This window comes from Chlorocebus sabaeus, chromosome 17 (assembly GCF_047675955.1).
Source record: "Chlorocebus sabaeus isolate Y175 chromosome 17, mChlSab1.0.hap1, whole genome shotgun sequence".
NCBI lineage: Eukaryota > Metazoa > Chordata > Mammalia > Primates > Cercopithecidae > Chlorocebus > Chlorocebus sabaeus.
Genome location: NC_132920.1, coordinates 62,309,455 through 62,381,543, shown reverse-complemented (window position 1 = coordinate 62,381,543; position 72,089 = coordinate 62,309,455). Strand labels below are relative to the sequence as shown.

The 72,089-nt window shown below is 34.6% G+C and overlaps 1 pseudogene; it reads right to left on the bottom strand.

Annotated features, from left to right (window-relative positions):
• Positions 1 to 36,711: 36,711 nt before the first annotated feature.
• On the bottom strand, positions 36,712 to 51,510 carry LOC140708912 (small ribosomal subunit protein eS17 pseudogene; annotated as a pseudogene).
• Between the last annotated feature and the right edge of the window lie 20,579 nt (positions 51,511 to 72,089).

Genomic DNA, 72,089 nt, shown 5'->3' with positions numbered 1-72,089 from the left:
TCAATCACTGGAAGAAAGAGTATCAATGATTGAAGATCAAATGAATGAAATGAAGTGAGAAGAGAAGTCTAGAGAAAAAGAAGGAAAAAGAAATGAACAAAACCTCCAAGAAATAAGGGATTATGTGAAAAGACCAAATCTACGTCTGATGGGTGTGCCTGAAAGTGAGGGGGAAAATGGAACCAAGTTGGAAAACACTCCACAGGATATCATCCAGGAGAACTTCCCCAACCTAGTAAGGCAGGCCAACATTCAAATTCAGGAAATACAAAGGATGCCACAAAGATACTCCTCAAGAAGAGCAACTCCAAGACACATAATTGTCAGATTCACCAAAGTTGAAATGAAGAAAAAAATGTTAAGGCAGCCAGAGAGAAAGCTCGGGTTACCCACAAAGGGAAGCCCATCAGACTAACAGCAGATCTCTCAGCAGAAACTCTCCAAGCCAGAAGAGAGTGGGGGCCAATATTCAACATTCTTAAAGAAAAGAATTTTCAACCCACAAGTGCATATCCAGTCAAACTAAGTTTCATCAGTGAAGTAGAAATAAAATCCTTTACAGACAAGCAAATGCTTAGAGATTTTGTCACCACCAGGCCTGCCCTACAAGAGATCCTGAAGGAAGCACTAAACATGGAAAGGAACAACCGGTACCAGTCACTGCAAAAACATGCGTAAATGTAAAGTCCATCAATGCTAGGAAGAAACTGCATCAACTAACGAGCAAAATAACCAGCTAATATCACAATGACAGGATCAAGTTCACACATAACGATATTAACCTTAAATATAAATGGACTAAATGGTCCAATTAAAAGACACAGACTGGCAAATTGGATAAAGAGTCAAGACCTATCAGTTTGCTGTGTTCAGGAGACCCATCTCACATGCAGAGACACACATAGGCTCAAAATAAAGGAATGGAGGAAGATCTACCAAGAAAATGGAGGAAAAAAAAGCAGGGGTTGCAATCCTAGTCTCTGATAAAACAGACTTTAAACCATCAAAGATCAAAAGAGACAAAGAAGGCCATTACATAGTGCTAAAGGGATCAATTCAACAGGAAGAGCTAACTATCTTAAATATATACATGCCCAATACAGGAGCACCCAGATTCATAAAGCAAATCCTTAGAGACTTACAAAGAGACTTAGACTGCCATACAATAATAATGGGAGACTTCAACACCCCACTGTCAACATTAGACAGATCAACGAGACAGAAAGTAAAGAAGAATATCCAGGAATTGAACTCAATTCTCCACCAAGTGGACCTAATAGACATCTACAGAACTCTCCACCCCAAATCAAAAGAATATACATTCTTCTCAGCATCACATCGCACTTATTCGAAAATTGACCACATAGTTGGAAGTAAAGCACTCCTCAGCAAATGTAAAAGAACAGAAATTATAACAAACTATCTCTCAGACCACAGTGCAGTTACACTAGAACTCAGGACTAAGAAAATCAATCAAAACTGCTCAACTACATGGAAACTGAACAACCTGCTCCTGAGTGACTACTGAGAACATAACGAAATGAAGGCAGAAATAAAGATGTTCTTTGAAACCAATGAGAACACAGACACAACATACCAGAATCTCTGGGACACATTTAAAGGAGTGGGTAGAGGGAAATTTATAGCACTAAATGCCCACAAGAAAAAGCTGGAAAGATCAAAAATTGACACCCTAACATCACAATTAAAAGAACTAGAGAAGCAAGAGCAAACACATTCAAAAGCTAGCAGAAGGCAAGAAATAACTAAGATCAGAGCAAAACTAAAGGAGACAGAGACACAAAAAACCCTCCAAAAAATCAATGAATCCAGGAGCTGGTTTTTTGAAAGATCAACAAAATTGATAGACCACTAGCAAGACTAATAAAGAAGAAAAGAGAGAAGAATCAAATAGATGCAATAAAAAATGATGAAGGGGATATCACCACCGACCCCACAGAAATACAAACTACCATCAAAGAATACTATAAACGCCTCTACGCAAATAACCTAGAAAACCTAGAAGAAATGGATAATTTCCTGGACACTTACACTCTCCCAAGACTAAACCAGGAAGAAGTTGAATCCCTGAATAGACCAATAGCAGGCTCCGAAATTGAGGCAATAATTAATAGTCTACCAACCAAAAAAAGTCCAGAACCAGACGGATTCACAGCCAAATTCTACCAGAGGTACAAGGAGGAGCTGGTATCATTCCTTCTGAAACTATTTCTATCAATTGAAAAAGAGAGAATCCTCCCTAACTCATTTTATGAGGCCAACATCATCCCAATACCAAAGCCTGGCAGAGACACACACACAAAAAAGAGAATTTTAGACCAATATCCCTGATGAACATTGATGCAAAAATCCTCAATAAAATACTGGCAAACCAAATCCAGCAGCACATCAAAAAGCTGATCCACCACGATCAAGTGGGTTTCTTCCCTGGGATGCAAGGCTGGTTCAACATACGCAAATCAATAAATGTAATCCAGCATATAAAGAGAACCAAAGACAAAAACCACATGATTATCTCAGTAGATGCAGAAAAGGCCTTTGACAAAATTCAACAGCCCTTCATGCTAAAAACTCTCAATAAATTCGGTATTGATGGAACGTATCTCAAAATAATAAGAGCTATTTATGACAAACCCACAGCCAATAGCATACTGAATGGGCAAAAACTGGAAGCATTCCCTTTGAAAACTGGCACAAGACAGGTATGCCCTCTCTCACCACTCCTATTCAACATAGTGTTGGAAGTTCAGGCTAGGGCAATCAGGCAAGAGAAAGAAATCAAGGATATTCAGTTAGGAAAAGAAGAAGTCAAATTGTCCCTCTTTGCAGATGACACGATTGTATATTTAGAAAACCCCATTGTCTCAGCCCAAAATCTCCTTAAGCTGATAAGCAACTTCAGCAAAGTCTCAGGATACAAAATCAATGTGCAAAAATCACAAGCATTCTTATACACCAGTAACAGACAAACAGAGAGCCAAATCATGAATGAACTTCCATTCACAATTGCTTCAAAGAGAATAAAATACCTAGGAATCCAACTTACAAGGGATGTAAAGGACCTCTTCAAGGAGAACTACAAACCACTGCTCAGTGAAATAAAAGAGGACACAAACAAATGGAAAAACATACCATGCTCATGGATAGGAAGAATCAATATCGTGAAAATGGCCATACTTCCCAAGGTAATCTATAGATTCAATGCCATCCCCATTAAGCTACCAATGACTTTCTTCACAGAATTGGAAAAAACTGCTTTAAAGTTCATATGGAATCAAAAAAGACCCCACATTGCCAGGACAATCCTAAGTCAAAAGAACAAAGCTGGAGACATCACACTACCTGACTTCAAACTGTACTACAAGGCTACAGTAACCAAAACAGCATGCTATTGGTACCAAAACAGAGATATAGACCAATGGAGCAGAACACAGTCCTCAGAAATAATACCACACATCTACAGCCATCTGATCTTTGACAAACCTGACAAAAACAAGAAATAGGGAAAGGATTCCCTATTTAAATAATAGTGCTGGGAAATTGGCTAGCCATAAGTAGAAAGCTGAAACGGGATCCTTTTCTTACTCCTTATACGAAAATTAATTCAAGATGGATTAGAGACTTAAATGTTAGACCTAAAACCATAAAATCCCTAAAAGAAAACCTAGGTAATACCATTCAGGACATAGGCATGGGCAAGGTCTTCATGTCTAAAACACCAAAAACAATGGCAACAAAAGCCACAATTGACAAAGGGGATCTAATTAAACTACAGAGCTTCTGCACAGCAAAAGAAACTACCATCAGAGTGAACAGGCAACCTACAGAATGGGAGGAAATTTTTGCAATCTACTCATCTGACAAAGAGTTAATATCCAGAACCTACAAATAACTCAAAACAAATTTACAAGAAAAAAAACAAACAACACCATCAAAAAGTGGCAAAGGATATGAATAGACATTTCTCAAAAGAAGACATTCATACAGCCAACAGACATATGAAAAAATGCTCATCATCACTGGCCATCAGAGAAATGCAAATCAAAACCACAATGAGATACCATCTCACACCAGTTACAATGGCAGTCATTAAAAAGTCAGGAAACAATAGGTGCTGGAGAGGATGTGGAGAAATAGGAACACTTTTACACTGTTGGTGGAATTGTAAACTAGTTCAACCATTGTGGAAAACAGTATGGCGATTCTTCAAGGATCTAGAACTAGAAATACCATATGACCCAGCCATCCCATTACTGGGTATATACACAAAGAATTATAAATCATGTTGCTATAAAGACACATGCACACGTATGTTTATTGAGGCACTATTCACAATAGCAAAGACTTGGAATCAACCCAAATATCCATCAGTGACAGACTGGATTAAGAAAATGTGGCACATATGCACCATGGAATACTCTGCAGCCATAAAAAAGGATGAGTTCGTGTCTTTTGTAGGGACACGGATGCAGCTGGAAACCATCATTCTCAGCAAACTATCGCAAGAACAGAAAACCAAACACTGCATGTTCTCACTCACGGGGGGAATTGAGCAATGAGATCACTTGGGCTCTGGAAGGGGAACATCACACACCGGGGCCTATTATGAGGAGGGGGGAGAGGAAAGGGATGGCATTGGGAACTATACCTGAGGTAAATCATGAGTTGATGGGTGCTGACGAGTTGATGGGTGCAGCACACTAACATGGCACAAGTATACATATGTAACAAACCTGCACGTTGTGCACATGTACCCTAGAACTAAAGTATAATTAAAAAAAAAAGAAAGAAAGAAAGTTCATTCTTAAACATTAAAATAAACAGGTGAGCAAAAGCCTACAGGTGACTGTAAACAAAATGAAAGTGGAGTTTTCTGTTATCAGAAATGTTAGATTTTGGTGAGAAAATATTGAATGAAATAAACATACTCTTATTCATTACAATTCACAATGGTTATAATAGTTTGTGTATGTATTTGCACCAAATAACATGAAACCTTTAAAGACTAAATGATCTCAATAGATGATATCAAGGTTAATTGGTATGTTCAGAAATATAAAAACAAAGGAAACTTATAAATGCTTTTATGAAATGAGTATAATAGTTGATAACACAATTTTTTAAATATTGGAAACCAATTATTATTGTATTTATTACATTATATACGTTTTTCTTTTAATAGCATTTTCAATATACTGGTAATGGTAACTGAAATTTTGTGTTGAAAAGGATTGTGAAGGTGCATCTGAACAGAGTGAATGCCTTTATTACATAATATTCTCTATCATGAGGAAAGACATAAAGAATCATTGATCAGATAATTATAATTCCTTACTTAAGAAAAAATAATTCTATGGAAGTATAGGAAATTTGAATTTTATTTTACACTTACATATGTGCATATGTACATATAAATCTATACACAAAAATACATATATACATATATGTATGTGTATACACAAACATATACACATATATACAGGGGTGTGTGTGTGTGTGGGTGTGTAGAAAGAGAGAAACAAATTTTACTGAACTCTAGTTCTGAATTAGGAAGTTATATGAATCAGCAAGCTATATGAAGCATATGTAACAAAACTACCACTTTGGTATTCAACCTGGATTTATATCCAGACTCATACAAGGATGAGCTCCTGTCCTCACAAAGATAACAATCTCAACTCGCACTTTCTTACATTTACATTTTTCTGTATTTGAAAAGAATTACATTCCACTTTCACAGAGAAAAGGAAAGATATTTGCAATTTAAACAACTTCAGGAAAACATGTTTGTTATGGATTACACATAGAAAGAAATATAGTGTAGGTCAAACTGTTCAATAAATAAAAGTGACTGTTCAATAACTAAAAGTACAAATATACATACATAATTTGTCATTGAGTGTTACTGAATTCCTAGAAGATTTTTATAATGCATTTTAGCTGATGCATAGAATAGCTGTTAAAATTTTAATCTTGGCATGGAACTATCCCTCAATGTGTACAAATGCCTTTAGTAAGATTGAATAAATTGGGTATAGTAATAATATAATTTTTCCAGATATTTGAAAGTCGCACATCACATACATTGCCTGTGGAGTAACATTTTCCATTGCAATTTTCAAGCCTTTTAATATACATAGGATTTTATCCGGCACTTAATTTCATTATTTTAAAATTTCTATTCAATCCTACAATATGACCTCGATCAGTATGTATGCTGTTACAACGACCAAAGCATAAAGAAGTGATTTGGAAAAGGTATCTCTATTGTTGCTTGAAATTTAAAATAAAAATGATTGTGAAAAAGTATGTATAGAATCAACAGAGAAACACTGAATCTGACAAAGTTGTCCTTTCAATAACAGGAACTCATATTCCTTTTGTATTTTATTATAGGTCATTAAAAATATGTATACTTAGTCCTGAAAAATAAGCCATGTGGACACCTGGTATTATTTTCCCCCTCTTTCTATGACTACATATGACATTTATTCAAAATTGTTTTAATGTGACCATTCCTCACTCTATTCAATTCATTGGACCTAGATTCCTTGGTTTATCTTTCCCTATACAACTATCGTTTAATCTTCTCTTATTGCTATCCAATTGACAACCAGAATCTTACCTTCCATGTTGGGTTTTTTTCTGTATGGTTAAGTGATTTAATAGGCCATGCTGAACTGCTTCTCCTTCATTATGTTTTCATTACAGAAACATTTCCTGATTGTCAATTTTACTAAGGAATGTGGGAAAGGCATTAAAAAGACAAAACAGCCCTACGGTGACGAGAATTATATATCAGTGAAACGCTAGAGACCAATTAAAAGGCAACAAGTCGGTACGCCTGTGATTATGTGGTATAATCAATATGCATGAGTACCAGGAGAGTAAAATATTAGGGAAAATAAGTCTGGAATGTAATTAGGTCTAATTACATTCCCTGATAATAAGCCTGATTGTCCAGTGGTAATTTTACATTTATGATTTGAGGAAATAAGGATATAGTTTACCCATTATTCATTCCATGCTGTAAGGAAATCCCTGCAAAGGATTATTTTATGTGATGAAGAGTGTTCTCAGTATTAGTTCTCTCCCTGTGGCTAGGAATTGACAGAATTTTGACTTCTGAGTAAATGTCTTGTATGCCCATGTTATACATTCTTTTAAAAAGGTTAAAATAGAGATCATGTAAACAGGAGATCATTCTGGGCATTGTAGATGAAAAAACATAGCCTATTTATATCCTGCTACTTTAACTTTGAACTAGAACAACACAGATTAAAATATATTTTTCTTATTAAATACAGATGGTGAGAGAGGAACAAAAACTTATCATTTAGGGAAAGTATAGTAACAATTTAAAAATCATCATTACCTTTAGTACCTTTTCATTTTTATCAAATACATCATATATTTAAGATACAATAAAGAACAAAAGAACTTCAGGTAAAAGTGAAGTTTCTAGCCTTGCCATTTTCTTCAAAAACAATAGTCTATATGAATCTGACATTCCAGACTGGGCCAATATAAATATGTAGTGACATTCTACGCATGAAAACATCCACAAATCACAAGTTTATATTACATGTATTATATGCGCACAAACTTGCTTGATTAACGAGAAAGCATATTTAGGATTTTTTCCTTTATATTTTTCCAAACATTTCTAAAAAAAAAGTACATAATTTTATAATTTTATTAACAATGTCTGAGAGACTGCCTTTGTTCATTCATATTGAATTTAAGTATATTTTAAGATTTTGTTTAAGTGAATAATACTTCATTGTTATTTTATTTTGCATTGTTTAATAATAATAAGAGTCACCATTCTTTCAAGTTCTTTTTCCATTTATATTTTGTTTTATTTTGCTGTTTTGTACATTGAGTTGTTAATCCTTACCTTATTGGTGTATGTGTTTTTGTATATCAATAAATTTAGCTAGTTAGTTTTCACATTTTTCTCAGGTTCTCATTTGCCTTTGATTTTTGGTAATTATTTTATTTAGGACCTTTTAATTTTAAACTATCAAATTTGAAAGATAGTAACTCTTTTTTAGAAATACCTTGCTTTCCCTTAAGTATTATAAACATGTTCTCTGCTAATGTACTTTGTATTATGTTACCACAAAAATAACAAAAGTGTATTTCACAAACAAATAAATGTTTACATTTACACTTTAAGTGTTAAAAATAGCTACAAAATTCTAGGCTTGTTGGTATACTAAAGCTTCAGAAGGCCAGACCAAATTTACATAAATGACAGAAATCTATTGCCAATTACTGATTTGTATGAATTAGAGAACAAGCCAGCAAAGATGATTGAAAATGAAGACTATATCATAAAGTGTACTGTGTTCATTTATCTTGACAAACATAGTTTGGTAACAATTTTTTGACAATGCTTCAGGTAGACCAGTAAATTTCTTTTAACACATTTTGTGAAAATAGGTTAGTGTGAATGATAATTAGGTCTCAGTCCAGTTCTCAGCTAATGATCTGCTGCTGAGAAATGGAGGAAGACTGCTAGATGTGCAACGAGAATTATGAAGTTTGCAGGCTGTGGAAATGATACTTAACAGGTTTCACTTAATGGGAGAACTATTTTGTCTTTTTTGGAGTAGGATGCAATTTCATGACTCTAATTTTAAAAGCCTGTGGTGAAATGAGTGTCACCGTAACTGAATGTTAAATATTAATGAATGAAAAACACTTAGTTGCAATAACGAAATATATCTATGACTGCAGAGAAAAAGTAACTCAGTGTACAAAATATTTGTATTCACAAGGGCTATTTTATAATATTTTATGTTCAATACCTATTTTTAGTTTTCCTATGAAGGAAAATTTTGTCTTTTTGCTTCCATCTATCTGATATAGACATTCTTGCATAAGCTTTGATATGCTAAGAGGAGTTCATAAAATTAAAAAAAAAAACAACCTAATTTTGATTCGTGTTAGACTTTCAGGAAAAGCATTTTACAAGGTGCCCCATGATAAGCATTACTACATGATTAAACACATGATTTTGAAAAAAGATAGTTCATTCATAAACAGCGTTTGATGTAGACAAAATTAGGATGGAAACTATCAACAGATTAATGATACATTGTACCAGCAAATCATGTGTTTGGCGAGTTGTGGATTTCATTTTTCTTCGGCCTCTCATTACACACATACATAAAATATGTCAGTTTATTTCCTAATGGAAAACACGGGTTAACTAGGAATAAAATTTTTTTTCAAATTTCCTTTCCTTCTTTTTAAAATACATATATTCTGGGTCTCTTCTTTTTGAGTCAGTGGTACATGGGGTCTTCTATTAAACTTTCCTCTTTCTTTTTCTGTCTCCTCTCCTCTCATTGTCTCTCCTCTCTTTTTTCTTTCTTTACAATGTTATGATTTTCTCCACTATTCTATTTCATTTTTTTTGAAAAAATAAAAAAACACAGAATGCTTGTTTATAGTCCATTTTTATGCTGCCGATAAAGACATAGCCAAGACATTTTATAAAGCAAAAGAGGTTTAACTGACTCACAGTTCCACGTAGTTGGGAGGCCTCACAATCATGGTGGAAGGCAAAAGCCACATCTTACATGGCAGCAGACAAGAGAGAATGAAGGCCAAGTAAAAGGGATTTCCCCTTATAAAATCATCAGATCTCAAGAGACTTATCACTACAATGAGAACAGTAAGGGGGAAACCACCTCCATGATTCAATTATTTCCCACCACATCCCTCCCACAACACGTGGGAATTATCAGAGCTATATTTCAAGATGAGATTGGGGTAGGGACACAGCCAAACCATATCAGTGTGAAACGTAGCAGGATTCAAAAATTTGAAGATGTATGCATCAAAGACAGATTAATTAAATACATTATTTCTGCCCATAATTCGCAAGTGTTTGCTGCCCAGGGGAACAACCTTACATTTAGGTTTGTAAGGACAATACTAATTTGTTCATGTTTTCCAAATGTAACTATAATAGGACTTCCTTTGATTCTCAAAAGTGTTGCAGTAGGAGGATAAATGGTATGTCCACCCTGGATATAGAAAATATTGTGGTCATGGTCTTGCTTTAACAGATATAATTACAACTAGCGCTTTTACTTCTCATCTTTCCATCACTTCCACCTCAATAAATTTTATCCACAACTTAGTTCAAATAAGAGAATTCAGAGAGATCCAAATTTCACCAATAGATGGAAAATTCCCAATTCATTAAGAATTAATTCAAGACTTTGTCTTTAAAACAATCCTTGAATATAAAAATATTTTGTCATGTGAAATAATGAAATTTAGTCAGGTTTAATTCAGAAAAAGATCAATAAATGAAAAAATTTAAAAAGTTTATTCCACTATTCAAGTTTTAGAAGTTGTTTTCTAATTTTCTTTAATATATTCATTGCCTGTGGAATCATAAAATTTTTTTGTGTGTTAAGTTTTGTTTTGATTTATTTTATTAATTTGAAGGAAAATAGATGGCAGAAAACCAGAAGGGGTGATTGAACCCATTTTCAGTAGTTTTGTTGTCTAATAAATAAATACAAAAAGTGAACAAATAATTACAAGGTTTTTAAAAAAGATTTTATCTTCTATTCTAAACAAATATCAATTCATTTTATTTGACCAATATTAGATATTTGATTTGAAAAAATATTTTCAACGTAATTATGATTAGTTATGCAGAGAGCCACTTCAAATGTGTATGTATACCTCAAAGAATTTACAATGAATAGGACACAAATTGATATTATGTAGTACCAACGGAGTAAGGCTCATTTTCAAAAGTATGTCTGCTTGCTAATTATCCACAAACATTGAAGACGAAGTTTACCTCATTGCTGTGGAATTAATCATACTGCTCCTTATTGTATGTGAAATGTTATTTCCACACACCTTTCTATTGTACCCAAAATGGAGTATAATTCACCTTCTCCATAGAAATAACATTATATTCACCATAGTATTTTGATTTCCTGAATTTATGCTTCATTACTTTTTATTTGTCTGATTTCATTGGATACATATAGTCATCTATAATTTTCAAAGTGAGATGCATAAGCACAATAAAATCTAATATGGGTTTCTTATTTTTAGAGAGGCAAGACATATATCAATCACTAGCCCAAAAGTATTGTAATGTTAAAAGAAATACATCCAGATCACTATCAACTTATACAATTGATTAGAGAGGAAAAACATAAAAGCTTTACTTGCTTTTATGTTGCAGGAAGCAAAAATGGAGTTATAGAAACAAATATATTTTCTCAGACCGAGGAGGCATTCATATTCTAGAAAAAAACGCCTAAGAAAGAACGAATATGAGAAGGATAGCTGCCGACCCCAAATTTATTCATACATCAAACATGACATATAAACGTGTCTTCTATTTTTTTATTGGGAACATTCAAAGGGAAAAATAGTTTCACTATATCTGTTACGATCCTCTAACATTATGCACATTTTATAACATTAATGTAATTATGTCCATAATTTTATATAAAAATGAGATATTATATTTCTTAACTTCATTAAATAAAACATTTTTATCAGATACATTATACATATTGAGAGTAAGTATTTTTTCCTTTAATTAATTAATTCATTCAAACCAGCTACCACACAAGCGCAATTAGGTTCTGGTGAGAACTGATAAGTGAGTTACGGTTACTGTCCTCCAGCAACTCAAAATTTGTTCATTGCTTAACAAACTATTTGTCACTCTAAGTCTTTCAGTTTGAAAGTAAAATCGAATTATACTTATTTCAAAGATATTATTAGGAAAATCAGCTTCAAAACTTAGTGAAGTTATTTAATTTTAGAAACAGTAAGTATCATTTAAAATATAGATGACCTTCACTTTGCACGATTCAATATATGTGTTTCAGTTAACACCATTTAGTTAAATAACACCAGTTCCCCAGTAATACAATTGAAATTTCAGTTACTACTATATGTTACCTGTGAGTAATTACATAAAGTATGAACTTTCCTTCTGACTCTTTGTTATACAAACCATTATATTAAAAAAAAATGCATTATAATCAGTGACCAATCACATACGGTCATGTGCTGCATGCCGTTTTGGTCAAAGAAGGTAACATATGCAACAATGGTCTCATAAGATTATAATAGAGCTGAAAAATTTTCATCGCTTGGTGACATGGTAGCCCTTACAATGCCATAGTGCAATGCATTACTCACATGTTTGTGGTGATGCTGATGTAAACAAACCTACCGTGTTGCTAGGCGTATAAAAGTACAGCACATACAATTAGATACAGTACACAATACATTATAATAAATGACTGTTAGTGGCTTATGCATTTACTACACAATATTTTTATCATCATTTTATTTTGTGTACTCCTTCACTTAAAAAAAAAAAAATGTTAACTGTAAATTAGCAGCCTCTGGCAGGTCCTTCAGAAGGTATTCCAGAAGAAGACACTGTTGTCATGGGAGATAACTCTGCATGTGTTATTGCCTTTGAAAACCTTCCAGTGAGACAAGATGTCAAGTTGAATGACAGTGATATTGATGCTCCTGACCCTGTGCAGGCCTCGGTTAATGTGTGAGTTTCTGTCTTAGGTTTTAACAAAAATATTTAATTTTTTTTTTCAAATTTTAAAACAGAAAAAAGCTTATAGAGTAAGGATATAAAGAGAATATTTTTGTACAGCTGCACAATATGTTTGTGTTGTAAGCTGTGTTATAGCAAAAGAGTCAAAAAGTTGAAAAAATTAAGGTTCATAAACAAAAAATGTTACAGTAAGCTAAGGTTAACTTATTAGTAAAAAAATGAATGGTTTTTTTCATTCAGTGTAGCCTAAGAGTATAGTGTTTATAAAGTCTACAGTAGTATATAGTAATGTCCTAGGACTTTGCATCCACTCAGCACTCACGCACCAACTCACCGAGAGCAGCTTCCAGTCCTCCAAGCTCCATTCACAGTAAGCTCTCTATACAGATATACCATATACCAATTTTAAGTCTTTTATACAGTATTTTTACTGTACCTTTTTATGTTTAAATGTCTAGATGCATAAATACTTAGCATTGTGTTACAACTGCCTACAGTATTCAGTACAGTAACATGCTGTACAGGCTTCTAGCCTAGGAGCAATAGACTATAGCATATAGCCAGATGTGTGACAGCCTATACCATCTAAGTGTTTGTAAGTATCCTCTATGATGATTGTACAAAAACAAAATCACCTAATGACACATTTATCAGGAAGCATCCCCATCATTAAGTGATAGATGGTTATTATTTCCTTCAAAAACTTTTGGTGATATACTGTAAATCTGTTATTCAGCTCACACACAGGCAGCAAAGTATATAGTTGTGTTTCTTTATCTCTCAGATGTAGAAAGAGACTAAGCAAAATAATTTAACTTTCAAGTACTACTACCATTGGAAAATGTTCCAGGTCACCTTGGTTCTCTTTGTAGCGTGAATGAAAATGTGAACATTTAATTTTTACACCAAATGCAACTTCATCAATCCAATCAATGGGTCCGGAATTTATTTCAACTTTGCCCATTACTACAAATTGACTTTTGGAAAGGCTATTAATGCTATGATGGAAGATCATGCAGTTTTTTTTTTTTTTTTTTTTGGCTGAATTTTGGAGAAAATATGACATAAAGCATAAAGCAATGGAAAACATTCAAGTATTGGCAGAAGGTAATTAGCAGGAAGATGCATGCAGTATGGCCTAATTTTACTGTACCATGCAAATAACTTTAAAGGATATGAGTCATGTAAATGGAGTTATAGCAGAAGCAGCTGTCAGAATGTTAACACTGCAGCTATTTGAGGGAGACTAGATAGACATCCAGAAGAATTTAGTGAAGGCCAACTTGTCAACGTAAGTGAGGAAAAATATGATTGTGATGAAAAAGATCAAGATGTCCCATGATTGACATAGGCACTTCTGGAGGTTTCTCAAAGGTATTTCATGACATTGAAGAAACAAAGGATAAAGTACTGGAAGTGGATCCAGATTAGAAAAGAGTATGATAATTCACAAAGTATAGAACGGATGCTCATTCCATATTGTAAATTATGCAACAAGAAGGAGCTAAAGACACTGTGTGTGCAAACTACTATTGACATTTATTTTTATAAGACATAAAACACTTTAAATGTTCTCATTATTTTAAATTATGGCATAAATATTACAAATTCACCATTTTTCATTTGTTTTATTTTCTTTTCATTTATAATTGGCATATTTTAATATTTTGACAAAAATGTTAAAGGTAATGGAATAATCATAAATTTCTCATTGGCTATTAAGATCACTTTTAAGATCATTCAGTTTACACAGTCATTTTTATTATGATACAATACTGTGCAAAAAGAGGACTTCCTAGATTTACACTGCTTGAAAGAAAAAAAAATAGTTATGAATCAATGAAACATTTTCATTTATATTTTCCCTTAAAAATCCTTTTTCCTTTCATTATTTTTTCAAGATTCACTTTTCTACAGAGAATAGGCTATACATACAATGCTAGTCACATAAAAATATGCATTTTTAAAACATTCTAACCAATGAAAAACTACAGTTTTTGAGAAACTAAAAGCCAGTGACCTGCCATGTTATCTGAGATCCCAGAAAAATAAGAGTAATGAGCATATATTAACAGCTATCTTTCTAATATTTTATTACAGAGACATCTGGCAGAAGGTTTTCACATGTTAGAAAGGTAAGTCACATCAAATAATATGGAAACCTGGACTAAATACAATGAAAATGGGCCAAAAATAAAGGTATCTATGAATACAATTTTTGTTTAAAATATTTAGCATATATTTTATGGAAGTTAACATGCACATAAAGATGTCTTTTATTTTTTAGATGTACAATTTCATTAAATTTGTTTATGCACTGAATTTACACACCTCAATTTATTTTGTGTCTTTATGTGTGTATGTATGTGTATGTATCCATATGTGAAAATTATACTACACTCCTTCATCCAAACTATAAACATTTCATTTCTAAGCTTCTCAGACCAAGTATATCTAGGTTTGACCATGATTACACTTTATTCCTAGAATTGCACAACTGAAAGATGGAAATGGAAATGAATTTGAGGAAGAATATTTGATAATCATAAGGGTGATATAATTTTCTAAACAATGCAAATTCCATTGCTCCCATTTCTTGTAATTACAGGTATCACATAAATATTTAGGCATTTTTGACATTATTCCAACATTTAAACATTTCTTAGACCATTACAGCAGCTATACGTAAAAGAAAGTATAGCTCTGAGGTAAGAAAACTGCTTTCAGTAAAGGTTCATCATAGCTAAAGAATAATTAAGCTTGTGGAAATGTTCATTCATGTATTCATTACATTAGGTGCCTAATAATCTGTGCCCTCAATTATTATTTTCCATATTGTTTTTCACACAATTTTTCCATTTATTCCTCTTGACTTTTTTGCATTCCATCCTATTTTTTTTCTTTTTTCCTTTGTCTTTGTCTTCCTTTCACTCTTTCAATTTCTCTTTGATTCCACTTGTGAGTGTATTATTAGAGTAAAGTAAACATTTTAGGTGCCTTGAATATGCAAGTTTGGATTGTGTTCAGTAAATAGTATAAATTCTAAAAAGTAATACAGAGATACTGAAGAGGCAGTAATTTTACAGCGGTTTGTAGCTTCTAATATGATAATCATCTCACACACACACAGTATCCCCTCTTATCCACAGAGAATACATTCCAAGACCCCCAGTTCATGCCTTAAACCGCAGATAGTACCAAACCCAATATACACTTTGTTTTTTCCTATATGTACATACCTATGATAATGTTTAGTTTATAAATTAGGCACAGTAAGAGATGAGCAATAATGACTAATAATAAAGTAGAGCAATTATAACAACAAACTGTAATAAAAGTTATGTAAAAGTGGTCTCTCACAAAAACACCTTATTGTACTGCATTGTATGCATTATTAAACCTCATGTGACTGCAGGTGACTGAAACCATGTGAAGTAAAACCAAAGATGAGGGATCACTATTGTAATACAAAATGTTCATATAAGTGAGCTACTCAGAGAAGAAATCCAAAGTGATGAGAAGTCAGTACAACAAAAGAGCATTTATTTTAGAAATGGTAATAGGCTTGTATCTTCCTCCCCTTTTTGTTCTTACTTTTTTTTTTTTTTTTTGAGATGGAGTCTTGCTCTGTAGCCCAGGCTGGAGTGCAGTGGCGCTATCTTGGCTCACTGCAAGCTCCACCTCCCAGATTCATGCCATTCTGCCTCAGCCTCCCAAGTAGTTGGGACTACAGGTGCCTGCCACCAAACCCAGCTAATTTTTTGTGTTTTTAGTAGAGACCAGGTTTCACCATGTTAGTCAGGATAGTCTTGATCTCCTGACCTCGTGATCTGCCGGCCTCGGCCTCCCAAAGTGCTGGGATTACATGTTCTCACTTTTGATCCCTTTGGTCTTCCTCTTCCCATATGCACACAAATATGTTATAAGCATTTGATCACATTGTTTTCTGATTGTTGGTTCTCAAAATTGTTTACAGGATCTAGAATCCTAGGGGGTCAAAGGTTAAATTCTATAATGGCTTTGGCACTTAAAAGTTGGGCCTCCTAGGCTAAGTGTGGTTGTTGTGGGAAGTCAGGGACCCCGAACAGAGGGACCGACTGAAGCCGTGGCAGAAGAATATAAATTGTGAAGATTTCATGGACATTTATCTCTTCCTCAATCAATACACTTGTGATTTCCTATGCCTGCCTTTACTTTAATCTCTTAATCCTGTCATCTTTATAAACTGAGGATGAATGTTGCCTCAGGACCCTGTGATGATTGCGTTAACTGCACAAATTGTAGAGCATGTGTATTTGAACAATATGAAATCTGGGCACCTTAAGAACAGGATAACAGCGATTTTCAGGGAACCAGAGAGATAACTTCAAAGTCTGACTGTTTGTGGGTTGGGCAGAACAGAGCCATATTTCTCTTATTATCGAAAACTGGTAAGATAAATATCCCTAAATTCTTTCCCCAGTAAGGAATATTAATAAATAACAGCCCTGGGAAAAGAAAGCATTCCCAGGGTGGCACCTCTAAAATGGCCACCCTGGGAGTATCTGACTTTATGCAAATGTAAATAGGGATGAAACATGCCCTAGTCTCCTGCAGTGCCCCCAGGCTTGCTAGGATTAGGAAATTCCAGCCTGGCAAATTCTAGTCAGACTGGTTCTCTACTCTTGAACCTTGTTTATCAATGACAATGCATGCACAGCTGGACATGGAAGTCCATTAGTGATTCTAGTTTCACCCTGACCTTGTGATCTCACCCTTATCTCCTACCTTGAGATCTTCTGTCGCCCTTGAAGCATGTGATCTCTGTGACCCACACCCTATTCGTACACTCCTCCCTTTTGAAAATTGCTAATAAAAACTTGCTGGTTTTAAGGCTCAGGGTCATCATGGAAACTGCCAATATGTGATGCCTCCCCCGGACACCCAGTTTTACAATTTCTCTCTTTTGTACTCTTTCCCTTTATTTCTCAGACCAGCCGATGCTTAAGGAAATAGAAAAGGATCCACATTGAATATCAGGTTTGGGGTTTCTCCTGATATATGGTGGCACATACCTGTAATCTCAGAACTTTGGGAGGCCAGGGCAGGTGGATCGCTTGAGGTCAAGAGTTTGAGACCAGCCTGGCCAACATGGTGAAGCCCCGTCTCTACTAAAAATACAAAAATTAGCTGGATATGGTGGTGCATGCGTGTAGTCCCTGGTACTCAGGAGGCTGAGGCAGGAGAATTACCTGGACCCTGGAGGCAGATGTTGCAGTGAGCTGAGATGGTGCCACTTCACTCCAGCCTGGGTGACAGAGCAAGAGTCCGTCTAAAAAAAAAGAAAGAAAAAAGGTTGAACCTCCTAAAGCCTGGTATTGAAAAAGGGAACATGGCTTTTAGTGCTCATGGAGGCTTGTTAATTAATTTATTATTCTGTCAAGTGCTTACACCCATGTTTAGCTATAGAGCTCTGTGTAGACATTTTCAGAATATGAAGTTTTGTCTGACATATTTATATGTTTCAGTTTAATTTTTACACAAATGCTCTAATCCCTTGGAGTTAAAAAAAAGAGTCACAAAATTCAGGTTAACTAAAAAAAATATATTTTCTTTGACTGAGAAACACCTAAAAATAGAAAAAAAGGGTTGAATGGCCATTACAGGCTGCATTCAAGATGTATTTCCCAGTTACTGGGAAAACAAAAAGAAACATATGCAGCCAAGTTACACCGGAGACTCATTGCAAAGAAATGCCACAGCTGACAGACATGCCAGTGAGTAGGCTGTTACCAAAGGAAGGGCTGGACCTGATATTTAAATGCAAGTTGACAGAGATCTTCAGGAATGCCTAACTGATCATGATCAAGTGGAATCCTGACTTTAATTATGAGGGAGGAAAAAACAATAGTGTGTTTAAACTATCTGAATATAATTCTAATGAGTGAAGCATAGAAAATACAATCATTAAATATAATTTCATCAGCCTTTACTACATACAGACAGGTTAAACATCTCAGTGACAATTCTGAGTACTGTATAATGAAATACATAAGGAATACGTGTGTTTCCCCCAGAGAAATTATAATGTGGAACGCTTTTGTTGCCTATTTAGATCTGCTTATGGTTCCATTACACAGGTGGTAATTTTGTGGTATTTAGCACTCAATGCTAGACACAGAAATCCCAAAAGAGTGAAGTTTAGATAGAATGGGTTTACATTCATTCATTCAAAAAATAGACATTGAGTTCTTACTATGTTATACATAATTTTCTTGAATTCATTGAAGTAGCAAAAAAGCAATGTACCATCCATCCTACTCAGAGAGAAAGAGGATATGAAAAGAAAGGAAGCAGTATCAGACTTTTGATTAGCCTCTTAGATATCTGCATTTTAACCATGCCAGATTCACGCAGGCTTTGTAGCATCACCTACTAGGACAAGAGAGTCATAATATCTGAGCCTGGAAACAGTGTACCAGGTAAATAACACTCTTAACCTCTACCTGTCGCCTGGATGCTTCCTGTTGGCTTTTAGACATACTCAAATCTTTACCATTGAAAACAAATACACCTTGTTACAGTCACTTTTTCCCTCATTCTCCTCCAGCTACTTCGCTAGCTTTCTATTCTCCTTAGCTCAAATTGTAGGAAGTTTTCTAAAGTGCTGTCTCCATGTTTTTCAACGCACTCTCATTATGATATTATCTATATACTGGTAAGAATGTATAAGTCTGGTTACTACAATAGAGATCCAAAATTAAGAAAGGTTTAAACAAATGTGAATTATATTTTGCTTATAAAAATTGAAACTGGTGGGTGGGCGCGGTGGCCCAGGCCTGTAATCCCAGCACTTTGGGAGGCCAAGGCAAGCAGATCACCTGAGGTTGGGAGTTGGAGACAAGCCTGACCAACATGGAGAAACCCTGTCTCTACTAAAAAATAAAAATAAAATAAAAAAAATTAACTGGGCTTGGTGGTGGGCACCTGTAATCCCAGCTACTCCAGAGGCTGAGGCAGGAGAATCGCTTGAACCCTGCAGGCAGAGATTGCAGTGAGCAGAGGTTGCACCATTGCACTCCAGCCTGGGCAACAAGAGCGAAACTCCATCTCAAAAAAAAAAAAAGAAGAAAGAAACTGATGTGACAATATCCTTCTGATAAAATTTCAAAACCCATGTTTATTCTATCTTATTCTGATATTTGTAAAGTTTTGCCTTTATCTGAATGGTCAAAGGTAGCATACAATTATGTTCACATCCCAGTCACTAGGCAAGGGAAAAGGAAAAAGCAAAAGCATTATCAGTAAGTTCTGTTACGTTATCTGTAAATTAACAATATAATCACATGCAGTTACAGTGATGGTTGGGAAATGTTTGCTTAATTTTGTAGGTGCACAGAGAAAAGTAGGAAGTTTTATTATTCTACTAGAGAAAATAGCATGTGGAAGACATGTAGCAGAATCTGTCAAATACTCCAGTTTTATATTTCCATCATTCCTACAAAATAAATCTTACTGGGGTATGTGATTATGTCCATAAATCCAAATCAAATGGGTAGTTTCTTCATCCTCCCCTTGTAGAATCTCTCAACAAAAATTGGCAGTTTATTTCCTTCTTAAAATATTTTTAGTTCAACTTCTATGAGCTAAGTCTCCATATTTCCTCTGATTTATCTGTCATATACTTTGCGGATTCATTTTCTTCTGTCTATGAAGCGTTCGAGTTCGTTATGATAATGCTAGACCATTTTTTTTTTAATCACTATATTCTACCTTCATAAAATCTCACTTATATCTCTGGTTTCAAACAAAACTTGTAATCAAATGTCTTATACATTTCTCCTCTTTACTCCACTGATTTATGCCACCAAAACCTAGGCATCTTCCAGTGCTCTTCATCCCCGTTAATGGCAACAATATGCTCCCAGGTTGAATAATTTCAGTGCGTAACATAGTTTCTAGTTCACAGTAGGCACTTAACACATATTTTTAAAATAATAAATAAATTATTTAATGGATTAATTAAATGATGACTAATCTATCAAGGAGACTTCTTCCTTTAATACTAAGCTAGCTACATTTCGTACTTATTAAAGTGATAAAACTATAGCTGGAGAGATGAAATTATTTCACAGGATTATATAGCTGAGAGAAGTGAAAAGACTCAAAACAAAACTGGTCTGCAAACCTGTGGTCTTTCCACAATATTGTGTTGTCTATTCCTGGATGTAATCTGAAAGAAGACAGTGGCAGGAGGATGAGAGAGGTGGAGAAGAGTGTAGAAATTCATTTTGTAATGTAAATCTAAAAGAAAAAAAACATAGAATTTTGAATTCGAGTCATTGGGAGAAGATTGGTTCAGTAAAATAAAAGGGGAGATAATTTAGGTTTTGACAGAATGAGTTTAAGACGCTGAAAATCTATAGGTTGCTGCAAAAGGTATTGTGGTTTTTGCCATTAATGGCAAAACTTTTGCACCAACCTAAACAGATGAGGATTTCAAAAGGTTATTTGGAATAATGATTGTAGAGATACATTTTAGAAGTGACAGTTGGAACCACAATATATGGTAAAAATGCCAAGAAAGGAAATATTGAGAGAGAAAAAGAGAACCTTTCTGAGATTTCTTTCTGACACTTCTAGTCTCTTTGCACAGGCTCAGTAAAAGTCACATTGCCCAGTTTTTCCTAAAGTGTACTACTGGTCATTTTATGAAAACCTTCTTTTATCACTTCTGACCTCAAAGGCCCTGCGAAGAGGAAATCTTCTCTGTGCTGTCACACTATTCTCCCTTATATGGTCAACTAAGATTGTTATTATAGATATATTAATTTCATATAATTTTTCTGACTTTTTGAAATGAAAGTTTAGTCTAACAAAGCTGGATTATTGAAATGCATGTTGTCCTTCCTTTAATATGTACACTGGTCATTCTCACACTTTTTTCTACTTTGATCCATATTCAGATGCAGAAATCATTCTCTGGTGTCATAAGATTTTAACATTCCCTCTGCTGTAGATATAAGTGATTGTATAAATAGAGGGTAGAACAAATGATGAAGTCGGCATTCATTCATGAGCATTGCCATTGAAAGATTAAGAGGACAGTGTGATCATGCTGCGTTCATAACAAGATTCTCTAAAATTGATTTTTTAAAAATTGAGACAGTGTCTTGCTCTGTCACTCAGGCTGCGCTGCAGTGGTGCAATCATAGCTAGCTGCAGCCTTGAACTCCTGGGCTTAAGGGATTCTCCCACTTCAGCTTACGGAGTAGCTGGGACTATAGATTCACACCACCTTGACTGGATGATTTTTTAAATTCACTTTCATTTTTTGTAGAGCTAGGGATCTCACTTTGTTGCCCAGGCTGGTCTCAAACTCCTAATCTCAAGTAATCTTCCTGCCTTCAACTCCCAAAGTGCTGGGACTATAGGCATGAGCCACTGTGCTTGGCCTAAAATTGAAAATTTTTGATGGTTGGGATATTCATTTTAGTTTCTTCTACACTTAGTCCATTATCTGGCACATTGAGGGGACTCAACATTTTTGGTTTTCTGAAATGAACATTTAGTCAAACACTTTGTATCTCACTAAGAAATATATATAATTCGAAGTCCAATTTCTAATAAAATATGAAAATACATTATCTTTTGCCTTAACTGAACCATGATTTGGAATGCAAAAGGTTTTCACAAAAACTTTAAAGGTCATGGAACAGAATGTTTATGTTATTGGTATTTACAGTGAAATCCTGGTACCAGTATTTTCTTTGGAAAGCATAATTGAATAACCAAAAAAAAAAAAACCAAACACAGTCAAACTGCCTCAAACTATTGCAAAACTGGGAGGGAGTCTCTTGCTGTTCAGCAAAGTGCCACACAATTTATCACGATTATTGTAGTGATTGTGTCTGCCTTTAGGGAAAATCCAAAGCAGGACTGGGTATTATACTACCTCAGTGTGATCTCTGCAGGCAAATATATCACCACGTGGCAGAGTGCCATGCCGAAACAAACTGCCCTGCACAAGTCTGAAAAATGATAACTTTTAATCCCTGTAAGATGTATGGCAGTATAACACTTTAACTGTTTTCCATTCTCTGGTTTTTAAAGCAATTATACTGTAGGCTGCAGGGCACATTGCTAGTTGCATTTTTCTGTCCTCAAAACTTTTCTTTCCCTGTTAAGTATTTTTCCAACATAAACATTTCCTAAATTGCTATGGAAACTTAGTATTAAGTACAGAAGTTGTAAAAGGAAGTAGAATTTTCAGGTTTTTAAACAAAGAAAGAAATAATCTGGGATTCATTTGTAATGAAAGAACCCTCTCATATGTGCTTATAATCTCTCCTAATGAGACTTACTTGAATGTAACTTCAGTGAATCTTGATTAACTTGAACTGTGAAATTGTTCAGTAGATCACCGACATTATGAAGGATATGTATTAATTGCTTTGTAATTCTCAAATTCCTTAATAACATTATAGTAAATACTTCTTTTTCCCACAAGGTAAATCATACTTGAAAGGTATTTGTGGGTTCCCATTAAATCTTTAATGATTCTAAGCAGAGAGTCACTTAAAAGCATATTTAAATACACTCTACTTGAGTTCTGTTTTTATAGAGTTCTCCTTCTTTGTGTTTATTTTCATAAAATTAGCAAAAAATTATGAATTTCTAGAGTTTTTGTACCAATGAGTACAGAAAAGCAAACCTTCATTGCAGGGTAGAAAGTACAAGTTGCCACTGCCTAGTCTAATTCATGAAAGATTAAAAAAATTACTGCTCCTTCTCTCCAGCCCCTCTCCATGCCTCAAATTTGTGACTCAGCAGAAGTGAAAGTTAATTACATGCCATGAAACGTCAAGTCTATTGTAATAAGTTGACATGAAAAAATTCCCACTCCAGAGGAAAGTTTGAATTAAATAAGGTCATCAGTTTGAAACTGGGAAAGTAGGTAAATATATTAACCTTTGATCTCTATTGGTAGGTCCATTTGACTACCTATTTATTTCCCTTCAATGTCCTTCACAATTTATACAGATTTATAGCTCTTCATAGGAACTCTTGTTATTATTCATTCATTTACTCATTAACTCAACAAATTATTGAGCACCCCCAAATGTTGGATACTGGGTGAACAAAAGAGTGAGGTAATAAGGTATTAAATTCAGGAATTTTTTGAAAATGAATAGGAAAAATTGTGATGTGTTCTTTGAGTGAAAACCTGTAGTAATAGGAGACAAAATAATAATAGAGTGATGCTATAGATTGTATGATTTTGACAAGCTTCTATCTGATGTAAGCCTAAAAATGTCCCTGTTAATAGCTTAGAAACAGTTATTTTCATTGAATACAATCATGTTTTCTCTAGGTGCTGAATGAAGACATTGCACTTTCAAAGATTGTGCAACTTGTTACTATATTGCTATGCCAGCTGTTGCCCTTTTTAGAGGAAAGAGTATCCACATCAGGGCAAAAGAGGGATTCCTGAAGGAAAAAAGTATATAGACTACCATCAGAGTGAACTTTATTATCTCACAGAATAATGCATTTTTTCCCAATCTTGAGTTTGCAGAATCATTGCCTCTGTACTCAGATAGAATGACCTTTGCCCCAACCCGGACAAATTTTTTTTTAATACTTCTAAAAACCAGAGTAAAGACTATTTTTCCAAATGAATACTCCTTAAATTTTTGGTATTTCCCATAATGTCAATTGCTACTCTGCTCAACAAAATAAAACATTAACTATATTGTGTATACTCAAACCATATATTTCACCTCTTCCCAGCCACCCTCAACACCTGCCTAAAATCCAAGATTACCATTGTTAGTACAATGCCCATAAGATTCAGAAGTAAAAACTATTTTGAATGCCATCTGCCCAGTTCAGTGATTTTTCACACTATGTAGGATTTAGTCAGGCAGGACTGTGGGCTCAATCTTCCTTTTTCAAAAAGGATTCATACCTGATTAATATCTGGCTGGTGATCTGTATAAGCTTTCACTGGAAAGAAATGTGCTGGGATCCCTAAAAAAATATAAAATTATTAACTTACTTTACTATATTATTATTTGTTTAAACAAATGAAAGATTAAGATATTTTTCCAAATTCAAAAAAGAAGTACTTTGTTACCTATAGCATCAGTGGTTGCTCTTTCTACTCACTCATTAATTTTTCACTTGGCCCAAGATGAGTTGTTACTGGTAGTCAGTGCATTCAAAATGTGATACAGACAAAAATGTTACAAGCATGGAAATATAAAAGTTATGTTAAAAGTCAGATTTTTCTTTCCTTAGAGGCTAACATTTTTAACCTTGTGCCGACTTTCAGGATTATCCCAGAATAAAAATGCTTCCATTAAGGCACAATCTCATTGGATATGTAAGAAAAAAATTACAAAAATTCAGCTTGAAGTCAAATATACCTCTGTTACAAGCTGCAAATCAGAACCTAAGCAAGCAAAAAAGACAGCTAAATGCAGGCATCAAGTTGTTTCACTGTGCTTTTATTCTTTCCAATGACTCAAACTAATTAAGAGGGTTTAGCACCTGTCAGAGACTTAAAATAAATAAATAAATAAAAATAAAAAAATAAAAAAAGGTAAAAGGGCTAGTTAGAATGTTGGAGTCTAGAAATCTTAAGAGAGTGCCCCAAACTGACACCAGAAATACTGCTGGGCAATTCAAGAGAAGACAGCTTATTGACCGAAATCACTAAAATTGCTAAGCTTGTGACAGTTTAGTAAAGGTAAAAAATTTACCTTTGATAACCTCTAGCAGCTATTTGTTCTGTTACAATCAAGAAATGATAATAGGTGAAGTCATGGTCACTGCTGTTTAGACCTAAGAGCACAGGAGACTGAATCTGTTTCTAGTCAGTGGTTTGTCATGGGATGGGCATAGTCACCTACAAGGAAATGAAATAGATTTTTGACAGCTTATCAGAATTTTTACATTCAATTGAACACAGTTATTTAAAACCAGTTTGAATGAACACATACTTTTTAATGGAGCTTTTATTTCTAAATTAGTTTCCATACATTTTCAATTTTATTTCTAAAATGTTTTTAATACTTTTAAAACTGTATTTCTAAAATATTTTAATATCTGTTTATTTCTATTTGCTCATATGTTATAAAAGTTGATTTCTGCTATCTTGAAAGCAACATAAATCTTTAAAAAATTGTTTTTGGTTTGGTATGGTGGCTCACACCTGTAATCCCAGCACTTTGGGAGGCTGAGGTGGGCAGATCACAAGATCAGGAGTTCAAGGCCAGCCTGGCCAATATGGTGAAACCCAGTCTCTACTAAAAATACAAAAATTAGCTAGGCATGAATTCAGGATGTGGAGCTTGCAGTGAGCTGAGATCGTACCACCGTACTTCAGCCTAGGTGACAGGGAGAGACTCCATCTCAAAAAACAATAAACCAAAAAAACCCAACAATAAATAAAAATATTAAATTCTTGCTATATCTCATTCTTTTGGGATACAATCCTACTGCTTTCCTTGTTACCATTCTTAAGCCACACAAATGTCAATATCTGAGATGCCAAGTCTTCCTCAACATAATCTTATTACAGTGTACCTTCCCTCTTTCACATGTATATTTAAAATCTGTTGGTTTTTTCTCAGTATTATTCTTTAACCATTATGTAGTTTCTGCCATCTTTCTATGTCTTAAAATTGCCCTTGTGTCTTCTGTTCCATGGCTCTAGAATGTTCTTCTTATCTGTCTGGTCTATTTCACTAGTTCCTTATCATCTTCCAGGTTCTCATATATAGGATTTTAAAATGATCAATTCTGCTCACTGAGGGAATTTGAAAATCTCAGACAAATTCCCATATCCATCATCTTCTTGAGTCTCAGTTTCTTCCCCAAGTGAAATATGTATGATAATCATAGCCAGCTTTACTCACAAAATTATTGGAATAAAATGGGATAAAAATACGCAAAATTAAATCACAAAGTTTAGTAATTTATGAAGATGTGTTGAACTATTCCTAACCAGTTAGAATTGCCTCAGTAAAGGTGTGCCTGTGATGCAAACTGGCTGATCAGATAACTCCGTGAATGCTCTATTCCTACTTGTCAGAGACGATGGATTCTTTCTCTTATGGTGGACAGGCTGGAGAATATGGCCTAATTATGTCTATGACACAGAGGAAGACTAAGGGACAGAGAGGGAAAGAATCTAGTGATATTTATTGAGCTCTTGAATCCAGCCATATACTTGGATGCTTCAGTAATATAAAACAATTATTTTTAAAAACCCTATTTAATCCTTATTTTAGGTTACCAAATAACTGATTTATTTTTATTCTTGTTCAATCCATAGTGGGTATGTAACTTCACTCCTATCAGGATAAGAATAATAATTTATTTGCATAAAAATTTTTATTACTCATTTAAAAGTGCTAGATTACTATAAAGATACACACAATCATAAAATTTTCTTTAATTAAATTAAACCTGAGAGGTCAAATATCTCAAGTTCCTATCATCTTGTTTGCTTACACTTATGTATCTATTTTGAATGCCATCTCTCTTCTAATACTTTTATGTTCTTTTGAAATATCACTAAACTCACCATGTACACATCAAATATCATTTCATTAAAAAAATCATATCTTGCTTGTAAAACCAGATACCCTCTCTTTCTTCCAGTAATCCATCTGTACCCCTTTTATGTCCATCCTTTCTTTTGGTTATAGATGCCTTTCAAATCTAATCTCTCTTATTAAAGAATAGTTTCTTTGAAGGTAGGGATTTTTTACTTACTTTTGTAGCTTTTGAAATGCCTAAAAAATGACTTGAAGATTGCTGATACTCTGTCATTCATTATTAGTTTGGTTGATTTAAATCATTTTCTTAGGAAAATGGAAATATTTTTTATCATTTACATGCTTTAAATTCTCTATCCATATGAAAACAGTGAGGACAGTCAGAGGATCAGTATATCAAGTAGAAGGAAAGTATTAGAGCCCTTTCTGGCTTCCAACGTTTTATTGAATTGAGTATTCAAAGAATTAAGATAATATATTGAAATAAAAACTCCCACTCTTCCAAAATAATGTGTTCACTATTAACATAATTATATAACCATAATATGCCTTCTGAATAGCCTTTAGTTATTCCCAAATTTGGTATTAACATTAGGATTACATTAGTACCCCAGACCCATTTATATATATTTATGGCATCTCTGAAATGACCAAGTGGATATAGGAATTCTCCTTAAAGTTAACACACTAAATTATCTTTTTACTAACTTATTCATAGCTTGACATAGTTTAATATAAAAACTTTAAGCCAGGCTAGAGGCATTCTTCAGCTTCCCATCTAATGCATGGAGGCTTCTAGAGAGCATCTTCTCCACCCAAAATAACTTTATGCTACAGCAGAGTAAAGAATAGAATGATGCTTTGAGCCCCTTTCTCACAAAATGTACTTTTTACTTTTTGTTGCTCACAAGATTACAATACAGAAACATCATTTATTTGCTTTTTCCTATACATTTTTCACAACTTTTATCATTTGTTCTGTTACTAATGTATTATAGTCATTAAAATGACTAACTTTAGACTCACAAACTTGGCATTAAATGGAGATTCGTAACCACTGATTATCTGATACACTGCCTACTTGTTTAGTCACGTCAAGCTTGATTTCTTACCATAAAATAGGTTAATCTGAGGATTCCAAGCAAAAAGAATATACTTATTATGACACCTTTAATTTGTGCTGCAAATAACAAGATTTTTAAAATCTGGCAAGGAGTTTGCAATGAATCTATGTATAAATACTTAATTTTTAAATTTTGAGTAAATATCGAAAATGTAAACAACCATATTAAAAAATGCTGCTTTGTCCTTTACAATAGAGGAAGAAGGACCCTATTTAGAAAACATTTCTGTGGCTGGGGCTTTATGTGCTGTTCAATTTTAATCACAGTAAATACAATTATGTTTCCTGATTAGGGTATATGCTGCCTGAAGACAACAGTCATGACTGTCCTAGACATGGACATTTCTCCAATATCCAGCGTAAGTTCTTGACACATTGTGAGAACTCAGTTTGTTGAATTAATTAATCTGTAATCCAGTGAGACAGAAAGTTCAAAGCTTCTATACTCCAACACTTGCCTAAGGGAAATAAATGGTAAGGACACTGATGAAAGAGTGAAAAAAAAATGCTTTTACGTGGGTATTTTCCAAATACCCTGAAAACAACCAGATGTATTTCCTATCACTCATCACTAAACTCCAATTTTTATATAAAATATGGATACTCAGAATAAAGACTACTTTGCGCAGCCTCCTCTAATGTAGTGTGTAGCATTCTGAATAAGTTCTTGACAATGTGCTATTTGTTACTGTAAGTGGCAAATAAAATATTCAGGAAGTGTCTCTAAGTGAAGACCATGGACCTTTTCCTACTCTTTCCTATTCCCTGCTGGTTATTTTGTTAGTATATTCACTGAGGTAGATAAATCATTTGGGACCATGAAATGACTTTGGGAGTGGAAGTCATGCATGTCAGTGCAAGATAGAAAGAGCCAGTATTTCTGGGTTCTTCAGAAAGCAAAGCTACCACACTGGTAGGGGCAGTTCACATGTGCAGACTTTAATTTAAGGGGTTGTCTTAGTCCCATTTGTGCTGTTGTAACAAAATATCTGAAATTGGGTAATTTACAACAAGCAGAAATGTATTTGCTCATAGCTCTGGAGTCCAGAAAGTCAAATATCAGTGTGCCAGCATCTGGTGAAGGCCTTCTTGCTACCTCAACATATGGGAGAAGGCAAGGGTGGAGGTGGGGGAAAGCATATGAGAGGGCCAGATTTCTTCTTTCATAATGGTACTTATCTCATTCATAAGGGTGGAGCTGTCATAGCCTGATCGCTTCTTAAATGTTCCACCTCTTAATACTGTTGCAATGACAATTACATTTCAACATGAATTGTCAAGGGTACTAACATTCAAACCCTAACAGGGGATACTGATTTCAAAGCCAAACTTAACCATGAAACTACTTTTGGTTTTAATGCTGGGACAGTCAATTTAATCTGCGGTCAGATCTTAGTTAAACTTACATCTTGCAACATAAAATAATTTGTGGATAATCAGCTATTTCTATACTTACAAAAGAATATATTGGAAATCAACTTGTGAGAGGCAGATAGAGTTCCAGCAATTCATTTACTAGCTGGGGGTCTATAGAAAAGTTATTTTATCCCCTCTTGGGCTCAGATGACTCAATTTCAAAATGAGAGGATTGGATTGACTAAATATAGAAAATGTAGGTTTGTCTAAACCTTCATGATGTAGGAGAAACATAAAGAGCGAGCCAGGGAGCCAGTGTATCTCTGAAGATCAAATAGTAAGCTGGCGTGGGGAGGTACTAGTTTTACATGAACCTGGAATACAGAACAATGAAACACTCTTTTTCTTCTAATTTACTTGCATCTCTTTTTTTTTTTTTTTTTTTTTTTTTTGCAGATGTATCATTTTGGCTTACAACTGTGAACATTGTAATACCAGGGTTCAGAGATAGAAAATGCTGCCACTTTAAGTGTAATTTTACTGGCGCCCCCGAAAGAAACCATGATTCTACTGCAATATTCTATTTTGATGCGTCTCAGTCCGAGAAACATGGTACACAACTTAAATAGCCGGAGTTAAAAGAGGTGTGAATTTAGTTAGGGTCTGGTCAAGAGACTTGAAAATACCCATTTATTCTAACAACAGAGAATAGTTTCTTAATATATTGAACTTCTCTAATATAAAGTATTTCTCAGACTTGAAAAAATTGAAAGAGAAAAAGGAAATAAAGTATCACAAAAACAACAGTGGAGAAAGCAGCTGCAAACCCTAGGACCAAGGAGAAAAAAGGGAAGACGCTGGAATTATTACAATTTAAGAACTTAAAGGATGATTCCTGTGGGGGCTGGACTCAGGTTTTTGAGGAAGAAACGCTGGCCAGCTGGTGTCAGAGGTCCCAAAAGAGTATACAACAAGGCTGAATCTGTAAGTGCCAAAAACACCGCCAACAGGAATCAACTACTAGCGCTTAGTGAAGAAGTAATGCTCAAGTAATACTGAGAGGAACAGGAAGCAAAGAGATAGCAAACAATATGGTCCCTTCTTTCTTCCTCAGTATTCCAGTTTCATCTAGCACCCCCTTTAGGTAGAATCTAATAGAAAAGCCAAAATATGATTTGTAGACTACTAACAGCCATATTACAAACCTGAGTGTAGAAGTGGGAAGGGAGATTTAAAGCTAAGAGACAATGGCTTAGCAATTGGCAAAGAGGAGGTGTGAAATTATAGAGGAGGATGTAACACAGGAGGAAGATTCATATTTTATGAAGGTGTGAGACTTAATTTAGAGCAGGTTTTCCAAGAAACAAGAAAAATATTCTTGCCTCTTTTTAATCAAAAAAGAATATGTGAGTTATTTCAAAATGCTTCATTCCCTCCCCCAGAGGGAAATAATGAAGAATATTAAATGTTATTGAGTGAAAGTTGGTATTTTAGTTCAGAAGAAAACTTTATACAAAGTGGTGAGTTAATACATTTTCCTTTTAAAAGGCACTACTGATTAAAAGGAGAGAGTCATAAATCAGTTATTTAAGCTAATTATTGTCAACTCCTTCATGCAGAAGTCTATCCAGAGGATCTTGCATATTTAACATTGCAGGGGAGATGCCCTTTTTCTTAATTGTATATTAACTGACCTAACTAGATAAATCCTCCCAATTCTAAAATTCTAATCTCTCCATAAGGAAGTATGAGATATGGTATAAGCAAAATTGAGGTTGGAGGTCATTGCAAGTATTCTATATTTTAGCTCTTTCTAATTCTCTACAACCCATCCACAATATTTAATATATTGAGCACTCAATTCCAGAATCTTCAGAAAGAAAATGGAAACATGTATTTAGCAAAATTGCAAAGAAAAAAACAGCACCATTTACCACCTCCTATTATCCTATTTCAGTTTCCTGAGGAGAGTATTTTCAAGGAATTTTCCCTCAGGGATGCATTTTGTTGATAATTTCTGCTTTTTTCACTTTTATTTTAAGCTCAGGAATACACGTGCAGATTTGTTATATAGGTAACCTTGTCTCATGGGAGTTTGTTGTAGAGATTATTTCATCACTCAGGTATTAAGGCTAGTACCCATTGGTTATTTTTCCTGATCCTCTCACTCCTCCCACCCTCCACCCTCCAAAAGGCCTCAGTGTGTTGTTCCCCTCTATGTATCCATGGGTTCTTATCATTTAGCTCCCACTTATAATAAGTGAGAACATGCAGTGTTTGGTTCCTGTGTTAGTTTGCTAAGGATAATGGCCTCCAGTTCCATTCGTGTTCCTGCAAAGGACATGGTCTCATTCTTTTTATGGCTCCATGGTATATATGTACCATATTTTCTTTATCTAGTCTATCATTGATGGGCATTTAGGTTGATTCTTATTTTTGCTATTGTGAATAGTGCAGTGAATATATGTGTATGTGTGTCTTTATAGCAGAATGATTTATATGCCTTAAAATTTATAAATTACCCAATAATTTATATGCCTTTGGGTATATTCCCAGTAATGAGATTACTGCGTCAAATGGTGTTTCTGTTTTTAGGTCTTTGAGGAATCACCACACTGTCTTTCGCAATGGTTGAACTAATTTATACTGCCACCAACTGAGTGTAAGCATTTTCTTTTTCTCTGCAACCTCGCCAGGATCTGTCATTTTTTGACTTTTTAATATTAGCCATTCTGACTGGTGTGAGATGGTATCTCATTGTGGTTTTGAGTTGCATTACTTTAAAGATCAGTGATGTGAAGGTTGTTTTTTTGTGTGTTTTTTTTTTTTTTTTTTTCCATATACTTTTTTGGCCACATGTATGTCTTTTGAAAAGTGTTCATGTTTTATACCCACTTTTTAATAGGGTTGTTTGTTTGTTTTCTAGTAAATTTGTTTAAGTTTCTTATAGATGCTGGATATTAGAGCTTTGTTGGATGCATAGTTTGAAAACCATTTTTCCCATTCTGTAGGTTGTTCACTCTGTTGATAGTTTCTTTTGCTTTGCAGAAGTTCTTTAGTTTAATTAGATCCTATTTGTCAATTTTTGCTTCTGTTGCAATTGCTTTTGGTGTTTTCATCATAAAATCTTTGCCCATTCGTATGTCCAGAATGGTATTGTTTTTCAGGGTTTTTTATAGCTTTAGGTTTTACATATAACTCTTTATTCCATCTTGAGTTAACTTTTCCAGGGTTTTTTTTTCAGGTTTTTTGTTTGTTTGTTTTTGTTTTTTATATAGCTTTGGGTTTTATATGTAACTCTTTATTCCATCTTGAGTTAACTTTTGTATATGGTGTAATGAAGGGGTCCAGTTTCAATCTTCTGCATTTGGCTAGCCAGTTATCCCAGCACCATTTATTGAATAGGATGTCCTTTCCCCACTGCTTGTTTTTGTCAGGTTTATCAAAGATCAGATAGTTGTAGATGTGTGGCTTTATTTCTGGGTTCTCTATTCTGGTCCATTGGTCTATGTGTTTGTGTTTGTATGGGTACCACTGTACAAGTTGTACAAGTTGTTTGGGTTATTGTAGCTCTATAGTATAGTTTGAAATTGGGCAGCATTATGCCCCCTGCTTTGTTCTTTTTGCTTAAGATTGCCTTGGCTATTCGGACTCTTGGTTTGATATGAATTTTAAAATAGTTTTTTTCTAGTTCTGTGAAAAATCTCAATGGTAGTTTAAAAGGAATAGCACTGAAACCTGTACATTGCTTTGGGCAGTATGGCCATTTTTACAATATTGATTTATGGTTTGATTCTACTCAGTTCTTTCAAAGGTTGTTTTTATCCAGAAAAAAACACACAGATGGGAGAGATAGGGTTTTAGGGTATCATCCAAATGAGAATGATGTGCCATCAGAGTTGACTCTTCCTGAGACTAGTATAGATAGTTATACAATTGTTATAGTTATACAGTTATAGTTAGGTTAGATTATATTCCATTGTCTTCAGTGCGTCACCATTGACAGGAGCCTGTCACAATAGGCACAGGAGTTTATCTGTGGGATTAATGTATCTATGATCGTATTTTACTATGCTGGATAGGTCAGTACCTTTAGAAGTCATATTTGGGAACATGGCTATTTACATGTATGTAAGTTGTTTATATATATAGTGGACTAGTTTTATATGCAGTTCGTCATTACTTTTGTTTCAGTTTGCTTTTATCTGGGTTATAACATAATTTAGCATGATGAGAGCTCATCTTAACCCTGCATGTAAATTATCGGGTTCCTGTGTAGTCTTACTGCATCTTTCTTGGTCCTATTCTAGCTTGCCTTTCATCAGTTTCTGTTACTTTCCTTAGGATAATCAATCATCTAGCAGGGTAATAGCTACCATTCTTCTGCTCCCTTAGTGTAGACATGAGTTTCATTTGGTATCCTTTTCCCTCAGTCTAAAGAATGTAACATTTCTGTAAGTGCAGTTTTGCCCCAAATTAAGTCTTGGCTTTTGCTTGTTTGAAATTGTCTTTATTTCACTTTTTACATTTTTTTCAACTTTTTTTATTTTAATAAATATGTGAATATTTAAGGTATACAACATAGTGTTATGAGATACATATATATGTGTATCTCATGTATATGTATTATATATATAGTAAAATGGTTACTATAGTGACACAAATAAATACATCTATTATCTCATATTCACTATTATTTTTGATTTTTTTGTTTTGTTATAAAACTCTAGGTTAGCCGCTTTAAATTTTTAAAGAATTATAAAAGTACTCTTCTAGTTTCTTATGGCTTACCTTTTTTCTGATGCAAAGTCAATGATAATTTTTATTTTGAGGTTCATTCTGTGCAATGTGTTTCCTTTCTCCTATTGTTATTTTTATATTAACTGTTTGTCAGTGGTCCCAGAAGTTTGATTGTAATGAGCCTTGGTATAGTATTCTTTGTGTGTTATAGCTTGGAGTTCTTTGGGTTTTTTGATGATTGGCATACAATTTGGAACATTTTCAGTCAGTATTTCTTTAAATATTTTGTCTTCCCTTCTCCCACCTCCTTTTTCCTTTCCAGGACTTCAGTCACATGCATGTTATACTGCTAATCTTTTCCCACAGATCATGGGGGTCTGTTTATATTATTTATTTTCTCAGCAGATTTTCCTCTGCTGTTCCATTTGGATAGCTTTATTGCTGTCTTCAAGTTTACCAAGGCTTTCATCCAGAGAATTGAATCTGCTATGAAGTGCATCTAGTATTTTTTTTAATATAGATATTACATTTTGGGGATTTAAAATTTCTATTCAGTTTTTTTTTAACATCTTTCATTCATGTCCCCATTATGTGTGTTTTCTTATTTGTTTCTCATGCACATTTATAATGACGTTTAAAATCCTTGCTGGCTACTTACATCACTTCTCAGTTCTCTGTCTGTTTCCGTCTATTCATATTTCTCATACATTTTGGTCACATTTTACTTCTTCTCATGTCTAGGTCTTTTATTATTGGAGGTTGAAGTGAATATTATGATATTGAGGGTCTAGATTTTTTTGTTTTCCTTATAGATAGCTGAATTTTGTTTTGGCAGGTATTTAATTTAATTTACTTGCAGCTTACTAAAATTTGCACACTCTTGCATTACCTGTTGCTGTGCCAGAGTCGAAAGTGCCTCAAGGCACAGAGTTGGGGGGATCATAGGGATCCTTTGCTTACTTCTCATCTCTCAAGAATCATGTTTCTAAAATATCTGTTATCTTGTATTTGCAAAAAGTTGTTTTAAAATATTTTTTTTTTCCATTTTATACTGTTTATAGCAGAAAGTCTAATCTGGTATGAATTACTGTCACAGACAGAGTAGAGAAGATCATTTTAAAAATAACATTAATTTTTCCCAGGATATGAGTGACACAAGAAAATACAAAGTATTAAATAACTGGAACCTAAATGTCTCAGAGAATTTGGATAAGAATTAAGACTACCTAGTTATTGTCTCTTTTATTACTCAATAGTTGAAACTACTTTTATTGATGGTAGGGCATTTCATAAAAATTCTTTCTAAATTTATATTGAAGAATGTCATGGGGCCATCCTCAGACGTGGTGCTAACAATTTTGTTTTTAGTTGCAGAAAAAAAGATGAATAATGACTGGGCTGAACCCAGTATGAAAAAGAAGAAATAAAGAATCCCCATATTGAAGCCATTGAAATTACACTTGACATTTAGATGACACTCAGACATTTAGAAAAGAACAAGTTGAGATGGCTCTGAAAGTTTAACTGGAAAATGAGGACACAAATAAAGCTGCCTAAGCAGTGCATGGGATAAAGGGGAGAAGGATCTCTGGGTGGGCTTTCACTGGACTTACCATAATAAGCAGAAATTGTGTAATTGTGTCGAGAGGGCTTATGTAAGCATTTATTAGTAATAGAAGGAAGCTGGGAAAAGCAAGTGTATTTAGTTTACAGCAAACTAGAAAGAAAGTACTACTACATTCAGATGATATGGAATAAGGATATCCTAGAGGAATAAAATATCATTACCTGTAGTTAATGTCCTGGGGTCTCTGCCCTACAATACACACACTAAGGGAAGATACAGTTTTAGAGGCCCAGCAATACATTATGTGCTAAATGTTTGCATTAACTTACACATCTATACACCAAAAAATCACATGCTGATATGATTTAGCTTTATGTGCAGTTTTTAGTTATTTGAATACAGAAAAACAAAATATTCTAGCTTCTTAGCACAGGGAGGCCTAAGTGAATTAGTTCGCTGGGGATGGAAATGGAAAGCAAGAAAAAGAGAGAAGAGAGAGAGAGAGCTGATAGTAATGCATCTATTTACAGCAGAATTAGGTCCTAATCATGCCAAACCATTAGCATCACTGAGTGTGCCATGTACAAACTATTGGCCTCCTAATGTATGCTGAGAGCTCCCTCATGTATTTATCATATATAATATTTTTGAAAAATTTATTTACGTTGACAGATCTTGGTTTAACTCATGCTTTTATTTTTATTTAGTTAGTTACTTATTTTGCTGTTGTCCCAGATTTATTGAAAATGTTACAGCATTACAGAAAAATTCAGCCAGCTCCACGAGGCATTTTGAAATTCATCCTAACGTAGACTGAGTGACTTGCAGGTTGGACAGACTGCTTAACTCCAAAAGCTTCAGCATTTCTTTAGTGTCAGGATCCACTTCAGTGATCTCCTTATCCAGGGCTGAGACCTCAGGATGGTAGTTACCTCTCCTTTCTCTCTCCTCCTCCTGCAGTTTGATGGAGATACATCTCACCGGGCCCCTCTGAATCGGCCTCATTAGATGTGTGACATAAACTGCTTTCTTGCTGCGGAGATTCTTGCTGGGGATAATGGCGATCTCTTCACGCACGCGCTAGTTCCTGTGGAAGTTGCTGCCCGTACGATGACCCAGGTCGCCTTCTTCACGGTTTGGCTGCGATCGCGGCCTATGTTGGCAGGTCCTTCATCTAACTCATGCTTTTTGTTAATGATTTCAAGGAATATTTAATAAAAAAGCCATAATTAATGCTTGAGCAAACTAAATATTTCTCACAGCTGCAGTGCTCCTATAAAGGAAGTGGCTCAATTTCATTGTTTTCATGGGTTTATCAGAGGTTCAATGTTTAAATCAAACAAGGTTCACATTTTTAAAACTATTATTGGTGTCAGTTATGGATGAACCTACTAGATTTGGATATGAGTTCTACCCAACCTGAAAAACACGAACGTTAACATTGATGATTGGTTATACTATGAAAGGTTAATTTGATCGCTCATATTTTGCCTCATATTTAAGGATTAAAAGGAAGTTATTCCTAAACTGACTTGCTTTAAAATATCTTGTCATGCTAGCACTGAGAAAGTCCAATTAAGAGCAGAGTAATCCAGATAAGAAATCTCAAATTTATTCCAACACAGTTCTAGATATGTGAGGAATATTAGATTCTTGAGATAAATTTAGATTAACCATTATTAGCTCATTTAATTATTTTCGGTCTAAAGGTATATTATCCAAAATCCTTCTAGCCATGATCAGCAAAGCTTTATATTAGAATATATATGAATATGGCAAGAGTTCTCTCCTGCTGTTTTGTAGGCCTTGTAAAAGACACAGGGGCCCTTCTTGCAGGTCTTGCTATATGTTCCTGTGCTTCCTTTTTCTCTGTGCTTTTAAAAATCATATTCTCATGGCCTGCCACATACTTAGCCTCTCTTCTGTTTAAATCATAATGTTTATTTTCTAATCTGACTCAAAAACTCTTTTTACTTTAATCTTTGGTCACACTCTTGTCCTGCAATTACAAGATAAAAATTGAACATATGTTATATGAAATATGTATACTTACATATTATTATATATATACTTATTGTATATAGAATATATATTCATATATATCCAATATGTTGGGTATATATAACTTTAGACAGAAAATAATTAAATAAGCAAATAATGGCTAATCTAAGCTTACCTCAAGAACCTAAGAATCCTCAGATATCTAGAATTTATTACAATAAATTTGAGATTTCGTATCTGGTTAAAAAGAAAAGATAAGATTTCTTATCTTTCTACTCTGCTCTTAATAGAACTTTATCACTGCTAACATGACAAGATATTTTAAAACAAGTCAGTTTAGGTGTTAATCCTTAAATATGAGCAACAAAATTAACGTTTCAGAGCATAAACAACCATCGTTAGTTAACATTTGTGTTTTTCAGGTTACGTGGAACTCATACCCAAATATAGTCGATTAAACCATAACTGACACCAATAACAGTTTAAAAAATGTGAACCTGGTTTGATTTAAACATTGAACCTCTAATAAAGTCCATGAAAACAATGAAATTAAGCCACTTCCTTTATAGGAGCACTGCAGCTGTGAGACATTTATGTATACACACACATATAGTACAAATATGTAATGTATCATAATATAACATTATCTTATATAATAATATAATATATTCTTTATATTATATAAATAGATTTATATAATAATTATATATATTTTATAAATGTAATTATATACTTATCAATTATATAATTATATATACTTATAATTATATCTCTATATATTCTTACTTATATAATTATACAAGTATATACTTACAAGAATAATATATATTTGTACATGTATATATAATTATATAATTAATAAATATATGATTATATAAATATATAATTATATATACTTGTAAGTATATATACTTATAAGAATTGTATATCATTCTTATAATACTTATAGGAATATATTTACTTAAAAGTCTTATATGTATATATATTCTTATATACATTATTATAATAATTCTTACAAGTATATATATTCTTATAACATATTCTTATATATTCTTATATAAGAATATATACAAAAATTATTACATTATATAAGAATATACATATTCTTATAAGTATATATTATTGTATTATATAGTATATAAAATATATTATTGTATTATATATTATATAATAAATTATTGTATTATACATTTTATATAATTGTATATACTTACATGTGTATAATATATAAAAAAGCCATATTTAAGAACAACATTCTTATGAGTATATCATTTATATACTTACAAGTATATAATGTATAGTCTTAATATAATATATACTATATAAAATTATTTATAATTATTACAAGTATATTGTGAGTATATAAGTATATTATAAGTATATAAATATATAAGTATATGTAATTATATGATATATAGTATATAACAATATATAAGTATATACAAGATATCACAAAATATATACTTTTAAGAATAGAAAATATATAATTATAATAATATAAATATATGTATAAAAGTATGTACATTATATATGAAATACTTATAATAATGTATATTATATATTATAAGGAATACTTATGAGAATATATTATATTATGTATAATATACATATATGTATAGTATACAGATACATGAAATATATAATTTTATATATTTATAAGTATATAGCATATATTATATTATATACTTATATATATTATGTACTTATGAGAACATATAATATACATAATATTATATATAATTATGTACAATACATTATATAATACATAATATAACATAATATATCCTCATAAATATATAATATATATCTTATAAGTACATAATATAATGTATACTTATAAGTATGTAAAATTATATATTAAATTATATATAATATATTCTTATAAGTATATTATATATCTTCTAAGTATATGATATATATTATATACTTATAAGCATATATAATTATATACTATATCATATAATTATATATGCTTATAAGTGTATATACTTACATATTATACTTACATATATACTTACATATTATACTTATATATTATACTTATAAGTATATATAACGAGTTCCACACAACCTGCAAAACACAAATGCTAACATTGATTATTTGCTATACTATGAAAGGTTTATTTGATTGCTCATATTTTGCCTCATATTTAAGGATTAAAATATATATATTATATGTATTTATATATAATTCTAAAATTAGCAGAGTGGGGTGGCCCACCAGCTTTAACTCATAGTTTTTTTAAATGATTTCATGGAATATTTAATAGAAAATTCATAATTAATGCTTGAACAAACTAAATATTTCTCACAACTGCAGTGCTTTTATAAAAGGAGTGGCCCAATTTCATTGTTTTCATGAGTTTGTCAGAGGTGCAATGTTTAAATCAAACAAGGTTCACATTTTTAAAACTGTTATTGATGTCAGTTATGATTGAGCCTACTAGATTTGGATATGAGTTCCACACAACTTGAAAAACACAAATGTTAATTCATAATACTATGAAAGGCTAATTTGATTGCTCATATTTTGCCTCATATTTAATGATTAAAAGGCAGTTATTCCTAAACTGACGTGCTTTAAAGTATCTTGTCATGAATTATATATAATATATATCACGTATTATATATAAATAAAATGTACAATATATAATATAACATTGTTCATATTATAATGATATATCTTTATAATGATATAACATAATTATAATGATATATGATTTATATTATACATAATATATTCATAAACTAATTTATATGTTATATAATATATAACTCTAATATAATTATATATAATTATAAAGCATGAGTTGTTATATATAATATATTATATATAATTTTGCTAATATAAAATATATATAATATGTAAATACATACAAATATTTAAAAACATCATTAACATAAGATATATGTGTTTTATATATAAAATATATATCATATATTATATATCTTTATATATTATATATTATAATCATATAGTTTACTTTCTTATAAGTTTCTACTCATAAGAATATATATTATATATTATGATATTTATAATAAATGATATATATATATGTATCTTTTATTTTTTGAGGCAGAGTCTCGCTCTATTGCCCAGTTAAGAGTGCAGTGGCATAGTCTCAGCTCACTGAAACCTCCACCTGCAAGGTCCAAGCAATTATCCTGCCTCAGGATCCTGAGTAGCTGGGATTACAGGCATATGCTACCATGCCCAGCTAATTTTTGTATTTTCAGTAGAGACAGGGTTTTATCATGTTGTCCAGGCTGGTTTTGAACTCATGATCTCAAGTCATCCACCTGTCTTGGCCTCCCAAAATGCTGGGGTTACAGACATGAGTCACTATGCCCGACCTATATCTTTTAAAATTATATTATATATATTGTAATATATATTACATAATATATAATTATATTATGTATATTATGTGATATATAATATACATATTGTATGTATTGATAAAGAAGTTGAGGAAACTTTTATATTTTAAAATATAAGAAAACTGTAATGGGGAGGCCAAGGTGGGAGAATTACTTGAGCCCAGGATTTTGAGACCAGCCTGGGCAACCTCATTTCTACCACCAAACAATTTTTAAAATATTAGCCAGAAGTGGTGACACACAATTGTTTACCTAGCTACTTGGAAAGCTGAGGTAGAAAGATTGCTTGGGGTGGGGAGGCCAAGGCTGCAATGAGCAGTGATTGCACCACTGCACTCCAGTCTGGGTGACAGAGCAAGGCCCCATCTAAAAAAAAGGTGGGGGGGCTGGAGAAGAAAGAAAGGTAAATAAAGAAAAAAAACCTACAAATATTTTTGTATGAGCTCTTTTTTGGACACACATTTTTATTTATTTTGAGTGAATGGAATTTATTCAAGTACATTGGAATTCCGAGCAAGTGGAACTGTTATGAAATAATTTTAAAGAAAAGCCAAAGGATTATTGAAAATGCAAAAATGTCTCCCTTATTCTTCTCTCAGCCATGTAAAATAACGTTAGTGGTTCTACATCCTTGCCAGCATTTTGTGCTCTCGGTCTTTTGGATTTTACCCATTCTAGAGGGTCTTTGAGTCTCTCTCCCTCTCTTTCTTTTCTCTTGTTGCGACCATTGTCTAAGTAACTTATTTCTGTACATTCTACCTCTAAACATTTAGAAACGTTCTAGAATGTTTCTCTGACAGTCCTTAATTATTCCAGGTATGTCTTTGCTAAATTAAGTTTCTTGAAGGCAATGTCATTATTTCTTTAGTACTGTCATTCTTTAACCTCTGGCAACTGGCACAATTCCCAGCATGATCAGAGTCTGCTAAATATACATTAACATTTTCAATTATGGAATATTAGAAATAGAAGCGACATTATCTTGGCAAATGCCTTGTTTTATAGCTACTGTACAGTATTCAGATTATAGTTGATATACAATGCCATGCCAAAATTACACAATGGCAGAATTCAAACAAGAAGTTGGATCTTTTGTTGTTGTTGTTTTCAGATGGAGTTTCACTCTGCCACCCAGGCTGGAGTGCAGTGGCACGATCTCAGCTCACTGCAACCTCCACCTCCTGGGTTCAAGCAGTTCTCCTGCCTCAGTCTCATGAGTAGCTGGGATTACAGGCATGGGCCACCACACTACAGCTAATTTTTGTTTTTTTAGTAGAGACAGGGTTTCTCCATGTTGGCCAGGCTGGTCTCGAACCCCTGACTTCAAGCAATCCACCCTCCTCGGCCTCCCAAAGTTCTGAGATTACAGGCCTGACCCACTGCACCCAGTCTGAAAACAGATCTTCTAACCCTTGATCTAGAACATTGTGCATCTTGTCAGGGTGCTTCTCTTCATAAATTGACAGTTTAAGTCTGATGTCTTTAAGAGTTCCAAAGGTGAGAGCATGCAGATCAGAGATCCCCTAAATAAGAATATATCCTCCGGAATGCTCACTCCCATGGCATCACCTAACCTGGGTGTGTGTTCTTAACCTGGGTGCTTATGACAACTTTCAATCCTGGGAAACAATTTCAAAGCTTGTTATTTTTTCTGGTGATCACCCTCAGAGTTTTATTTAGAGTGTCATAATGAAAATAAGGGATTACTGTCTGTCAAAAGCTATAATAGTTCAGTTTGCATTTGAAAGTTGTTGGCTACATGTTTTATTATATATTTTATTGGAATATGCCCTGAGAAAAAAAGGAAAATACAATTCAATGATTGGAAAGTGTAGCAACCACTAGATAAGCTTATAGTGTGAGGTATATGTTGTAAAATAAAGTTCTTAACTGGCTTTACAAATTTCACGAGTACCAAAAATATGGATAGATCTGAAATGTGCCAACTCTATGTAAATGTCAGAGTTTTAAATTACTGTATCAGCATATATCGCTATTTTTTTCTAACATGTTTTTTAAACTGCTATTCATATCTTCTCACATATGATAAACAGTACATGGATTATTGGCAAAAGAAAATTTCAAATGTCTACATTTAAAAATCAGGATTAGGACATTTCCTTATAATCATAAGAATTCTCCTTTTTTAAATGTAATTATTATAAGGAATTTAGAGCATGCCAGAAATTATGACAATGATTATCACAAGTCCGAAATATGGGTAAACATTATTTACTGCAGTACTTTTCTCCCTGAAAATCTATTAACTATTGCTTTGATTTATCTGTCCCATAAATCTTGGAGAGGCTGCTTTTGTAAATATATTTTTCATAATAAGCGTATAAAGACATGTCTTGAAATTTGGCAGTATATCTCATAGCATCTAAGCTCAGACACATAACTCACTTTTTCTGAAACGATGAACTATGATCTGGCTATTCTCAAACGCTTAAAGCAACTTTATTGTTTTGCATTTTGATGACTCTGATGCAGTCAACACAGAGTCTTTCTTTATTGTCACTGATCTGATTCTTACCAGTGCTGATCCTCTCCAAACACGAAGGTTTTACAGATCATTGTGTTGATAATATATTTTTACATTTATAGTCCTCTAAACTTCATTGAAGTTCTTTCTGGTAGATTTTGGAACACAGAAATATACTATAACATCACACTATGCTGAAATTTCATGACTAATGAATGTAAAATATCCTACCTATCTAAAATAGGTAGATACTACCTGGTTTCCATTTAATCACTTGCTAAAACATCAGGCTCCTTGTCTGGGACTCGCATTATTATCCTGCAGTCATAAAGGTGAGGTGTGTTATGTGGTTGGGAACAAAAGAACAAATGGTATGATATCCTTCATGTACAGTTCTGGAATAATAGCATACCCTCAAGGTGAATTTTTTTTTTTACTGATGTCGAAGATAAGAAATTTGGGAAAGCAAAATAAATACTGAATAAGAAACTGTACATTCATTTCATTGCCAGTGGCCTGACAGTTAACGTTACGACAAGACGTTTGTGTGGCATTGTAATTACATACCTTAGATCCTCTTTTGGTTCCTACTTTGTTTTTCACAATATCTGATAGCAACAAATAACACTACAGGATTTCATATCCAGTTAGTATTTATATCATGGTATCTTAGAGGAGTCATAGGTAATCTTGCCCTTTTAACCACTAGGCTGCATTACCTCTGTGTATTAATGAACACGATAGGTACCATTAATAGGAATTTATGATTTTAAATTCTACAAACTATTATTATATTTTCCTATAACATATTAAAATTATTACATGGTGAGATTTTCAGAAAGCAGCAATCAGTCTAAAGTATAGTTGTTTTGCCTTTTGTATTCAGTTTCAAGGGATGTGGGAGGAATGGGTGAGTTTATTTCTGGTGTTCTGCAGCTACTCATGTGAATTATCTTAATCTGTAAGCAGGAAATCGTTACACTAGTAACCAGTAAGAATTATTTTTAGAACAGCTTCCTGGGTTCTAGCAATGGAAGTGGTGGGCCAACAAGGTGAGTGGGTTTTTGGGACCCTAGGTGGTGGATGTGGCATGGTGATGGCAGTAGTGGTGGTGGAACAACCTTCTGGATCTCAGGCAGTTTCTGCCGGTGTTGGTGTTGATTGCAAAGGTCTGAGAAGGCCAGTCCCCAGGCCCAGATGTGATGCATGTGGGTGGGTACACGCTGTAATTGTAGCTGCAGGTTGGGTGGGCCCAATCTCAGGCCCCCAGGAGGAGTGCTCAGGTTCCAATCGTGCCGGATCAGGCTGAGAGCTCTCCCAACCCATGGACAGCATGTTTGTACACTGGGGATTACAGAGCTGGGTCATGCAGGCATGTCCTTAGGTCCACTAGTGGGTACTGGCCATGGTAGGCAGAAGTTGGTTATCCCTGGACCTCCATTGGACTGTTCAGGGAAAAAGGAGGTAAGTTTTGGCTCTAGTGATGGGAGGGCAGGGTTACTTTCAGTGGCTTTAGCTCTAGGCAGGTGACTGGGAGCATGTGCTTTGGTCCCAGGTGGTAGTTTCAGGTATGGTAGCTACGCTGTCTCAAGGGTGCTTGTAATGCATGGCAGCCCACTGCTGGGAATGGCAGGATCAAAGCCAGTGGCTCATATTCTGGGCTTGACCACAGCAACCAGCAGTGGTGGTTACTGCAGGTGGGGAATGTCAATAGGGCTCTAGAGATGTGGAGGTATATGGGCTGTAGGGCCCCTGGGCAAGACGCAGTCTAGTGGGGGCTAGGCTCTCAATGTGGCACCTTGTTGTAGCTGCTTAGGACTTGGAGTATGTATGGGACCCATCATGATCTTCTTCTTTGGGGCAAGGCTTTCATGTGGGCTCCAGGTAGCTCTCTCTGTTAATGTCAGGGCCCAAAAGGGTCAAGTGGTTCTCCTGTGGCTAAAACTTCAGGAGTCTGCAATAGGATTGTGGACAGCTGGGGATGTCTCACTTCCTTTTCCCCACACTGGGGAGCATCTCCAGTTTCCCAACAAATTCAGGCCAAGCAGGCTGCCTCACTTCCCTCTTCTTTGCATTAGGTGTTTCCTGTCACTCCTCTGTTGAATTCCAGTCTTATATCTATCTAATCTATTTGAAGTATGATTATCTCCTCACTATTTTGTTTCTCCTTTTTAAATAAAAGGAGCACCAGATGCCTCTAGTCAGTCATTTTGAAGCCCCTCCTCAATCAGTTGACTTTAAATAAAGATTGTCCTTAATAAATTGGGTGGGTCTATTCCAACCAGTGGAAAGCACTCTGAGGAAGAAATTTAGCTTGTAGACTGCAGCACCAAGGAATGAAATCAAGGATTGTATAGGAGATATGTTTTTATTAACTTGTAAAAGAGGATGCCTGAGGTCCACAATAACTTTAGTTTCAGATGTCTTTATGTAGTGGTGGGGTCTCCTTTGACTCTCTGGTCTCCTGATTTCCCCCATTTTTTCCTGTTACTCTTTCTCAGTCCAGACTCCACCGCATGTCCTCTGCTCTATTTTCTCTTAGATTCTGGGTCTTCTGACAAGAATGAATATTGATCAATTTTCTCTTCTCTCTTCTCTTCTGTGCATACTCTTCTTTATAGGCAACTTACATGTAATTGTGGTTGTAATTGTAACCATATGGTAATGATTTCCAAGTTCGGCTCATCAATCCAAATCTTTTTTTTTTTTCTGAGATGCGGATCCACATACATAACCGTTTATCTGACATCTTGACTTTAATATCTTCAAGTTGCTTGAGAACCAACAGGCTAAAAACCCAAATCTCAACCTCTTCTTCCAATGCTGCCCCAGGCACAGCTGCAGTCCCTTCATTGCCCAGTAACCTTGGGAAATCAGAAAAAAAATGCATATGTGCCATTAAAAGAAAAGTGTTGAGGAAATAAATTTAGTCAGTAGAGTTAACCATCATGATATTTAGAACTTCTTCCTCAGCAAATCTGAGTTTTAAGATGAAAACTTAAGCAAATCTTGTTTTCACTCCAAAAACAAGCTTCTTGATAGATAAACATTCTAATACTTTTATTTTTGAGTCCTTATATATGCTATCAAAAGCACAACTAATTTTTTATTATGTATCATTATTCACAATACAGGAGGTAATGGGAGATATAAATAATGAACGTTTTCAAACATTATTTTACCTAATTCTTAAAACAAGTTTTGAAAGAGGTAACATTAGTACTTTGTAGATAAAGCAATACGGGCACAGGAAAATACAGTATTTTCTCCATGGTCACACAACTAGGCTGCAGTAGAGCTAGGATTTAAATATAAACGTATCTCACTGAAGTCCCTGTGCTTTTGACTTCATGAATTCAATAATTGACATTCACTTTGCTAACCTATGATATAAGGCTAGATATTCAGAAATAACTTAGCTAATAGCAGTTAAAAATTGAGTCAGGCACTCACTTTATATATTCCTAGCGATCGTAACATTATATATCTTCTCATGTAACAAAAAATGGCATTGAGATATTGATTTATTTTATCAAAAATACTGCATTCTTATGTAACAACACTCTTAGGCTGTCTTTTTAACTCAGAGTAATGTGCATGTCCACATATTCACACGTGTGTGTTTCTCATGTCACAATTTCTTTATGTTTGGCTATTTTTATGTTACTCTGTGTTATTAGATTCTATAACCAATTTCTACTTTTACCAATGTTATTTTAAATAAAAAAGATTCCAAATTAGCTCACGTAAAACTGTTATTAACTTCCTATTAACTTGTTCTTCTAGATCATGACTCAATAAAATATCCTGTAAAGAAGAAATGAGAAGAATATTTTCATATTTTTTTCTTACACACAATTGAAACTTATTCAGTAAGGTTTTCTAATATAAAACAACCTTTTTCCCTCATAGATTTCAAATTACAAACACCTCCCTTCTCATTATAATATAAAAACTGTCATCTTGTTCATTATAGTGCCACTTACAAGGGGCAAGATTCAAATGCTTTGATTCTAAAAACCTAGTTTTTTTCCCCCCACTTTATATGGTTTGGCTGTTTACATATTTTTTCCCATCTTGTGTATAGAATTAGATCATTACCAAACTCCTTATAGATTCTACTTTTAGTTACCAATTGTCCCTGTCCTCTTTTTTCAGTCCTGGAAAGGTTTATGCAGCAGCCTGTTGCAGAGCTGTGAATCAGGCAAAGTAACTCAAACCTTATTGCCTAGTGCCTGCTGTTAGTTCCATGTTTTTGTTTTGTTTTGTTTTGTTTAGTATCTATGTTACATTATATGTGAATTTTTTTTTTTTTTTTTTTTTTTTTTTTTTGACGGTGTCTTGCTCTGTTGCCCAGGCTGGAGTGCGGTGGTGTGATCTCGGCTCACTGCAAGCTCCGCCTCCTGGGTTCACGCCATTCTCCTGCCTCAGCCTCCCTAGTAGCTGGGACTACAGGCGCCTGCCACCATGCCTGGGTAATTTTTTTTTTTTAATAGAGAAGGGGTTTCACCGAGTTAGCCAGGATGGTCTCGATCTCCTGACCTCATGATCCGCCCGCCTTGGCCTCCCAAAGTGCTGGGATTACAGGCGTGAGCCACTGGGTCTGGCCTATATGTGATTCTTCAAAGCGATTTTTAGTAAGAAAACACAAGTAAATGGGCCAGTATAGATCAGAAAAATCAAGCAGATTCCAGGTATATGCATAAAAAGATGAAAACATCCTCTCTGGTCAAAATGTTTATGTCTATGCAATGAAGTTTCTACTAGCTTTTCATGTTACAATGGCTAAAAGATACTTTTTTTTGGGGGGGGGTTAACTGCTAAAATTTCAACAAGAAATAAAATGTAGTAGAATTATACTCATTGTGAAGATTGGATTTAGATTATGGCCATTAAACTAAGACATGGAAAAAATGTTTTTATATTGCTTTCACTTAGATGATAATACAAGAATGGCCACTATCAGGAAGAGTACACACAATTTTTTAAACTAAAATTAAGTTATATGTACTTAAACCTTATTTGCACTTCCCTTACTCTGTGTTAAAAGTAAATATAATGTGTAATTCTTAGAATATTTCACATATTGAATACCTTCTGGTCTCTTGACTTAACTTCAGAAAGAATTGATTTAAATTATTCCATTTTGATATCTCTTTGGCATAGATAATTTGGAATGTTTTACCTTTTTAATAATTGAATGTATTTTAATTCAATTAGCCATGTGAGACTTTGGATCAACCATGTAGACTACACTCTGATGGCACATGCTAAAATCCATTCAATTCTTGAAGCTCTCTGGGTCTTGTCTTTGGACTGTGCTTTACAGCCTAAATAACAGTAACATTGCCTTCCTTCCTTCAGGAAAGAGGTGTTTCAATGGCTGTGAAATGCTGCCTTGTTTTTAAATGCATAATTATAGGTTTTGCATTCGCCTGAAGATTTTAATAATTTAAAAGATGCTTTTCTAGTAATCAAAATGAAGTAATTTTTCCTGATAATTACTTCAGTCACTTTTAAAGAGTTAGTGATGAATATATTCATGCTGTGAAATATAAAAAGGTAATTAAATAGAATTTAGCAGTGAATATACTTTTCTCTCTCCCAGATATTGAAATCGCTATTTATATTTAGCACTTGGGAGAAATTGGTATTTTCTTAATGGAAAACAATAAATGGCATATTTTTCATTTTAGAAAAAATAAAATGTATTAGGTTTCTTATTTTCATCATTTATGATTATAAAGTAGGAACAAACTGAACAGGTGTGGAGTGTCTATGACAGAATTATTTGAGGCCAGACTTGCACCTCATGATGGGAGAGAGACAGGAAATGAATGCCCTTCAAAAACTGCTTTCAGAGGAGCTTCATAGGCTAAACACCATATATAAAGAGGCAGAACTATCTCAGTGTTAATTCTAGGCTTGTTCAAGGGAAGACAGTTTAATATTATGAAGGAGGGGAGTACTAGAGAATCCCTGCAATAGTTAATGCGCAAGAATTCATCAAGCAGAGATAGATATTACTGCTAGCCTTCAACCCGGAGTTAGGGCATAGGGCTAGGTTGCATTCCCTGAAAGAAGACTGGAAAAATCAGGGCTTAGAAAAGGCTACTTAAACTGCAGATTGGTATTTAGATATATCTAGGTAAGAACTGGGTGAAAATAAAGAAGAGGAAGTAAGAAGGTGCCTAATACTTTGGTTGTTTAAACTCATCTATTAAGAAGGTGTTTATTTGGAGGTTGGACTTGGTAGGGGAAGGCTTAGGGAATTGGTAGTGGTGATGTGTAAATGTGAATATAATAAAATAAACCCTAAAGTGTGTTCCTTGGGCAATTAAGTACGTGGTCTTACTGGTAATAAGTTTATACAAGTATCAATCCAGAGTTTAGTGGTCATGACTAAACAACCATCAAACGTTTAAATCCGGATTATTTAATTCTGAGTTTTCTTGGAAAACGGAGCAGGCTGGGGCATCATGGATGTTGTTATAGGTAAGCAATGTGGAGGAAAATAATATTTGGGGATCAAGGTGAAACATGAAAGACTTCTCTACATTCCTATAACACTATGTAACGGTGCCCAGGTCTGTTCTGTATCTCAAGTAAATTTAGAATTAAATTGCCTCATATGATTTTTTTTCATATAGTGAAGTCTCTCAAATATTTCCTTTTTCTGGGAATAATTCCACCTTGCCTGCACAGCTACTTAGTTCTATACAATAGAATGTTAATGAATGCTATTTGTTTCTTTAGTGTAGAAGTTTCTAGAAATCCAATATTTTAACTCTGACATCAGATAATTGGTATTAGTTAGGAAAATTTGAGTAATCAAGAAAAATCACAATTTTGGAAAAAATATAAATAGACTTTTATTTCAGAGAAGACAGTGGCACTATCTTATGAGTCATGGAATTTGAAGTGAGGGTGTTTTGTAAGGCAGTCGTATGTTCTCATAAGTGAGGAAATTTAGGTTATGATTTTTCCATATTCTCATCTAGCCAATACTGATTTAAAAATATTTGTGTGGTGCCAATTATGTGTAAGGCACTGTACCAGAAATTAATGATGTACAGTGATAATTTTAAAAGTCATGCATTTTATTTAAGTTAATAATATTGTACCAATATTAATTTCCTGTTTTTAACAATGTATTGTGGTTATCTAAGCTTTCAGAATTGAAGGAAGCTGCATGAAAGGTACAGGGAACCTGTAGTTATGTTAACAGCTGCTTGTGAGTCAAACTATGAAAAAGTAATATGAACAAGCAAACAAAAACAGACATGGCGGCTATTTTCACAAATGTTACAATGTGCAAACTTGGACAGGACTTAAGCAAGCAATCACCAATTATATGAAAAACCTTAACTGTAACAAGTCCCGTGAAGCAAAACACTGAAACACAAGAGTTTTATGGAGACTTACACTAGTTAGAAAATCAGGAAAGCCTTCCTTGTAGAAGTCAAAATGCTGATTGAGAATTAACCAAGATGGAGGAGGAAGAGCATTGCAGATAGGTGGAGCAGCAGATGTCAATATATTGTAGTGTGAAAGGGGCATAAAGAGTTCAAATTTATCCAGAGTATAAAGCAAAATGGGAAAGAATGTCAGATTGACTGGGGCACTAGATAATGTAGGACTTGTAGGATACGATGGAGTTTTAACTTTGTCCCAGTAGCAATGTAAGGCCTCTGAAAGCATCTAAGATGATCTTCATATTATATGGCAATTAGTTAACCTTGGGAAATACATGTATCCTCTTTACTAGGGAACTCAACATGTTTGCATGACACACTAATCCTGTCAGTTCATGTGCATAAGGACGCGCAGTGTATAACTCACAATCTCAATGCTAACCTTTATTTTTAAACATTTTCATCCAAATATAGCAAATACATAGAAAAGTATACAAATCACGAAATAATAGTTCCAATAGTTACATGCCTATGCAGCATCACAAGTGAAGAAGTAGAACATGAATCATACCCCAGGAGCCCCTCTCAGGCCCCTTCCTGATCACTTCACCTTCCCATCTCCCAACATAGGGCCACTAGCTTCACTTCTGTCGTGAAGCCTAACATTTGCCTCTTTGAATTTGAATTTTTGTCCTCTTGCTTCTTTTTCTTTCTTTCTTTTTTTGTTTTTGTTTTTGTTTTTGAGACCCAGTCTTGCTCTGTCACCCAGGATGGAGTGCAATGGCGCGATCTCGGCTCACTGCAAGCTCTGCCTCCCGGGTTCACGCCATTCTCCTACCTCAGCCTCCCTAGTAGCTGGGACTACAGGCACCTGCCACCACGCCCTGCTAATTTTTTTGTATTTTCATTAGAGACGGGGTTTCACTGTGTTAGCCAGGATGGTCTTGATCTCCTGACTTCATGATCCGCCTGCCTCGGCCTCCCAAAGTGCTGGAATTACAGGCCTGAGGCACTGCGCCCAGCCACCTCTTTTGAATTCTTATGTATTCTTTTGCATACACCTTATTTCAATCAATATTATGTTTGTGATTTGTCCATGTTATTGCATATTAGCAGCTATTTATTCATTATCTTTATTGTTTTCTCACTGTGTGGATATTTACTGATTTATCAGTTTTACTCTTGATGGACATTCGTGTTGTTTCTATACACTTTTAAGCATGGAATGTGAGCGTTTACGCCACAGTTTTCGTGTAGCAGGTTCATGTGTGCAATCTTTTTTTTTTAAAAAAAAATAATTTAAGCCATAAACCTAAGTAAATTGAATTATTAACCACAGTATTGAACAGATTCATAATATTTTAAGACACTGGAGAAGAATAGAAAATTAAGGCATTTCTTATAAATGAAAGAATTGAAATATGAAAGGAAACAAAATTTATAATTTTGGAATTAAGGCACTTAATTAACAATGTTTAAATCAAATGTTCAATTTTATATTTTGGTGATTCATATATAATTATGATAGAGATATCTTAATTATATTTTTTGCAGAAAATGGATAAATAAAAACTTTAATCACAGTATATATGGTTAACAAATAATGTTATGTTTCAAAAATTCTGAAATTTTTTAATTTTTTTCTAAAAACTGTGAGGTTTGCCTATTTCATCTATTTACTGCCCCTCTAGTTCGTGATCCATACAGTAGAAAAACAATATTTTAGTTTGAGCCTTTGAGAAGCAGTTGTCAATAAAAGATTAGACATGCAAGAGATTTATTGGGGAAGATACCTGTGAAGGAAAAAGGAGAAGGAGCCAGAGAAGGTAAGGAGAGCCTTCAGACCAAGCTACACATCTGACCTCTGAGAATAAAAAGGAGCAAGAAGGAGAATTGACTAGGAAGGGCTGTACAATGCAAGACACCTTTGGCCAGGATAATGGGGAGTCCCTGAGCCTAGGTTGTTCAAGGCATTCTAAGTTTGCAAGAATGGGTCTGCTTTAGTATCCCTGTGAAAGCAGCTACTCAAAATGTAGTATAAATGGTGACCCCATAGGTAAGAAATGGCAGCAACTAGGACTGCCAGTCAATTATACTTCCACAGCAGGAGATCTAAATGAAGCATTTTAATGTCTGCCACAGTCCAGTTCTAGAGCTCCACACATCTACTTCCACAAATAGTTCTTCAAGAAGAGCTCCTCCATATTTTAAGTGGGCTTTTCTTCCTGAGGAGAGACCTAGAAGAGGAAAGTTGATTGAATGATCACTCTCATCACTGGGGTTGACCACAGAGAACATGTGGTACTCACCCTCTCCCTCCTTCACTATGCATGCTAAATTCCTCTCAAACCCTGCTATTACTTTAGCAGGTCTTGAAGAGTTACCTGGTGATGTGACTAAAACTGTCATATCTGCAAAATCTGAGACCTTAGCAATAATAAACTTTGAAGGCTAGGGTTTCTGCTTTTATTGATCACAGTTACACTTTGGCAAGGGTGGACCAGAAGGTTCGCCCTCCAGTGGACCACCTGGGATCCACACACACTCTTCCCTAGCTTCATTGTGCAACAGCAGCCCTAGCTCCTCTGCTGAGCAGAGTCAATCACCCCTTCCAAGATAGTGATTTCTTTTCTCACCTACTATTTCCTAGACATCAGAAAATCCACATTTCTTTGGGGCATCAATAAATTGTAGTTCAATTAAACATTCATGAGTAGAGTTCTGAAAGCATCAGGACCTCCAAATATACAGAACCCAGAGTTAGGAGGATAGGATGCAGTATTGCCTTTCAGTTCTCTCTTGGCTAAGGGGATGAAGTTCATTTCAGGAGTTTCCACTTGACTTTCGCTACCATGATAAATCTTAAGCTGTTGGAAAGGAACCAAAGTGGAGGTTATTCTAACTGCCATGTATGGCAATCACAATTATAAATGACAACCAGTAAGTCCACAAATGTGATTTGGATTTGGGAATTGGCTCAAGTCTGGGAAATGAAAGAGAGAAAATGATCATGACACTTCATTGGGGAGACATTCTTGGGCTTGCTGCCTCTCCATTGTTACCTTCTTCTGCATACAAATATTAAACAACAATCTTTTATGATGCTTGTCTACTCCACCCCGAGGCATGCCATGCTCTCTTAACCATCTGCACAACTCCATGCAGTTTGAACCCCTTGGTTGTCTTCTTGATCTGGCCAGTTCTTATTGTAGCTCTTCTAGCCCTCTTACCTCCAGTAATTAGGTTGATTGTCTTCTATTACTGTACATGGAGAGAGGGGAATGGGGATCCTTGGATATTAATGAGCTCATCTCTGTGATCATCTATCCTACCATCATCCTGGCTTGCAGAGGAGTCTGACCACTGAACTACTTTATGATACTCAGGCTATTCTTACTAACCCATTTCTGATGGCTTTGATCAAAAGCTTGCACTATGGGTCTTCCTGTGTTGTATCATCATCTATTGAGTCTTCTTAATTCTCACATGTCCTACTTCTCTTGGCTCCTTTATTTCTTCATCTGCTATCTCACAGAGCAACCCAGGTTTTTTCATATCAGCAATGGATCTCAGTTTCTTCAGGTTTACAAGGGTCACCTATCAGCCAATTTGTCCCATCCCCTAGGCTACTTTCCAGGGCATTAAGTCCTATATCCTCAGAAAAGTGTTCCCAAGAAAATGAATTCTCATCTGTACAGTTTTATGTTCCCAGGGCCCTTCATCAAGCATCTTCAAGTACTCTCCTGGTTTCTGTCAGTATATGCTAGGTAGTTCTTAGAGCTCTTTTTGTATATATTATCTTTCCTTCCTTATTAAGAAAACAATTCCCCACCAAGGTTGTGTTGGAATTTTACAATAGTTATAAGTGTTTCAAGTTGGGAAAGGAGTAGGGGCCAATCCTAAATGAAAATACCTATTACTTTATAGGGAAGGGGCCTCTTCCCTATAGTCATCTAGCATGGAGAAAATGCAAGCTCTTAGTAGGGAGGGGTGAGCCAATCATTCAGGTTCATAGGATCAGGGAGATCTGTAGCATTAACATGCTCAGAGTCTTTCATCTCAATGTCCCTAGCCCATGATTTACAATTTCGAGTTTTCTTAATCAGAACCCTAACCACAGCACCAGACACCTGCCTTGGATAAAGTTTTAATTGTCATTGGAGTTCTGTGACTAATTACCAGAACCTCAGTTCTGCTATGTCGCATTAGCTATTCCACCACAGGAGATAAAAAACGAAACGTTTTTGTAAGTTACTAAAGTTACAAGTAAGAGATTTATTGGGGGAGTGACTATGAAGGGAAAAAAGGATGGAGCAAGAGGAAATGAGAAGTGCCTTTAGATGGTAGTGCCTGCATGACTCCCTATAAGCAGAGAGGAAGGAAGAAAGATGGGGTAGAGAAAAATGTCAAACCGCAGTACAGTATGAAGAAAGTTTTGCTTAGACCAATAGGGAGGACTTCAAACTGTGTACATCAGTTAGAAAGTACCACATCTTGCAGAATAGGTCTGTATTAGTAACTCTGCTGTGCTAATTTGTGGAGTGCAGCTATCTAGAAATGTGGTGTTTACATGGGATACATCCAGAAGGGAAGCAGCTGAAGTCATCAGTCTTACACTTTTTTCCATCAGGAGATCCAGTCACACATTTCCAAGGCCATGACAATGCATTTCCCAGGCCCCCTTTCCAAATGGCTTGTTGTGAAGTCCATAGAAAGCACTGGTAGGATTTTGATAGGAGACAAAGGGGAAGCCAGGGAATTACTCTCCCTCTCTTTTCCTTTTGGCTGACTACCTAACAGCATTGCAGCTTTTTGTGGGTTAATATCCCATGAGAGCCTCTGACTGTGGTCCCAGTAATTTCTGGGCAGCCCTTGCTGTGGTTCCAGGCTGCGTTAGGAGGTATGGCTTCTATGCTCTCAATGCACTTTCTCCCACTGTTCCTTTTGCCCTAGAGATGATTGCAGTTTCCTGCTGTGTTAATCTCTGGATTCAATCATTGCATCCTCTTTTGCTTCTCAGTTTTTCCGTCATCTGAATAATAAATTTCTTTTATCTGATTTATTACGTTTTGAAGAGTTAAGTGGTTTTTATTTGCCTGCCTGGACCCTGATAGGATTACTATAAAATAAAAACCCAGTCACTTTTATAAAATAATCTGTTTTTTCTTAATATTTAGTTTTTAGAAAATATTATACAAATTGTATAATTTTTTTATAACATTTTCTAAATTAACATCAAAATTATTATTGCCTTTAGGAACATGCTTTTCTCTGTAGCTTATAGTTCTAATTAGCATGTTTTAAAAATCATAGCAAAAATGAGTTAAGATGGAATGAGAAATTATATTCTATAAAAAATGTTTAATTGTTAAAGATATACAATATTTATACTTGGAGGCATATAATTTTAATTCTATACTGCTCATCCTGACATTTAAAACTTTTATTAATTGGTAGAAAAGTAAATCAATACACATGCATTGCAAAATAGTAATGTATATTAATTTGGATATTTTTCTTCCCTACTTATTGAGTTTTCAAGCCAATAGGTAAGGTTAATAAAATACTCAATGATGCATTTAAAATTGTTAATGCCTTTTTTAATGGACTGTCCAAATACAGATTTATCTACCACATAGATTCATGTTCACCATTTAGACTGAACTGGAATGAATACATTTATCTGTATCTTGGTCTCCACTGATACGTTTGACTAGACAAGTAACCTTTCTCAGTATTTCTGATCAGTCTGCATTTTGAGCATTATCAGTTACCAAGACTTGCAAACTCTAAAATCATCTATGATGAAGAGTTATTCTTTCAATGAAAGAAAAAAGAGGCAGGGAGAAGAAAGTAAAGTTCAGTGGAAAAAGATATTTTATTTGCAGATATATTTTGTCAACATACTTATTTAATACCAAAAAAAATTTTATAAGTTGCGGATTTTTGCTGATTACCATAATTCTGAAATCTTGGCTCCTGTACATTGGCATCCACCTTAGGGACTACTCCACTAGTCATTTTTGGCCAGGCCTGAACCTATGCCATGGCCTAGTCTTTCAAGTTTCCCAGTAGATTATACAGAGTACTGTATATGTCCCACTGGCAATCTAATTGGGGTGTTTTTTTCATTTATGCCCTAAGTGAATTTTCTATTATAATGATCCAATTCAAAATTGGTTTATACAATCAATGAACTGACTGGTTGTCAACTGATACTGGAATAAGATAGTAAGCATGAGGCATCCCAAGACAAAAGAAGAGGTCTTCAGAGATTTCAGAGAAAAATTTCTTCCTATAAAGTTGTATTAACCAAGTCTTCTTGATTTATGATGAGTTCCAAAACCCTTGAATTTTTCTCAAATCAGAAAAGCTTAAAGAGAATACCAACTTCTTTTTATTGGGGTAATATGAAATGGTTTATTTCAACCATTTTTGACCAAAAAATAGCAAATTCATAAAGTTCAACATAATAATGAGGGAAAAGCTGAAGCAAAATCAGCTAAGAGCAGCTATTGAGCATAGGAAACTTCACATATGTGTGAAGTTATCTAATGCCATTTATAAAATAAAGAATTAGCAAATGTCTATAATTTGCCTTAATTCACAGGGACTCTAAAAAAAAAAAATGCCAAAAACATAGATTTCCCAAGGAATCAACATTTTATCTTTACTGGCCTGGTGATCTTGCGAGATTTCAAGGTAAGTGTGCTATTGGAAGAATTTTTTAAAAAAAACAATGTAAGTGCAGAATCCTTTCATTCTGAACACTCTGCTCACAGAAACATACACAGAAAGAAATCTGAGTGTATGTCTCAGGTTTTTCACAAATTATTCTTGTACATTTTAACAAATTACTATCAGAATTGTCATTTTGTTTATTTAGAAAGCAATAGTATCGGGCTAGCCATTTCTAAGGCTCTTTTGATTCTTAAAAAAAAAAAAAAAAAAAAAATTGTCATGTAATTCCGTTCTGCTGTGGAGTGGCTTACCTGGCAAACCACAAGCTGTGTCTGCCTCTTGAAGCATTCTACTGAACTCAATTCTCAACTTAATTAGTATACAATAGTGCTTCATTTTTCAAATCAGATTCCCACAATTATAAGATTTGTTAATCTGACTCTGTATTACTGTATCATTCATGTGAGGTTTCTTTTATAATGATTTAAACACATTAAAAACTAGCAAAATATTTTTATCAAATATTGCAGATTACAATTTTATGTGTAAGCTGGCTGTTCTTGGTTTGTTTTTCTATCCTTTTTCTTTTTACAGTTCTCTGAAGAACATGTTTCTACCTACAGCCTACATAAAAGTCATTAGTGTGCCCATACATTTGTATAAAAACCCAGAGCATTTGACATTGTTCACAATTGTTATTGCCTTGGCCAGAAACAGAGCCCATGAGCACTGTACTGCTGCAGTTGCTGCTCTTTCTCTCCTGCCGCAGCTGTGAAGAGAACTCCACTGCTTGAAATTGTCCCAGATGCTCAGATTTGCCCATTACTGCTGGAAGAACTACAGAAGCAAGAAAAAAATATTCTTCCCTTCATATCTTTTATACTCATCAGGACTTTCCATTAGCAGAGACCAGCTAAAAGTCAATTGTCAAAGGACTTTGGTATATATAGCTTGCTGGCTTCCAGCCCCCTGTCTTTCAGCAAAAAGCAAAGAAGGATGAAGATGAATCTGAGCGCCAACAAACAAGTACCTGATGGTTGACCTGAATGGCTCTTGAGAATCTACTTTTACCAAGGTATCCATATAAATATTTCACACACAATGTACAAAACTACTTCATGTTTTCACCTAATAAGGCAACTATTCTTTGTACGAATTAAGTTTCTTTCAGAAAATAGGGAAAAATAAGGACCCGTGAATTTCCATATGCATATTCGTATAATGTTAATTTCTCTTTTAGTTCAATATTCAACTATCAGCCGCTGTTGACAGACTTTAATTGAACATCTAGTAGTTTGTAATCAATGAAGTACAGACTAATTACAATGTTAACTATTACCAACATTTCTAACAGAAAAGAATAGATGAAAGGAAAAATTAAAATTAGAAATAAAATGGTTAATGAAAATACTCAAATGTATACATATAATGTACATTAAAATTACAAATACATAAATGAGAAAATATGTGTAGCTACTACTATCCTTTTTCTACAAATGTCTAACTAGCTTTATTTGAAATTAATAACTATACATATATATGTAGATAAGTGGGGGAACAGAGCAAAAGATAGACAGAGAATGTGTGTGTGAGAGAGAGAGAAACAAAAATGGAGATAGATGCAAAGATGAAGACTAGAAAGCATAAATACTTAAATAATAAGAGACATTTACTAATAAGTGGCTTAAAAGGCACTGAATCTGTTTTCACTCCACAAATTAGTTTGAGAATCTGTAAGAACATGCACCAAAACCAGAAAAATACACATGGGCAGATACCTGCAGTATTTCTCACATGGTTCAGAAGGTTCACTTAGAATGAAGGTCCATCAACTCACTCTATATTTCCTACCATGATCATTTATTATTTTTCTACAAGACAAAATGAAGTAAGAGTCTCTAAGAAAAAAAGGAAAAGCAGCCTATCTGGTAATTGGGAAATTTTCAAAAACACATGTTTTTAAAATGAGTAGATAATCAGTTGTGTTCAACAATTTCAAGGGACATGGGATTGTGTTCATGAATGTTATGCAATCTTTGTAATATTATAAATTTTACTTCTTAAATAATATAAAAATACATCACATTATTTATCCATAATATTTTATAGCTATAAACTAAAATATCTTCCACAAAAATGTTACGTTTTCAATTAATTTTCCAGCTAAATCATTCGGGAAAGTCTTTTGCATTACAAACTAGCAAATACATAGAGACTCTGGTGTAGAAAAAATAAAAAAAAACTTCTTGTGTATAATAAAATTTTAGATATTAACATCTGATATATGTATATAGTTTTTATTTTCTTTAAAAATGCAGATTGAGCATTTTTGCCAGTTTTTGTGTCCAACACTTGTACTTTTTCAGATTATGTGGATAAGTTGAGAGCTATGTATCTTCCTAGTATTTCTTCAACTATGCTCCCTCAATTATCAGATATTACATTTTTTCAAACTCACAAATATTGTATATAATTCAATGATTGATAATTTTATTGATGTTACTTAAGAATAATCTATGATACCAAATTAAGAGGAAAGTAGCTGCATCAAAGCAAGTACCCAGAGAAAAAAACAATTTCATGTTACTTATTTAATTTAATATGCAGTTTTAATAAATTAATTGCATTGGTTGTTCCTCAATACGGTTTATAAGTTATTTCAGGAATTAAGAAGGAAGATGAAGTGAAGAATAATCACACTAAAATTTAGTCTGTGCAATTTAGAATAACTTTAACTTGAATCAAGCACCTAAAATTCAAATTAAAAATATTTAATTCAGGCCGGGTGTGGTGGCTCACACCTGTAATCCAGCACTTTCGGAGGCCAAGGTGGGGAGATTACTTCAGGTCAGGAGTTCAAGACCAACCTGATCAACTTGACGAAACCCCATCTCTACTAAAAATACAAAAATTAGCGTGGTATGGTGGCAGGTGCCTGTAATCCCAGCTAAGCGGGAGACTGAGACACGAGAATAGCTTGAACCTGGGAGGCAGAGGTTGCAGTGAGCTAAGATCAAGCCATTGCGCTCCAGCATGGGTGACAGAGCGAGACTCCATCTCAAAAAAAAAAAGAAAAAGAAAAAAATATTTAATTCATATAATGAAATTAATCTCTTATGACCCAGTTTGGTAATTTTGACATTATTTATTTCCAACCCTTTTTCCACTCTGTGTCCTGCCTCATGTTTTGTAGCCTGTTATTTGCTTTTCAGGTATCTGCTTTTAACACAAAACTAATGCTTTTTTCTCTTAGGGGTCAGGATAGGAATTGTTTGTGTTGGTAATAACCTTAGTATTCTTCTGGATATTATTCATGCACAATACATAATTCATGAGGCAATGCTTTACTAAAAACAAACAAAGCAACAGTATTTCAGGAATATCTACATTTCCATTTCCTTTCCTATTTTTATCCCTGTAAATTCTAGAAGGTTACTGCCTGTAAGTTGAGAACCATTGTTTTTATCTCATATTTTGGCACTGATTATGGAACCAAAAGTGTTATCTTCCCCAGTGGGTGCCTAAAATATTTACCAAGTGGGTGCCTAACAAATACTCACTAATGTAAAAATTTGAGAAATATCCAGTCAGATGGTAACTTTAGTTGGATCTCTTTATTCAGGAAAGATTTTATAATTTATCTGCAAACATATCTGATACTTCCTCTCCTTTCTCTGGATTATTAAGTGTTAGACTGAATCCCGAAATCCATCAAATAGATTTGATTGTACACCACTGTTAATATCTTATATAAATTTCTTATTGGTATGTCAACCTTTTGTCTCTAACACAATTATAGGCAGAAATGTTGGCTGTGTTCCTCAGTAACCTACCGTAACACCTAAAACAAATTCTTATTAAAGGAAACATAAGGGGATGAATTGAATATAAGTAAGGCAAAGACATAAGAAATTGCAGATATTTATTCAACCCACATTTGTTGAGCACATACTTGCTGTCAGACACTATGGTTTTGATGTTAGGGATACAAAGGAGAATTTTTAAAAAGACATTGATTTCATGGAGCACGCTTTTGATGTAGACAGGAAATCACACCAAAAATTAAAATTCAAGGCACTTCATACTGCAATAGAAGAATGCATAAGATGTGATGGAAACTAGGGGGAGATTGTGTGAAGGGTAGTGTTAGTAAGAACTTGACAGAAGTTATGAGGCTAGAATCTGAACGTTAGTTTTATAGGTTTTATATAATTACCTTTATTTTTGTAAAAACAATCCGTAGTTCACTGATAATAATCCTCATTGATGTACACTATTTTACCAATGTTAATAATTTATTCATTTTAAGGCTGTATTCATACTAAATAGAATGACACAGTTGAGGATAATTACAGTCCTTTTAAGCAAGAGTTTTCTCCTGGAGAGAATGACTAATAACATAGCTAGAGTCAGAGTGCATTCTTATTTCAATAACATATTTATGTATCAATTTGTTTTTAATCCTAACACAAAGCAGCACAATTTGTAGGCTCATATGTTTGGTTGTAGATATGATTCATTCAGCTGATACCAATGAGATCAATCCCAGTGCAGCTGCATCGTCTGTTTTTATTTACTCCAAATGCTACCCTTAAAAGGTAATCCGGTGTTGCCCAGTTTAACAATTAGGTATTGTGTATTCTCATAAGTCAGAAAAAATGTGCCATTTTATTTCAATATTGGCTTGACATACAATTTGTTTTTATAAAACATCAAAAGGAAAGTTTATTATCCTTTCAATAAAGACACATAATGTCCTTAATATTTGGAAATAAGTTTTAAAATACTTCTGAGCATACATTTTATGGCCTTGTTTTGGCTGTGGCTTTAGATAGAGTAGAATAGATTCTATTACTGTTTTGCTTGGGAGTTGTGGAAGTTTGAGTTGAAAATTTGCTTTTTGAATATTTTCCTAAGTGTAGGAGCTGTACTCAATCCCACATCCCCGGCCTCACCAATGTATGACAACAAAATCAAATTGTATTTCCCTTACATAAACAAGCTATCAGAGAGAAAGACGTACAGTAGCCTAATTAAAGAAAATTTTCCCAGGTGTGTTTTCCAGCTATCCCCGGAAAGAATTTCCTCAGTCCTTCCATTCTCCAGTATTTGCATCCTTACTATGGGGTTTCCGTTTCTACAGCTGCCTGGCCCAGAGAGTTAGCTTCCTGTGTGATAATTGCTGGTGACCACAATACAGTCTCGGGCAGAGGACAGTGCCTTTCTTCCACACAAAGTGTGACTCCAGATGCTCACTCGTAGGTGCTCAGGAACACCTTGTAGTGGTTGAATTGAAGCGGCAACCATCCGCCGTTGCAGCCTCCTCTAATTGCCTATCTGAACTGGAAAAGCCTGGAAAACTGAATACTTTTCAGTCTATCTGATAGCCAGAGGCATGGATGCAAATTAGTCTGCCAATTAAATACATTCCCAAGAGAAGGAAGAAGTAGGTTGCTTCTGCTGTTGCTGCTGGCAAACTGCCCAGCCTGTGTGTATGGAATGTTCCCAGGGCCATGCTCCAGTCACTAGCTCTGGGGTTGTTAAGAGGTAAGGACACTGGTGACAGTTCCTTGGTCCTTGGATCACTGCTGCAGTGGTATGTACCTAAGCCTGACTGTGTAAGGAGCGGTCTCCCAACGCCTCCTCCATTCCCATTGTGACAGAGGTAGATGTTCTTCTGGCAGGCCAGTTAAACAATGTATTTTGAGGTCTTCATTCCTGAATGTTCAGTCTACAGTCCTCACAACAACTTCCTTTTTTAAATCCTTTTCTCCTCACATAGCTATAGTGACCTAGAGTGATTGCTCTTTCCTGCAACTGAATTATGATAGATATTCATTTTGAGTATTACTCATGGCTGCACAAACCTAGCTTGCTTCATACACTTTTTCTCTATCATTTCACTACATTTGCAGCTGTTGCTATCACTGATGAACACTACACCTATTTTAGTAATCTTATTCTCAAACTGCTTTCACATGGTTTAAAAAAAATACTTAAATATCATTCCTGAAATAGTTCTGGAACACATACTGTCTTATAATCAGAGACCTGTTAGTATGAAATTATAGAAAAAGAAGGAAGTCCTCTACTTCACTGCCCCAGAAACCTAATTCAATTATTATTCTAGAATGACCCCATGCCGATAGTTGACAGTGACAACATTAGTCCTTTTCAGTTGACATCTTCCTACAAAGTCAAGTTTTTTGTGTCTCCAAAATAGCCGTAATATAAACTGACATGTACATCATTCCTAAATAACAATTATCCCTTTTATGTTGTCTTTGTTTTCTTTATAATACTAGTAATTATTATATCAGAGCAAGCTGTAATTATATCATTATACCTGTCTGCAAAATACTAAGTCAGAAAAATTTTAGTTTTTACCAATACAACAAAAGTGTACATTTCTTATATATACATTTATTCTTCTGCAGTTTCCATGTTTTTATTTATTTTATTATTTTTATTCATAGTGTGGCCAACTTCTTTTTTAACTTTTGTCTTAAGTTTAGGGGTGTAAATCCAGCTTTGTTACTTAGGTAATATTGTGTCATGCGGGTTTGTTGTACAGATTATCTCATTACCCGGGTACTAAGCCTAGTACCCATTAGTTATTTTTCCTGATCTTCTCCTTTCTCCCACCGTCCACTCTCCAAAAAGCCCCACTGTGTTTTTCCCTCTATGTATCTGTATGTTCTCGTTACGTAGCTCCCACTTATTAGTGCAAACATGCTATGTTTGGTTTTCTGTTCCAGTGTTAGTTTGCTAGAGATAATGGCCTCCAGCTGCATCCATGTCCCTGCAAAGGACATGATCTCATTTTTTTATGGCTGCATAGTATTCCATAGTGTATATGTACTACATTTTCTTTACACAGTCTATCACTGATGGGCATTTACATTGATTCCATGTCTTTGCTATTGTGAATAGTGCTGCAATGAACAACATGTACGCATGTCTTTATAGTAGAATGATTTATATTCCTTTGGGTATATACCCAGTAATGGGATTGCTGGGCTGAATGGTATGTCTGTGTTTTCCATCCTTTAAAAATCTATTTATTTTCTTAAAGACCTAGACTTACTAGCTAATGTTAAATTCAATTTTTTTGTCCTGTGAATATTTTCACTTTAGCCTTTTAATGAATTCATTTCAGATAAAATTATGTGCTTCTTTGTACATTGAATGTAACTATAATTCACTTACATGTTGATATGGTTTGGCTGTGTCCCCACCCAAATCTCATCTTGACTTGTAGCTCCCACAATTTCCAAGTGTCGTGGGAGGAACCCAGTGGGAGGTAATTGAATCACTGGAGCAGGTCTTTCTGGTGCTGTTCTTGTGATAGTAAATAAGTCTCATGAGATTTGATGGTTTTATAAAGAGGAGTTCCCCTGCACAACATCTCTCTTTTTGCCTGCTGCCATCCATGTAAGATGTATGTTGCTCCTCCTTGACTTCCACCATGATTGTGATGCCTCCTCAGCCATGTAGAACTATAAGTCCATTAAACCTCTTTTTCTTCCCAGTCTCGAGTATATCTTTATCAGCAGCAAGAAAGCGGACTAATACACATATATATATATATCCACTTCCAGATTTTGATTCCAAAAACCCACAGATTATTTAGTTTGCCTGACTGGTGTTATACCTTGGCCACTCGAGTGTTTAATTTTTAATTTTATAGTGAAATTTTTTTTAGATTTTATTTTTAGTTATGGATATATTAATTTCTCAGATCATGATGACTTAGTTAGAATATACCTTACTTTAGTCTCTTCAGGCTTCTGTAACAAAATACCTTAGATTGGGTGGTTTAGAAACAACAGATATTTATTTCTCATAGTTCTGGAGGCTGAGAAGTCCAAGATGAAGAACCAGCAGATTCAGGATCTGATGAGAGCCCCATTTCCTGGTTTATAGATGACTGTCTTTTTACTGTTTCCTCATATGGTGGAAGGGGCAAGCTAGCTCCCTGGGGCCTCTTTCACAGTGGCAGCAATCTCAATCATGAGGGCTCTGCCTTCATGACCTAATCACCTCCCAAAGGCGTCACTTTCTACTACTGTCAGCTTGGGGATGAGAATTTCAACATAAAAATTTTAGAGGGACACAGGCATTCAGACCCATAGCATACCTAGCATATCCAGTTTTTATTGTGGCTATAAATTCTTTGCTTCTCCTTTACTGAGAGATAGAGTCTAATTTCCTTTCCTTTGAAACTATGCTTGTCTTATAACTTGCTTATCTAATAAGATACATAAAAAGTGATGTCTTGGGAATTTGAGGCTTCATCATATCAAGCTTTGCAAATTTTACTCAGACTTTTTGGAACACCTGCTTTTAGGTACTTCATGAATCCAGCAGCCATGAAGGAGTGCCTGAGACTACCATGATGTGAGAAGTAGCTCTGTGGACCTTCCCTGGAGGATCAGATACCACATAAAGAGAGAAAAAGAAAAAAGAGACAGGCAGACAGACATGGACCAAGGAGTTCTGAGGCTCAGAAATGCAAATGAAGCAGCCATTCTGGAAGAGGATCCAGCAGCAACCTGTTGCCCCAGAAGATTTCTTCAAGGATCAAAGATAAACTGTGTCAATCTCTTCACAAACCTCTGACCCTTGAAATTGTAAGCAAAATAAAATCATTTTAAATGATCAAGAGTTCAGGGACATTTTCGATACAGGGAAAAACCTATAAAAGGAAATGACACGTGCTCCATCATGTCAGCGAAATGATTTGGTATAGATGTATAATACACTGTGCACAGAGGGGTGGTGGGAGTTGAGTTTAAAGGAACAGGAAAATTAGCGACAATGAAGGTCCTTGTTGGCCATATATAGTATCGTGTATGTAGCAGATAACTTTTAAAAGACTTTAAAAATAGTCACACCAATGTAACTAATAGTCCTCTAAGTATTTGAACAGTTCCAAACACAATGCAAGTATAATTCTTGCTCAATTAAAAAATCCAAAAGATCTGAGGCAGGTCTAAATTAACTGGAGTTGAAAAGATGGAAGTGTGACAGTGCTCTGCTCTATACCATCAGTAACAGCCCTGGAGTGAAGAACACTCTGCTGTCTTCACCAGTTATGTCCAAGGTCACCCTGGGAGTCCAAACCCCACAGACAGAAGGAAAAGAGCATGGCAGACAGCAAGAAAAGTGTCCGTATATCGCTTCAACCCACATTGCCCTGGTTAGAAATCAGTCTTAGGGCAACACCTCACTGTAACAGAGTCTGGAAAATGGAATCTAGCCACGCGTCCAGAAATAAAAGGAAACAATTCTCCTGAACAACCTGCAGTATCTGTCACAAGGGTAAAATTAATAGATTTTGACAACAAATTAGATGTGGAGAAGTGTGACAGGGAAGGTGTTCAGGATGACAAGCAGATTTCTCATGTGGTCAATTTAGTGGGTACTCATCATTTAATTAGAATGAGAAATACAGAAAGGAAATATCATCTACAGGTTTTATTATGATTGGATAATGTTAACAGCAACAGGTTCCCATCACTTCTCCATTTTTATTTCAGATGAGGAACCCAAGGCTGTGAGAGATTGTGTAAATTCCTTAAGGTCACACACTATTAAGTGACAGGTGAGGGATCCAAGATACATCTAGTTAATTTCAGCATTCACAGCTTTAACTACAGCTACAACATCCTACTTAGATCAAGAAACAGATGTAGTCATATAAGGGAAACTCTAAAAATGAATTTTCATGCCATGAGAGCACACAGAATGTTTGACAGTAGGCCTGTTTCTGAGCTTGCTAAGGGAGGGTAATACAAAGACCAAAGATACTAAGGTGAGTGAATTGGTCCTGGGTCCTAGACCACAGCTCCTCTGTGTGCACAAGTGAAGAAAAGGCTGATGAAACAGGTGGGAACCACTTGCCTTTCAAAGCTGAGAAAGGAGTCAGAGGACCAATCTAGATCTGGGAAATCTCACACTATAATTTCTAAACCAAGGAGACCATGTGAGGTGGTAGGCTAACATTCTTCATGAATGTAGCTCTCAAATCCCAAATTCAGAGTGGAGGTTATATGTACTGCTTGATGATCTGTTGGGTAGCACTAAAAATAAAATTAAAAAACTCAACAACTTCTATCCAGGTCATTCATATCCTATCAAACAGTTTCACTGAGCACTAAAGCATGCTCATAAAATTTATATTTTATTGCTTCCTCATATATCAGGTTAACTACCAACCAGTATCATGTTTGCCCTGAAGGCTTCCACCATCTTTCCAAATAGAGTACAGCAGAGACTACTATCTGTTCATGAAGCCTGTGTCTTCTTCCTCCTGAGCCCCTCCTGAGCCCACAGCTACACTAAATTTCCCAGACTCTTTGCTGTTGAGTTTGACAATGTGACCAAGTGCTAGTCAATGTCATATGAGAAGACATGATGTGACATTTACAGGCCTAGCCTATAAATGTCTCCCCAGGGTGTAATATCTCCCTTCATGCTCTTTCTCCACCTACTCTGTACATAAATGATTTCAAAATCCTAAAGGATGTTAGAGCCCCAACATAAAAAGAACAGCATATACATGTTGACAGCAGCATGAACAAGAAAAACACACTGTTGCACAGTTAAGCTAATGAAATATTGGGGATTGCTTGTTAAAACAGCTACTGTTACTGTAATGCATGAAGGAGGATGATATTTTTAATAAGGTTGAACATGTCATATTATAAGATGTGTGAATTTTTGCCATGTATCATATTTCCACTTTGAGACATTGTTCCTTTCCTTATGATCTATGTTCTAGCCCAGCAGAATTCTGCAGAAGTTATTTAAGTGGAAGGCAGGAGAAGGCAAGCCTATGAAGAAAAGAAAGGGTATGAGAGGTAAGAAGGGAAGTAGAAACAGTGGCACAAAAGCTAAGGAGGAGTGGAATTTAAAGAAGCTCAGCTTGACCACAGAGTCAAATGCCACAATATAATCAACTAGTACGAAGAAAAAAAACTTGAATTTACCAGTTGAGGTCACAAATGCAATACATGTCAGAAAATATTTATTTAGTACTTAGAATATGCCAGGCAGTGTACTAGCCAGAGAGATAACAAGGAACAAGGGAGATGAGATTCTGCTTTCATAGAGTTTGCATTCTAGAAGAGTGGCTCCTAATGAGAGCTTATTTGAGACAGATTCAATTTGATTGTAGGGATATCGAGTATGAAAGAAGTAAACACAGCAGGGTAAAGGAATAGATAAACTGCGCTAACCAGTATCAAGCCAGATAGCTGCAGCACACTGAAGAAAGGGAAGGGTGCTATGAAATGAGTTCAGAGATAAGAAACAGAGGCAAGATCATATAGGGCTCTATAAGAATTTGGGGTATTCATAAGTGTGATAATACATCACTAGCAGGCTTAAAATACTATTTTTCATTTAAATATTTGCCTTTCACCTTTGAGAAATATTGGCTAATTATTTTTTAATAGTGTCTTGATTTGGGCCTATTTGATGTTTCCTCCTGCTTGAATTCAGGCTATTTTTGTCAAGAATACTAGAATGTGGTATGATGCTCTGAAGAGGGAGAGGCCACATATCAGGAGGCACATGAGGTCAGTATGTCTTATTGCTGATGATATGAAGTTTGATTACTTGTTTATTGTAGTGTATCAGTTAGGGTCCAACCAGGAAACAGAAAATACATTAAAAATCTGAGCAGGGAAAGTTTATTATAAAGAATATTAAGTATAACTGTGGTTTGAAGTAATTGGAGATTGCTAGTAAGAGATAAAGAGAATGTTAAAGGATAGTAGATGTATAAAAAAAATCATGCACTACACTGAGGGTTGATACAGAGCCTTCAGAGGAGGAACAAGTCTGGAAGAGAGCCTTCTACAGGGCTGAGATCCAGATTTCTTTGGAGAGGTGGAGTCATAGCTTCCCACATGTTGGAGAAGTTCACCGAGGTCTGCACTGTTGGGACTAGAAATATACCTTTTGGGGTTTCAAGGGAAGCTGTCCATTAGGAGATGCCACATGGTGGAACCTGCTGCAAAGCCACATGAGAGTATTTTGAGGGACTCTGTACATGGGGGATGCCAGGCAATGGCACTTGTTGAGCAACCACTTGAGGGGGTACAGATGCTGCTGACATCTTCATGCTGCAGGAGTATGCACTTCAGCAGATGCTATGCACCTTGCAAGAACTCACCAAAGGAAGCACACCAGAACCAGAACTAAGACGAAAACTTAGTATCGTGCCAACCGGCCAAGGAGAGATATTTACAGGATCCAGCCTGTGATATCAGAGAAATCAATAAAGGGTAGATTGGATCTGATATTATAAGGTTTCTTCATTATAGTCACTATTTTTCTCCTTGTTGTTAATAAATATCTTGAGGAAAGATATGAGATTACACAAATATGCACGTACAAATTTTAGCTTCTATTAATCATTTTTGCCTGAATAATTTATTACTGTGCTATTTTCCAAATCTTAATATTTCTGTAATCTTCTCTACATTTGTTAATTGAAATTTTCTATACGAGTTGTCAGTCTTCCTGTTTAACTATTTACTCATTTATTTACCTGGGTAGGTACTCATGAATAATTATTTAATTTTATGGGTTATAATACATTACTATTATTATTGATTTTGAAGCTTAATTTTTTCCCAGGTTTAGCTACTGGAAGCTCTTTCAAGGGGGCTCCTTGTTCCTTTTGGCATGTTTCCATGATCTTTTCCTATTCTCTAGCATTACAAAATATCCTGAGGTTTTCCTGTATTTTCCCCACCTCAATGCTGGAATAAACCCTATCTCCAAGAAACTTTAGTTTACTTTTAGTGAAAAATCTTATTTAAAACTCAAGATCTAGATGCTAAGTATGTTCATTGCTACTGGAGTGACATTGCCCTCTGAGTACTCAAAACTAGAAAATACTGGTGTACAAACATATCTGTATCTACTTCTAAATATACCTGTGTGTACGTATATATGTGTGTTTATATAGATATAAATCACACTTTTTTGTGTATATGTGTGTATATATGCATATGTACATTTGTTATTATGTATGTCATGCTCGCATAAGTGACATTTTCTTCTTATTTCTCTCCTGTTCACATTTCCTGCATTTTTTTTACTTTACTCCCAGCCACCCAATCTCTACTCTAATGAGTAACCAATCTCATTAGTTTCTAGTTTATTCTTCTAGTATTCTTTTGTACAGATACCTATGTTTTGTCTTCTGTCTCCTTTTTTCTTACATGAAAGACAACAGTACAGATTGTCTTTACAATCTGCTGTATTCACTTATAGAAATACGGCTATATCAGCGTACACATTTCCTACACAGAGGTTAGGGTGTTTTCTTCTAATATTTGTATTGTTTTCTTTTTAACATTTAGATCCTGATTCATTTGAAGTTTATTCTTGTGTATGGTATGAAGTACAAATGTGATTTTATAGTTTTCCTAATGGCTACCAGGTTGTCACAGCACCATTTATTCAAATCTATTTTTAAGTTATTTTTTAAGTTATTCTTGCCTGTTTAATTGCACCATATGATTGGTGATTTGAGATGCTATCTTTATTGCGTACTCATTTTCCATGTGTATTTGTTTCTAATTCAGGGCCTTCTATTCTATTCCACTGTTCTTTTGGCATATGCCAGTGAAAACACTGTTATAATTAAGAGCTTAAAAATATATCTGAAGTTTTAGTAGGGCTATTACCCCATGTAGTTTTTCTTTTTATTAGTGTTTTCCTGGCTCTTCTTGCATGCTTAGTTGTACCATATGAACATTAGTATTAAATTGCCTAACTTTATGTAAAAGCTTGCTGGTATTTTTATTAGAATTACACTGACTTTATAAATTACCTTTGGGAGAATTAGCATGATTATGATGTTGAGTCATCCTATTTAAGAGCAGATGACATCAAATTTTTAAAGTCTACTTCCGTGTTTTTCAGAAGTGTTTCAAAGTTTTCTCGTATGTATTGTGCATATTTCTTTTATTTATATATTTATTTATTTTTTATTTTTTTGAGAAGCAGTTTTGCTCTTGTTGCCCAGGCTAGAGTACAATGGTGTGATCTCAGCTCACTGCAACCTCTATCTCCGGGGTTCAAGCAGTTCTCCTGCCTCAATATCCTGAGTAACTGGGATTATAGGTGCCTGCCATCACTCTTGGCTAATTTTCATATTTT